Here is a 72,089-nt window from a genome sequence, read left to right on the forward strand (position 1 = left end):
TTTGCTTAAAGTCTCACCGTGGAAGGGACTTATAAGATTTGGTAAAAAGGGGAAAATTAAGTCTAAGTTTTATTGGACCGTTTAAAGTTCTTCAGAGAATTGGGAACCAAGCTTACAAGCTCGAATTACCCGAAGAACTGAATGGAATTCATAACACTTTTCATGTGTGTTACTTGAGGAAATTCACGGGAGAAGTTCCCGACATGATTCCACTTTCGGAGTTAAGAATTGATGAAAACAAGAGATTGATCGAAGAACCGGAAGCAATCGTTGACCGAAAGACTAAGAAGTTGCAACGAAAGATGGTTGAGTTAGTGCTTGTCCGTTGGAAACACGCGAATGGGCCAAATCTCACCTGGGAGACGGAGAGTGACATGATGAGTCGCTATCTGCATTTGTTTGTTGATGTGTGATTCCGGGGACAGAATCATCCTAAGGTGGGGAGAGCTGTAACGACCGTGTTTCTGGTCTTTCCATTTTTTTTAGCAATGTAATAGTCTAGGTTAACCTTTGTAACCCAATTTGAAAAAATAAGAATGTATTATTTGTGAATTATGTGAATTATATGAATTATGTGTTTATTTTCTTAATTATTATAACTTAATTGAATTAAGAATAAATATAAGCGTCAAAATGAAATGTTAGATAAAGTCGATATCTATGGATAATGTTGTAGTAGTTGAAATGAGGTTTCCGAATATATAAAGAATGTTGAAATACGAGTTATAACGAAGAAGTTATGACCTGTCGAAGTTTCGCGACAAAACCGGTATGGCATAGCATGACGTAAATAGTGAATTTACGAAGGAGTGATATTTAGCCTTAACGATCTAAAAGAAAGTCGTAGAGTTCGTTAATCCGAGAGCGTGCGTAAAAAGATCGTCCAAATCTGGCTTCGTATGAGGAAGTTATGATTTTTCAAAGTTTCAGCTTAGCTGTAGACAGCCCAAAAGTTCGGATTGAGATCGAGCGAGTTTTAGCCGAAACTTTCTAAACGCGAATCGAAGATCTCGTCGATAGTAGTCCAACGGTAAAAAGACAGACGAAAACGGACGTCGGATGAAGAAGTTATGAATTTCTAACGAAGTTTTTCTGTCACGGCCTACTAAAAATAAAAGTCAAAATTAGCCAATGGAGTCTAAATGAAAGTTGTAGAGTATGGTCTGACCTATGCATGGATATAAAGAACGTCAAAAACGGAGCTCATATGCGAAAGTTACGCAATTTAGAAGTTTGACGAGTCAAATTACGCCGAGCGTAATTTGAGTACGCCCAGCGTACTCAGAGGAGTGCAAGTGGTCTGGCCAATACTCGAGTGCCACCAAATAACGCATGCAGTGACTTCGAAGTACGCCCAGCGTAACCGAATTACGCCCAGCGTAATCCCAGACCCAACAGCCTATAAATAGAAACTGAGATCAGCCATTTTCCTTGCCATTTTTCTTCCTTTCTCTCTACTTTTTTCCTCGATTTGCGTGCCAATTATATCCCGAATGCCCGGTATCATTCCCGAGCCCCGAAGCAAGTTCCGAAGTCCCGAGGATCCCGAGAAGTGAAATTTCCGAGCCGAAGCCCTGCGCGCGAGGAGTCCGGTTTTTTGTGAAGATCTTTCAGATCTACCGAAGAATACTACTTCTGCAAGTCGTAGTGTTGCCTGATCATCTTCTGATCAAGTGAGTGTATAGTCCCTTTCAATACACGATATTATACAAGTAATCGTTGAATGTATTTAGGAATACGGGTTGTGTGAGGGTATTATTATTACCTTCTAACACATAGACTTATATGACTCTCCTTGAAATTTCTTGTTATGTGTTTACGTATTACTTGCTATTTGGATGGGGTATTGAAAGAGCATGCTGTATAGTTTTTCTTTTAAAAATTATGTATAAAACATGTATATTTTTATCTACTAATATGTTGGGTAGAACATGGGTAGACAGTTGGTGTGCAATGAAATAAATTGATGAAAGGCCTCGTTGTTGGTGTTATTCTAGTCATTCAGTCGAGTATGGATGACGACCACAGACTATTCTAGACAGTCTTGTGGAACGCTAGCAGTCTCATAACCTGTAGGTGTTGTGAACGATGTGTTCACCGGTGTACTCTATCGCCCACATGGTTGCCTTTAGGACACTTATTGTAGAGGAAGCCCCTCTGCAGTCATGTCCGTCCCGATGAAAATCCTAAATTAAGTTCCTTATAATAGATGTTGTTTTAGGGACGTAAAGTGAGGATAACGAGAATGGGTAATCGGGTTATTGTTGATTGTTAAAATTAAATATAATTATTTATTATGGGTTGAAAACCCTATATGCTCACCAGGCTCCCAAGCCTGACCCACTCAGTTTATTTGTATCACAGGTAGTGGCGCGAGGGCATAAGATGGATGAATCATCAAGTTGTTTTGTTTACAAGTCTGTATATGCATATATTTGTTGAATGACTTGTAATGTTATCGTTTATGCTTTATGGTTTGTATCGGAACATGACATCCTGAGTTTTGATTATATAATGAAAATGCATCTCTTGATGAAATGCTTTGATAAATATTATTTTATCATATTTTGTTTTTAGGAACAAATTCTGCATCCCTTTTAAAATTAAAAGGATTTACTCTGAAAATGTTTAAAAAGCATAAATGAAAACGGTCTTTTCTGGCCGAGATTTTGGGGATGTCACATTTATTCACCACTTAAATCCTCCTTAATGGAAAAGGAGATGATTATATAGAACAAAGGCACTATTCCAATTTTCAAGCCCTTCCATTTGATTAATTATCCAATGGGTATTTTGATGAAAATAAATCAATGATAACTTTTCCAAGGACCGAAAACACTATGAATTCGGTGGTGATGGGACCGAAATCATTGAGTGATTTCGGTTGGGCTTTGGGTTGGGCCCTTGTAATAAGGTCTAGGTACATATATTGTAGTGATTCAGCCGTGTTGAGAGTTAGTAATTCTAGTTGTTTATTTTTGAGATTTGAAAGAGACAGGGAGAACTAAGAGACATAGAGAGTCTTATGTACTAAACTATTGATTAAGATAATGTGCACTGAAGATTCAACATTGTGTTCTTATTTCATATTTACGATTTGTATCATTCACTTGATTGAGATTCCGCACCAATTTAGTGATTTGGATTGATACCTAGATCGGGGTTTCTACAATCAGTATCAGAGCAAGTATTGGTATCAATCGAATTGGAAAAATATTAAACATTTCTTGCAGTTTCTGGTGTTTTTGAGTTCTTTTTGACGAAAATTGTTGTTGTTGTTCTTCGTGTTCTTCACTACATTGGAGACTTCGATCGAAATTGGTCTTGATAAATTACCAATTTCATGTTTCTAGTGTTTGTGGGGGTATTCGTTCAGGTCTGGACGTTTTCGGCGACAAACTTCAAGTTCTTGGTTAGGTTTAGAAGTTTTCGGCGACCAGCTGATCAAATTCGGTTAGGGTTTTCATATTTGACTTCACATTTTCTCGGCTAGCTCCTCGGACTCAACTTCAGAGCTCTCGGTCACAGCCTCAGAGTTTTCGGCGGCGACTCTGTGCTCTAGCTTAGGTCAGTTTCACTTCTCGGTACTCTTTGAGTCTTCGGTCAACGTATTCGGTCTGCATATTTGGCTCCGCATCTTCGGTTTAGCTTCTCGGTTATTGAGATTTCGGCTAAGGTTCTCGGTCAAGAAACCCCGTTCTCCGGGTGTTGACTATTGGTGTTTTCGGTCGGAGAGTATTTATTTTTGGTTTTCGGTTAAGATCAAATTGCACAATCAGATTTTTTTTCTGTTAGTCAATAATGAGCTCTTACAATTGTTCAATCACAACTCCTGATACCAAAGAGGTAAGTAGAACCTCATGCTCTCAATCTTGTGAAGATAAAATAAATAAATATTGTGAACAAAATGTATTATTAGTTAGAGAGGTTTTTGACCTTAAAAATGAAACTTATGAAATTAAGAAAGTCAGTAAACCTCTTAAAGAAAAACTAGAAGCACAAACTAAAGATTTAAGCAGGATTAAGGAAGAACATATCTCCAAATGTGTTCACCGTCGTTATGATAAAGAGGAAATTACCAAATTAACTGCTGAACTTGATGCGTTAAACGCTAAATTTAAAGATGTTGAATTTAACTTTAAGAAATTTGATGTGTCAAGTGAGATAGTTGAATCTATGATAGAAAAACAATTGAAATGGAAAGATAACCATAAAAATGGCTTAGGGTATCATAGTGTTCCACCTCCTTTTAATGATAATTATGTTTCTGCCTCTGAGACTATAGAAAGAGAAAAACCTTCCCAATATGGCCAGCCCCCTATATCAATTTCAGTTAAGGCTGAACAATATGGCCCCACTAAAAGTGTTGAGGTGATCTATACTTATGTCTCTGCCTCATGTACACATCAAGTATTAGTGGAAGATAAGGACAAGGAGGCATTAATAATGTTAGCTCTGTTGAAGACCTTTCAAAGACTGACGTTTCATTTTCTTCTATTTCAAATAATTGTGTGAACAAAGATACTAAAAATGTTGTTTTAGATTCTTTTAAAAATTATGGTGATGTTGCTTTTAATTCAAATTCAAATAGTCTTGTTTTTGAAAAATTAAAGCCACATAAAGTTGTGAAACAATGTGTTAAATGTGCTTTGTACCAGTGGAAATTCAGTTGGACAGGGACCAAGTTCTAAACATATTCCTTTTAAAAGACAAACCTGCTTTAACTGTGGAATTTCTGGTCACATTGCCAGAAATTGTCCAAAATGTGCGTATATTCCCTATTATGCCCAAGGTAGGCAGAATGTATCTCGAGGAAGACCTTTCAAGAGAAACTCCTCTAGATCACGTGATGGTGACTGGAATACTACCAAGACAAAAAAATAGACTCTCAAGTGGAAGGGGAACGAAGGAGAGAGCGTTTTACGGTGGGAGGGTTGTTTAAAGATGAAGTTTTTGGGTTTTAGGTTTCAACCATGTATATCTTTGCTTTAGGTGTTTTGTGATATTTGTATCAATTTTAAACCCAACTTCATTGCAGAGCTTATTATTTGAAAAAGTGGTGGAGATGAGTATGAAGATGATGAACTTGATGTTGGGAAAATGATGATGGCTAAAAGTGTTTGACTTTTTGGTTCTTAAGGAAAAAGTGAACGGTGGAAGGGGTGGATAACATTTTTATTTTATTTTTTATTTTTTGATTATGAAAATATTAAAATAGATAGGAAAAATACAAAAAGGAATTAAAAGGGTATTATAGTCTTTTCAAGTCATTTTAACTTTATCAGGGACCAAAACAATAAAAACGATTCAATTTTGGACCAATGATACAAGTTGGAAACTTTTTTCGGACCTTATCCACATTTTTTTACAAACCATAGGAACCAAATTTATAGTTGACAAAACTTCAAAAATGGTCCCTGTGGTTTCCGAAAATCTGAAGTTTAGTCCTAAATTTTTAAAAACCTCACAAATGGTCCCTGTGGTTTCAAAACTTGTAACAAATTGTCCTTTTCGCTAACTCCGTAGCTTTTGGCCGCTAAGTGAAGGGCATTTCTGTCATTTCATTACCACAGGGACCATTTATGAAGTTTTTCCTTATTTAAAATAATAAAAAAAAAACATATTTAATATTACAGGGTCCCACATCTCTCTCTCTCATATCCTCGACAAAGCTCAATCCACATCTCCATTTCTGCTCTCCTCATCTTCCTGATCACTCTGCTCTTCTTCACCCTCTCCACTTTTGAAACCAATAAGAATTTCATCAGATCCTCTCATCATCATCATTATCGCTGGCACTTCTCACAGGTCTAGTTTGCACATAAAATCAGACCTTCTCTTCATCTTTTCCTGTTAGTGATGGCTACAAATCTCACCAGCATCAGTAGATATCTAATGTTAAAATTAGCATTAAAATGTATTTAAGAAGATATTTATCGCATTGTTTACATCCCATTCTATTTGAATCTATTGAGACCAATTGTGTGGGTTTGTATGTATTCTTAAAGAACAGAGGTGTTGTCGTTCCCCCAAGAACTTCAAAAAATCAATAGAAAAACTTCACCCTTTTCTGAATCGGTCACCCAGAAGGCTAGGTCTGATCTTGAAATCTGATTCACAACAGGTGTGGTGATGGTTGGTGTTAGTGACTGCCTAGAAACGAAATTGAAATTGTGTGTGCCAGAAAATGAAATAAAAAACAATTACCCTAAAACCAGTCCAGAAACTCGATGAGGTGCCATTTGCTTGGTTCCTAAGCTCCGGTAACCAAAACAGAAAAGTCGATTGGAAATTTACATCATCCCATCATGAATCGCAATTGTTTCGGTTATACCTAGGAATTCCAGTAGAGGCAATTCATATCACCCGGTTCCAGTGTCTCTAACTCTGGCACCTCCTCTTCGTTCCCAGATAGAGGCCCTATTGTACTCCAGAACCATACCGAAGCAAAGTTATGGCCTCGAGGATGGTAATGACAACAAAAATCGAGAACTACGACACCTAATTCTACCAGAAAAATGAGCGACAAGAGAGGTTTTTTGGGGATATTCTGAATTTCTGAATGTTTTCTTCAAAATCACCGTCTGCTCTAGCGGAAACATGACGAGATGGAGTGAAAGCTTTAAATTTTGCTCGAGTAATGATTTATATGGAGTTTATTTGTGTTCCGAGAGAGAGAGAGAGAGAGAGAGAGAGATGTGGGACCTTGTAATATTAAATGTGTTTTTTATTATTTTAAATAAGGCAGAACTTCATAAATGGTCCTTGTGGTAGTGAAATAACAGAAATGCCCTTCACTTAACGGCCAAAAGCTAACGGAGTTAACGAAAATGACCATCTATTAAAAGTTTTGAAACCACATGGACCACATGTGAGGTTTTTTAAAAATAGGGACTAAACTTCAGATTTTTGGAAACCACAGGGACCATTTTTCAAGTTTTGTCTTTACAGTTTAGTCTAAATGGAATAATATTAACCGACAATGACAAAAGTACCCTTGTAACACAAAATGTACATAGTTTATACATTTTACAACATAATTGAGTAAAAATATATCTTCTATCTTTTATCATAATAAACGCCTAATAAATAATTATATGTTACAATTACTACATTAACATAAAACATTATATAAAGGTCAATATTTTTTTGATAAAACATTTAAAAATATATATGTTCTATAAATGATATGTTAGCGTCTTCCTAAGATTAATAACAAACTTACAATATTGTATACACTTGTCAAACAAATGCACAGAAGAGGAAAGAGAAACATGAGAAAATTTGACATGATATCTAATAACATTGTGTGTTATGCAAAGAGAGTAGCATTATATCCACATCCACATGTACCCAACATGGATAAACTTAACAAACAATCAAATCCATTATCATTGTCTAGTATAATATTACATTGAATAATTATTGTGGTTGTGGTTTCGTTGCAAGTTTACCTTTTTATTGAACAATTCATTGTCTAGTATATTTTATCCCTTTGGAGATAAAATATTGGGATAATGACAAAAATGATCACCATATGATGGGAAATTTCATAAATTTTCATCCTTTTTTTAACTAATAGCACAACTATTTCACAATGGCTCAATTGCAAATTTACCTTTTTATTGATAGAAACCTATAAATAAATTACGAAATCGCGTCATTCTTTTGCAAGTATATATAAATAGTTTCACAATAAAATAAGTAGGGACCCTTCTTAAAGAATGTTGCAATTCGAACTAACCAATTGCAAAATAGGTGTTATTTTGTGCTATTTGTCAAAAAGATGGTGTATTTGTTAAATGTAATCATATGTTGGTCATTTTTGTGATTATTCTTAAAATATAAGTTAAAGTTTAATTATATATAAATATTTTTTGTTTTTGTCTCTTCTTAGTGCACCACGGATGCAACCCAATTTAAAACCAAAGACTTGATTGGCAGACGCATCAAAGTTTGGTAGCCTATGGACAAAGTGTAAGTTTCTTTTCAAATTTTTATACAAAGTTTCATGAAAATGTGATTTTTTTTTCCTACAAGAATTGTTATTGATGCATGAAAGTATAAATTAAAGGTTTTATGAGGGCTTGGTGAAGTCTTATGATCATGAAAATAACAAAGAGGTGGTGAGATGAGACTCCTTGTTTTTTAGTTAATTTGTCACATTTGCCTTATTACTCCATGGTCATAATAGTTGACTTATTGATATAGAATAGTTGACTTATTGATATGGATTGATGTGCATATCTAACAATCTTATCATGTTGAAGGCATTATATGATGATGGCGATATTGAAGTGCTATGTTTGGATAAGGAAAAGTGGAAACTTGTAAAGAGTGGGCACAAACTTGTAGAGGTATGTTTCCTTGTGTTTATGCGTAGGTTTTGTTTGGTTGGATGGAATGTAATGAACCATTCCATTCCCTCCCTGATTCCATTCTACCATACACTACAATTGATTTCTGATGATGTTTCACTCCAACCCTTTACAGAGGAAGCTCATGACATATAGTCCACACCCTAAAGAAGGGTAAGTCGCTATACTCATGGTATTTCAACTTGTAATAAAAAAAATACTAATTTTATTTGTAGTTTATAACATACATTCAAGGATTTCACATGCTCTTAAGTCTTAATCTTTTCACTTCTCTTTTCCAGAGCATCTAAGAAACTTAAGTCATCGGGTATCTTCAAGCAAACTAAGGATTCAACTGGCACATGAGTAGGATATAATGATATACTACATTTTCATTAATTTGTCTCTTTATAAAGTTTATTTATCAAATTTTGTTGTAATGGTAGATCACCATCATCTGTGGTAAGAGGAAAAAGAACCCCAAGACAGAATTTGAACCAAGGGCAAAAAGGGGTATCACAAAGAAGTGCATATTTGGAAATTCATAGAAGCAAAGATCCTGATGCATCCATGTCTGCACTACAAGAAAACAGACCTTTAATGACATGCAATTTATGACACACAGTGGTTTTTGATACGCAAAAGCGTGTGACCTAAAAATAATGTCATCTTTTCATAAATTTTAAGGTTTATGATGCGCGTTTTTGCGTGCCCTAAAATTAGTGTCACAAAAAAATACAGAGGGCACTTATTATAAAATGTGTGTCATCTGAGCATGTCGCTTTATAATTTTTTTTAATGAAACACGCGTTTTAATAGCCAAGGTAGGAAATGGAATCCCAAAAAATTAAAACCCCCGCCTGTTCGATCTCCTCTCTGTTTCCCTTGTTCCCTCTACTGATGCCATCGACATTGATCTTTGAACTAGCAACAAGAAGCCCTAGGGCCTCCGCCTTCACCCACCTCCGGCGCCTCCAACCTTTCTTCGTTTGATCTTCTCTATCTCCTCTCTCTCTCTCTCTCTCCTCCTCATCATCATCCTCTCTCTCTCTCTCTCTAACCTAATATTTTAAAATGGGAAAAAGTTCCTTCATCTTATCCTTAAACTCATCCCCCTCAGCCCAACTAGTTCGTATCTAAAACACAATCGCATCCTCAATATTCTTGTTAACCAGAGTCAACTTCTCACCAAGATTCTCATTTCTCGCCATGTTCCTCATGCTGTAAGTATAATTCTCCAAATCATTCTTCACCTCCAACTTCTTCTTGTGCTCCTCATCTTCAGACTCATACTTCCTATCTTCCTAAACCATTCTTCACCTCCAACTTCTTCTTTTTCTCTGTACCCTGCAACATTATCTTTCAAGAAGAGCATTCACAAGCTTTCCCGAATTGGAGCAACACTAGATGTAAGTTTGGACACCAAAAGCTGCCACTGCCCCCCTTCCATCGGTACTACTTCATTTTTTCATCATTCGCCATTAATCAAAATCAATTCCAGTATTATTTGCTATATTCCCCTTTGCGGTTGTGTTGGACAATGATACAATCTTTGATTGATTCGTTTTTGTTAGAAAATGTCATTTGGTTTCGTTTCCTGTATTTATTTCTCAATTTTTTTAGGTTATGTGAGAGTTGAAAGGCAATGTATTCTGATCAACAGAATGTGCACCTTATGTGTTCGTTAAAATGTCTAAACCAAATTTTAAGCTTTATTAGACCACTTAACCTCAAATCGAAGCCAAGTTCACAATCTTTTACCAGGTTTGCTTTTTTGTTTTTTGTTTTTTTTTTTTTTGAGTTTTAGCCCTAAATAGGTTTGATTTTGTTGAAGTATGTTCTATTTGTTTTGCTTGATGTAGTGCCTATGTCATGCTTAGACCTAAGTCGATTTGATTCACTTGAAACATGTTCAATTTTATGATATCTCATGTTTGATTTTTTTTTTATATATTTGAGGTTTGATTTGTTGGGTTTTGAGCATTCTAACACTTCCTAAGTGTACATGCAACCCTAAATACCTTGGATCTATGTTTTCTCTATTATACATGCAAATAAGAACATCCAAGGTATTATCCTAATCTAGCATACAAAACTATGAATGTAACAAGATAGAATACATACCTCTTGATGTAGCTTGATGTCTTCAAGCTTTAAGAGCTTAGCCCCAATAGTGTGGAAGCCTCAAGTGGAATCACAAATCACCAAGACACCTTGGAATACTTTAGAGAATATGATTACTTGGTTCTCTCTAGTGAAATTGGCTAGCCCTTTTTTAGTGTATCCACACTAGTGCCAATTTCACCAACCAAGGACATCTTTATATAGTATGGAGAATAGGGTTACACCCATGACCTTTCATTTCATATGATCCATGGGTTAAACACTCCATGGACTATCCATGAAAGCTTAGCCCAACCTAAATGAACTTGGCCCATTCCATATATACAAGAGTCCATATTTAATTAGTTCATTTTGATCACTTAATTAATTCTAAATTAATTCTTGATCAATACTAATTAAATAATATGATTCCATATTAATATATTAGAGCTTATAATATATTAATATTAATCATAAACATACTATTCTCAAAAGATTATCCATATAAATTGTGTCGGTGAAGTGCAACCCAAATGGACCATGCCGGGTCGGGTCAAGTACATACCAAATATAGTTATGGACCTAGACATTAATCCAACAGTCTCCCACTTGGATAAGTCTAAAACTATTATTGCGTATGACTTCAAACCTAACTGGCAATCGTAGCTCTTAAAGCCGTTGTCAAACTCTGACCTTGTAGATGAACTCTGACCTTTGTCAATGACTTGTCCATTAGATAAGGGATCATATATTCCTCCATTCTAGATATCATATGGACTGAGACATGGATTATAATCATTCTCTCTGTCCATTTGTTGTTTCCCGATTTGCGATTTATGACGACTGACTAATTGAACAAATCAAATCAGTCCTGGCCCGGCCGAGCACTTCCATTTGTCATCATCAAATTAACGAGGGGCCCACAGATATCGCTTTTATCCCGAAGGTAAAAGGAACGGATAAACTTCGACTCATATGGCTTGTTCTACTACTTGTTGAATCATACACAAAGTCACGTTTTATAACACCGAGTCACCGTATGCGTTTTCGTGCAATCAATGTACTATCAACTCATAGTAACAACTCATATCTCTAGGTTTGAAGAATATAAGATATTATCGTCTCATGATCACTCGTGATAAAATCCATGAAGTGATTCCAATGAGCGCGGGTTGAATCCAATACTCAGAACTTATGAGCACTCATGAGTGTTGTAGCCCTTTGTCCAACACCTTAGACCTCTACAAGCCAACCCATGACAGTCTTAATTCATATCTACTTCCAACATATGACCGACTGTGGATGGTTTGAATAACTTAGTCATTCCGGAAGAATAACCTAGTTTATTCGGGATGTCAAAACATGCAAAGTGAAACACAATAATAATTGAATCCAATATGGTATCAACCCTTTGAACATAAATAAAACACCTTTTATTTATCACCATATGATTACACATTATTCATTGTATATTGTTTCAGCTATCAACTTTATTTGAATTTAAAACAATAGTTGTCCCATGCTCCAAGCATGTACACTATGTTTTCTAAACACTAGTCATGCCATACACCAAGTATGCATACTATGTTTGTCTATGATCTTTACTTTGTGAACTAGATCAATTGAACATACCTTCAATGATTCTCTTTTCACACTCCCAAATCCTTACTGCAAATGCAAGAATTCCAAATTCATGCCATTTACTGAAATCTGTTAGATTCTAAACTTATATGCATTGATCCTCTTGTAACGATTATGCACAAACTCACAAAGACTTGGCAACAATCATTACAGAGTATTCCAAAGGAGATCAACTCCTTGGAAATATCCTTCTTGCATTAAGTTTCCTTAATCATACACAGATTGAAAATTCTAACTTTGAAACATTTCCAGATTCCATTTTGACTATCACTTCTGAAAAAGAGTTGCCTCCTTATAGATTATGTCAATATGGTCCTTCCAGAATTATTACTATACTTCCAATTGTCCTTGAGTAACCAATCTTTGGTAAACCTTAGATTGTCCTCGACAATTGTTTAATCCTTTTAGTCATATCCAGTTCTAAACCTTTTCCCTTCTTAATGCCCCATGTATTTGGAAAATTTTAGAACGGATGATTATAGCACATGTAATCGATCCTATATCCGAAGCATATGGGACACGATTCATGATGTCTCACATAAAGACTAAACCAGTCTTTTGCTATAACATTTCCATTTTTATTTGCCAAGTTCTCATAATTCAGATTATGAAAAGGGATGCCGTAATCATAATCGAATTTTAGAACGCAAATAATGGACCCATATACAGAATTTCCTTATGTTGAGCCATTCCAACATGAAATTCATATATATATCCTTGACTAAATGATTAAAACCTCACGATCTAAGCTTATAGATTTGAGATGAAGTATAATTTCCTTTCCCTTAATTATAGCAAAACAACTTTTTCCCAATTGAAACTTTTGTTTTCTATAATTAACATTGCTAACTTGCAATACTTATCATAATTATCATGCTCCCACTAACATGATGATTATTAGCATAACACTTATGCTCCCACTAGCTTTGACATGGACCCAGAAATCAGCTGGACTTCTAGAAATCAATACATCATTGAGATGAAGTATAATTTCCTCTCCCTTAATTATAGCAAAACAACTCTTTCCCAATTGAAACTTTTGTTTTCTATAATTAACATTGCTAGCTTGCAACCTTTATCATAATTATCATGCTCCCATTAACATGATGATTATTAGCATAACACTTATGCTCCCACTAGCTTTGACATGTACTTAGAAATTAGCTAGACTTCTAGAAATCAATACTTTGTTGACTTTCTTACCAAAATTCAGATTTATGATACTAGATTGTTTTGATAAAACTTTATCAAAATCATACACCTTCCCTTAGATAGCACACTTGTGTGTCTAAACAATTATGAAGAGGTATGCCGTAATCATAATGGTTAGACCTTTTTGCCACTTCTCACAAGTCCAGGTTAGTGTGACGGTAAACCACACACGCTCCACTAACGACTTTGAGAATGCAAATATCACAATTGCTATCTAGATAAAATCTACTTAGTGAAAGTGTTTCCTCACCATCATTTTCATGAATCGGAGAGAAACCTTGTGACACTTAGATTTAATGGTGTATGTGTTCTTATCCATGTGAATTGTCAAAACCATAGTCACAAGGCAAGGATAATGACAAATCCAAACTCATATGGACTGAACTCAATCTTAATTTCTTGCCACCTGGCATCTTAAGGGCCTGCCATTGCTTCCAAGTTGTTGTGCAACAAATTGAGAACTCTAAGAACTCATATGCAAAGCCAACTTTAACTGGAATGGGCACAGAATATGTCAACACGATAGGTTATAAACCTCAAGTTGTGTGCTAGTGAAGAACTTTAGATTCTATTCTTGATTAGTTCTTGAGACTTTCAAGACCTGTAAGACTCCCACTGTCCTCTTGACCTATAAGACTCCCTTGTCAAACATCCAAGAGATAGTGTGGATTCTAACCAAGACAAACACTTCACACAATTGGCCTAAGTTGGTATTTGTTTTATCCAAAACATCACAACTTACCAATTTCAAATGTACAAAAGTAGAAAACTTTTACTCTTACATTTGACAAGTGTTTTAAACCTTCTTTGAGACATGTCACACAAATTACAATCTTGGAGTATGACTCTAAGACTTGTATTGGAATGAAGTATGACTCATCTTCTTGATTTAACCATTTCAACAATTCAAGTTCCTCTTCTTAGTCATAAGAATGCACTAAGATTTCCTTTGAGAAATAATTTTGATATGGTTTCTTAATCATTAAGATGATCACAAAACTGATACTAAAGTGCTCTCCCATCTTTTCAGATTTGAGAAACTTTTATCCTTCTGCCTAAGTTGATTCTTCTTATTCGCTCTGCCATACATTGGAACCTTTTTCCAATGTCTCAGAATTACACTTAAGCATGTAAGTATAATCATATTTACTGAGCTTTAGTAAACTATGACGAATAGTCTTTTCAAACTTTTATGGTGGACTTAATCAGTGCACAAGAATGTGTACTCGATCCTTTAGTCCTTTACTTGACTCACACATCCATGTGAACAAGTAATTAGTCTTAATTTTTCCAAAACTTGAAAGTTCTCATTCATCATGCTATACAACTTGCATGATTCCAAGTTTCGGCCCAATTGAAACTTGGGTGATGAAAATCTTTCCTTATTTGGTAAATCTAGACATTACCACAAATGAAAGAATCAATTTCATATTTCCACTCTTGCTCTTAATGGAATCATATAAGCAACAATTTTTCCTCAAAAGCCATTGTAAGGATATTTTAAAATAAATAAAATCAAAAATTTTCCTTTTATTTTAAAACTTTGGGGAAAAACTTATCCTTACAATCCATATGAAAACTTGTTATCTATTCCTTAAGCAATATCTCATAACTCCTAAGAAGTAGCTCAAGAATCCGAATTTTCAAACTATGCGATAGAAATCCATCTATGCGATCAGATTCAGCATATTCTTTCTTTAAGTTTCTTCACTTTTTCTTTGATTCTTAAAACATCACCATGTGACCCAGTCACATCATGTATCAAGAATCTCATAATAGAAACTTAACAGAGTTAGATAGTGGAATTTACCTGAAGTAGAGTCAAACTTATTGACTTTAACATCCTTAGGTAAATTTGGCAGCTTCACAACCAATGCCCCTTCCTTTGGCAATATAAACATATGGACCCTTTGATAATGGTACACGAGACTATCATAGACTTAGCTTTTCTCTTTACCATTTGGTCAACCGAGTTGACTATGGCCGATCCCTTTCCATTGGGAAGAGAGAGCTTTACTAGATATCATTGTCAATGTCCATCAAATTTTAAGGAAGTTGATCTTAACAAATAGATAAGATCATAAGGGTCTTGTCATAGTCTGTTTCATAGGTGTCCCAAAGGAACTCACTATGTGACTTAGAAAGTGATTGAACCACCAACTTTCTCAAGACTTTGACACCCAACTCTCCCGGCTTGTCAATATGTGACTACATCTCCAAGATGTGACCACACCTAGACCTTGCCTTGCCAATAGGGCTTGAGTGACCTTAAACTTTTCAAGAACTTGTGGGTTAGGGAGAATGGTTGGAGGAGGAGAAAGAAGTATGATATCCATGGGACATCATCTTCATTAGGAAACCTTGTTTCAAGAGATTTGGGAAGATCATAGGTGTCTAAACCAGACATCTTTTGGGAGATATTCAAGATAGTTGATTTTAAGTCCTTCAAATATTTTATAACTTTCTCAAGACTTTGACACCCAACTCTCCCGGCTTGTCAATATGTGACTACATCTCCAAGATGTGACCACACCTAGACCTTGCCTTGCCAATAGGGCTTGAGTGACCTTAAACTTTTCAAGAACTTGTGGGTTAGGGAGAATGGTTGGAGGAGGAGAAAGAAGTATGATATCCATGGGACATCATCTTCATTAGGAAACCTTGTTTCAAGAGATTTGGGAAGATCATAGGTGTCTAAACCAGACATCTTTTGGGAGATATTCAAGATAGTTGATTTTAAGTCCTTAATATGACACCCAATATGAAATATTAAGGCTAGGACCCAACAAACTATTTTATAACTTAGAAGAGGTATGCCGTAATCCAAGCTATAAAATATTTGAAGGTAGGTGAATGACAATTCACCAATTTCCACCAAGATAAACGAAATGTATTATTAGGTTTTAATTGGTTTTGAAACTCCTAGATCTCTGAGATTCATTGAACTGTTCAAAGGCATGTTTCAATCTCGAGTGTGCCCTTCAGGTTTTGTGACTGGGATGCCGAGGATCACAAAACAAGGTGTGAAGTAACCATGCAAATCACTTGGTACCCTTAATAAATTACCCCTCAATCGATGTGTCGGTTAACCACACACGCTCCATCGATACTATGATAAACATTAAATTACCCTTTGCCTACCTTGTTAAATACGCGTTAGTGTGCCGGTTAACCACACACGCTCCACTAACCGACTTAAACAAAGTGCAAAGTGTAATTTCATGGATTAGCACCTTATTCACATTTTTCCTAAGTAACTAAGATTGGGTATTATTAAGAGTTTAGTTACTTAGTATTTATCATTAATACTTTTAATGAAAGGAGAATTATAGTCTTGTCAAACCCGTTTGGCTAACGACCCTCCACTAGTCAAGCAAGCGGTGGGTGAGAGTGGACACCCATTAAGTTGCCATTTTATAGGCAACAACCTTATACCCACCTTATATACCGGCTTCGTGAATGAGGCGTACTAGCGGTAAGACTGACTTTACTCTTATACATATATATATTATTAACTTATAATATAATAAAGTATAAGGGTTGAATTTTAACTTTTAAAATTCTAAGGGCTAACTTGGAATTAAAGTATTCATAAGGAACACTTTTCAAATTCCAAAACTTGAGGGCAAGTTTTGAAACTATTCAAAACTCTTCAAGTTCCATAACTTAGTAAATCTATAAATAATATATTTTTTTAAACATTTAAAATTACGATACGCAAAAAGGTGTGTCATCTTCATTTATGACATGGCCTTTCTTGACAGGAGCTTTAATGATACGCAATGCAAGTCCTAAGGTTACGACACGCAAATGCATGTGGTCTGCATTTATGGCAGGGCCTTCCTTGATACGCATTGCGTGTCGTAAATGTGTGTCGTAAATGCGCGTCTTCTATAGACGACGCGCAAAAGCGTGTCGTCTCTCGTTATGACAGGGCCTTCCTTGACACGCATTTGCGCGTCGTCTGAGCGTTTTACGACACGCATTGCACATCGTAAAAGGCTGTTTTTCTAGTAGTGCTAAGGCCATATCCTCTAAAATCAACAATTTGGGTGCAGTTGAAGGTATAACACGAATCCTCCATGTTTCTTGATTGTATATGGAATGAGGGTATTTTGGTCTTTTTGTAATATATGTCTCTTTGCTTGTTCAGACAAGTTAGAAAAGTCAAGATCCAAGGAGAACAAAACAACAGGAGATGCAGAGAGCAGCTCAAATGATTCCATATCTAAAAAACAGGTTTGGTAAATATATTGGGTTTGTTTTAAAAACCATTTTTGGTAAATATAAAAAATATATTTAAAAAAAATCACCTATACCGACAACCTTTTGTCGGTATATGTTTTAGCCATTCAAACCGTTAGGACCCTTTCCAGACGACTTATCATCGGTATAACCGAACCTTTACCGACGACGTATCGTCGGTAAAGGTATCATTTTTGCCGATGATTAGTCATTGGCATAAATTTATATTAAGACCTTTTTCCCCCTCGAAAATCAATCCCGCCGACTCTTTTCTAGACTACAAGTCATCTACATTGTTGAATCTGTACAGACGACATCTATCCCGACGACTTTTTTTACTTTTGCTGACGGAGCTATTTTGACGACTTTGTACGGACGACAAGTCGTCGGTATAGCCTATGTTGACGACATGTCGGTATAGGGATATAAAAAGTCGTCGGTATAGGCATCGTTCCTTGTAGTGTTATCTTGACAAACTCTCCCGAGGGTTGTGAACTCCCCATGGTACATGGTGGGCGTTGAGGGTGGCAAAGTAGGCAGCTACACAAGGCCTATTTTTTTCATTATATATTTTTATTTAAAAATACAAAATTATAATAAAGATAAGGACATTTTTTTCTTGTTCATCCTGGGCCTTTAAGAATATTTAATTTTTCAGGACTGACCCTGCCATGGTAGCACACAATGAAGGTTTCACCAAATCACCTTATCATATAATCTATCCCAGCTCATCCACCATATCGTAAGTTTTGACAAAATAAAGGTCATGAGAAGATCCGACATGTATTAGCAACTATGTAGAGAAAATGTGTGTACATACATCGTATATTATCCACCTCATTCATGAAAAAACAAAGATATAATGGTACAACAAAATATCATCCTTCGATCCTAAAAGGAAATTCACTATGACATTTTATCAAACATATATGATCTGAATACAATTTAAAGAGGAGAAAAAACCAACCATCAATATTTTTGCACTTTCACAAACAAATTTAATATGAAATCACTAAATCGTAATATCAACAACTCAATAAACATGGCCTTTAATTGGAAAAAAAATCATTGAAGCAACTAAACACAATGTAAATTACATACATGTTCAAGAAAAAGTAAACACATTCCACTACTAGAAAAAGCGTAATATAATACGGTTGAAAGTTTGAATATAGTACATACATAGAGGGCGTATTAGTAGAGGGGTGTATTAGATTACATGCCTAATAGAGTACGGCTATTTAACCATACTCTATATGTATCATATCTATAGTATTACAACCATCGCATAAAAGAATCTAATATTAGCATCTAATACACCATAAACAACCATACTTTATGTCGCATCCCCCATTCCTGCAATCAATTCCTGATTGCATTCCAGCCTTATTCATCATCCAATTCCACTCCATGGATGTTGTTGTGGAACACATGAATCGTCATTCCAACTGAAAAGAACTCTTCAATTTTTGCAAAGCTTTTACTACAACGTAAAGAAAGAATTTTTACTTCATAAGAATCCTTTTCAAAGCTTTAAATTCCAAGAAATGTTTTAAAAGTACCTTCATCAATTGAAGTATTGGTCTCAACTCTAACAATTTCAAAGATCTCTATGGTCTCTATGGCACTAATTATGGTATGACTTGTATGACTAACTTTTACAAGCTGCAAAATTATTGTCAAACTCCTCCCGCTAACATGGACTGTTATATTCAGCACAAGAGCACTATTAATATCTCCACTCATTTTGACAATATCAATCTCTTGAAACATGTTATCACCATTTATATTGATGTCAAAAACTCATTGTACCTCCCATGCGAGTTGTGACTGAAGGATCAATCTCTACAAATTACAAAGTAGTTGATAAATTTTTCAAAGGATAATGTCTAAAAAACAAAAAGAAAAATTGAAAGTACGATACTATAAACGGTAAATTTTGAAAAAAAAATACAATGCCTTAATAAAATCTTGCACACAAGGTGCATTAAATAAGATAACATCGGTAGCATGCTATGGTTATGGTGATAAAATTCCTTATTTCCTATATATAAAATTTGTATTTTTAGTTTTTTACTTTAATCAAAAACTATAATCTTGAGGATGTGTCTATGATCTCCCATCAAAGTAATACTCTTAAGTATAGTGTAGAAATTGAGATATCAAAATCAGATGTTTACTTTGAACACAACCATCAAAATTTTTTGTTATAATATAGATCAACTTTTGTTCACGAAATTAATAAAGTTTCTCTTTAAACGCGTATATTAATTAAAGATAGCCTTCACCCTCCAAATTTATTAAGAATATATGATATTTACTCAAAAAAAGGTATGAAATGAAACCAAATAACTAGTTAATAAGAACATCACAATAGAGCTTTTCATGTAGAAAAAAAAACTCATGAAAATTGAAGAAGTTATCGGCTGATCTTTTTCAAAGAGCTTGTTAATTAACAAGCTTTCAATGATTTGGTGGATCCATGGGTTTTCAACCAATTGTATAAAGACAACATATACAAGGGTCCCACAAATAACAAACTAAAATAATGTTTCTATTGTGGAGATAAAATGAGCCTTTTCATTTAAAGTTTTATAATGAAAAAATTCCACCAAAAAGCTCTCTTGTTATAGATGTTAGGTAAAAATTTTACCTACGTACCAACATCATTGGCTTTAACTAAACCAGAATTAACTCTGAGACAAGGCAAAGAAGCTGTTGTCTTTAACATTTTAGGAGCTTCCACTATGATGGTTGTTGACCCAATCTTTAGTAATTCAAATGCTTTTGATGTGAGCCATGTTTTTTCTGGTGGCTCTTTTGATGAACACATGATTCTATGAACAAAACTCTAATTATTTTGGATGCTCCTGCACTATTCAAGAAACCATAGCCATCATTCAGTTCTAGAATGTTGAAATCAACAGTCAAATTTTAGTTATGCAATAAGATAAACAAAGTTAACTCCAAGGGGTTTATACCACATTACCAACAACAATCTCCATTTTAACATTAATCAAATCCGATAAGGATATCAAACCTAGTGGCAGATGTAACATCAATCTCATTATCCATTGAAAATCATTAGAATGAGAATACTCTCATTTGTAATCAATATAATCAATTAATATTATCTATCAGATACGTAGATTCATACCAATCTCAGGTTGGCATCAGTTTGTTCGTTTCAATTAATTATTTCAATTTATAAAAATACATAGGTTATATTCAAACCATAGTGAAAACATGTAGCTAAAACCCAAAATTTTCAACTGGTTATGTAAAATGATGTTAAGAAAATCAAAAAATTAGGAAAAAAGTCAAGAATTAACACCTTCTTTCTCTTAGAAAATCCAATTGAAGAAATGTTGCTAAAGGAGAATGGATTTGAAGCTGAGGAGATTGGAATCGTTATTGGAAGGTGCAGAGATGAAGCTGACGCCATGGGAAATAGTTACGGAAGGTTCTCCAATGAAGGCCGAAGATGAGGGTGAGGAACTTGAGCTGCAAAGAACGAACCAGAGGAAGAAACGTAAGTTTCACGCATATACAGTTCCCAATGTACTCCAATAAACAGAAATCAGATGACCAAATATGCAATAGAATGAACAGTTTGAACATTGAATTAACTCTATCAATTGCTAATGCATTGTGACATTAATTAAACAATTCATTAGAAAGAATACATGGTTGTTCAATACTAAAGACTCAACGAATTTAATCTGAAATCGATTTTGAATCGACGGTGAAGATACACGAATCTGAAATCGATTTTGAATCGGCAATGAAGAGACACTGAATTAGTTGGATTGACGATGAGTTTTGAAGAGGTGCTCGCCGGTGAAGAGAGGCAACGGAGTATGTCGAGTGAGAGAGAGAGAGAAAGAGAGAGAGAGAGAGAGAGAGAGAGAGAGAGAGAGTTTGTGTATGTATGTAGGGGTGTAAAGAAAACCCGAACCCGATCAACCCGACCCAACCCGAACCCGAACCCGAATAAGGTAATTAGGGTCGGATTTAATAGGGTTAGAACTCTTAATCGGGTTATTCATGTTGACCCGAAACCCGAATTGTTTTGAAAAAATCAACCCTAAACCCGACAACAATTCGGGTTTCGGGTCAACCCGAATAACCCGATTAAGAATTTATTACCAAATTTTTTTTTACTGCGTTGAATGACATGAATTCAAGATCCTATGAGATTTTACAACTAATATATATTTCTTATTTAAACAAACCATATAGTAAAATTACTATGTATAGAGATGTATAAAATGACATAACTTTTCTCTCTTTTTAATGCAGTACGGTTGTGTTGTAACAGTTTTACGAATTTTATTCACTGTTTACATTACTAATATGGTAAAAGAAACTCCAAAAATTCATACCAACTTTACAATTTAAGTCCCTATACATGTGAATTATGTATTAAAATAGCACAACATAAATTCATCTTACATTTCAACCTCAACCCGACTAACCCGAACCGTTTAACCCGAAACCCGATTAACAACCCTAATGATGAGTGTTGAGTTTATGGTGGAAAGGATTTTTCAACTCTGTCCTTTTTTTTAATGAAAAAACCAAAAATATAGTAATTATATAAAATTATTAATGTTTATTATCAGAGTCAATTGTATCTACGTAAAATTACAAATTAATTACATTTTGACAAAAAAAAAAGATAAAATTGTCAATTATTTACCAGTCAAGATAGCCATTTCGCCTTGATATGAACTTGCTGTAAAGTTGGTTCCCTCTCTCCTATTGCATTTTATAAAAGCCTTGTAATAAGTCGTGATAAATTATCAACAATTGTTAAAGAAATGATGTATTCTAGAATAAAATGAAAACTTAAATTTAGAGTACGAAAACTATAATTTACTCTAATTAAAATAAAATTTTTTCATAACATATTATTACCTCCTCCGCAACAGATATCTATAACTTATTTTTTTTCCACTGAAGTGATCTCAATCTATTGCACCATCTACATGTGATTGAGACGAAAGCAATGGCAAACATAAAAAAGAAGCACGTAACACCCATGTTACTGTTTTGATGCATCATCTGGACAATATGACGGCAGAGAGGGAGAAAATAGCTTTGTAGATAGCATGGACAAAACTGTCAAGGCCAAAAATTAGTGTTTCTAACTTACACCTAGAATTAAATTAATTTCTCAATAACACTACTAAAAATTGTAAAATATAATAATTTTATAAATTAAATTAATTTCTCAATAATACTACTATACCTTGTAACAAGAAAATCATTATGTGTAAAGAGAAAAGATAATCGGTAGCATTATTGAGATGGGCCTTTGAGATTTGGGTCACGCAACAGAAAGTATTGTGGGCTTTAGTACGATTTCAGTTTAAAGGGGGGCGATGAAACCCTAACTACGACACCAATGCTCCCTTTATAAACAACCTCCTCCTAGTTCCTACCATCGTCAAAGCAATTCATCTCAGTCAATGCATATTTTAGGGTTTTTAAATCCAATCAGGTATTCCCAATTCATTCTTTCTTTCTGTTTTAAGCTTTTAGATTTCAAATCCAAATGACGATTTAGGATTACATCTCACGACGGTCGTCTGAAATCACGTCTTTTTGTAGGACTGTGATAAATTGATGTATTGATCCATTTTTTCTGATGGTTTTTCTATCATCTTCTCTGTTGCTTTTTCTATTTCAAAATTTCTAGATGTGAATTCGATTACTTAGGCGAGCATGGTGATGATTGTTTAATTCTACCGATAATTCATGAATGGATTTACAAACCTCCTACTCATTCTGAATGTTCGCCATTTTTGTGATTGATTTCATGTTCATTACTCTTTCCAATTTCCATATATTGTGTCCGAAGCTGTAGTTAGAAGAACATGTTGATGATTGTTTAATTATTCCGAAAAATTCATGAATGGAATAACAAACCTCCTACTCATTCTGAGTGTTCTTCTTTTATTGATTAATTGCTTCTTCATGTGTTATTTCGATTTCCACACTAGAAAAAGATCCTACACTTGTTAATGTTTAGCTGTATAATTATTTCGCACGATGATGAGTATGTTGTATTGAGATCGAAAGATCTTTGATTTTTTAAATCAACAAGTCCTTTTCATCCTGAGTGCTTGAATTATTCGCGTTCTATAACATTCTTATTTTCTGTTTCGTTCAACCCAAACAAGCTTTTTGTGAATTGCTTTATGAATCATATGAAATACAAAGGGTCTGAAGTTTGACTCTTTGGCTTTAACTGTAATGCCATAGTGTTGAATCCAGCACCCAAAACTAAATTCCCCCTTTTTGTTTATCAAGTTAGGATTTTTTCATAGCCTATCTACATTCATTAAGGGTTACATGCATTTTATGTTATAAACTTTCATATTTTCAAAGGATTTAGTAATTTGCATCGAAAATACTGATTACCAGCTCTCTTTTATTGCAATAGGTGTTGTGTATGAGCCGATGCGATATTAATTTATTCGTATTCTGAAATTTTTTGGTTTCAATTTTATCCAAATTTTATTCGGATGCGAAGAACATTTATTTATTGTCTTTTAATTTAAATTTGAAGATATGGATATGATGAATATTTCCCCAGATGATCGAATTTGAAATAACTGAGCGCAATTTTAATTTTTCTCCTTTCGGAGTAGAATTCAAGCCAGAAATCTGATCCATGTCTTCTATTATTTTTTGCTATTTGAAATCTGTTAATTTGTTAAAGAAATTTTTTATTTATTACTCTGTTTTATTACGATGAACATAAAATTGGAAGTGATGACTATTTCCCCAGATGATCGAAGTTGATTATACTGAGCGCAATTATTAAATTCTCTTTTATCTAGAGAATCCAAGCCAGAAATCTGATCCAATTTCAATTTGCTTATTTATTTCCGATTTTGTTTGTTTATTTATATAAGTTTATGATTATTATATCTATCTGTTTTTTATTTTTGAAGTATTAAAAATTGAACCAAACTACATTTCATGCCTTTTCTTTTAAAAGCATTAAAGATTTGAAAAAAGATTGTAATGTTTTTTTGATAACAATAAAAAGACATTTAAAATGCAATCTATTTGAAATACAATTCAATGTTATATTTATCAATAACGAAAAAATTATGATTAAAACCTAAGAAAATCAAAAACAAAAATATATAAGATCAAAAAGTTGAGAATAAAGATTTTAAAAGTTGAATATTGTATTTAAAACATAACGTAAATTTAATAATATTTGAGGCATATATTCTGCTACTTAGGGGTTGTTTGTCAAGATATGAATTTCAAAGAGTTTCTAAACTTTTAAGAACTGTTAAAATTTAAGATCTAACTTTTAAGATCTGAATTTTTATAAATGTTAGTTTGGTTTGAACATTTGAATTGAAGGGTTGAATCATAAAAATGTCAATTTTGCCTTTTTATGTTTTTTTTTGTTGAATTTAATGTTTTTGTTTATACAGTGACCAAAACAGCTTCTTGAATAAATAAAATTCTATTGTAGAGTGCTTCAGGTTTCTGATGAAAACATTTGTTTGAGAAAGTACTTTTTGTTCCGATTGATGATTGAGATTTGACACTAAATTGAGTTTGCAACCAAAACTTAACCATAAATTAACAATTAACATCAATTCCCAATCGAATAGTGAATTCTATATTGTTACAATTGATTGATGAAGAAGAATGATGGATAAATTATATTTGTGATCAAAAAACATAAGTTGGGTTTAAATTTATTACTATGCTACATGACAATAGAAACATAAATACATGACAATAAACAAAAAAAACATTCATAAATATTTACAACAAAGTTTTTCAACCTAAATGTCTTTGAATTCCTTGTTAGTGGACGAGGAAATAGTCATCAGAGACCATGAGATGAAATCAGCACACCAGAGAAATTGCCGATTTTATCGGATTTTGTATGTATAACTTTATGATATTATTGTCAAATTTTCAAGGTAAAGTTTTTGTAAGTGAGACGTTTTGGGGGTTTTGAAGGATAAACAAAGATGGTTTGAGCTAGAAAATGTTAATACCCTTATCAAAGATTGACCTCAAAGATCTTTTTCAAGTTTCGATTCCATCTATGAGGCGAGATAAAACAAAAAAAGATCGAAGATTTTCAAAGTTTATCGAGGATAGAGATCCAATGTTTGGACTTTGGATAGTAACCTTAAAAGTTATTTGGAGGTGCGAAGGGTTTGTAAAAGGAATTGTATGCTAATTATTTTTTAAAGAATGAAACAAATTTGTTAGAAAAGGTAAGTCTAATTGTGGCAAATGTAAATGACGACATCGCTGAACAATATCGTTTCTGTTTTTTCATCTTCTTAAGCCTTCTGTTATACACAACTAACTATACCTAAAATATCATATAATTTTTTTTCAAATATTAATTTTCGTTAATTTAAAATACCAAATTATGTGATTGTTAAATATGTGATTGTTTATATAGGAATTTAGTAAATTTTAATGAGAATGTTAAATATGTAATTTTTTATATATTCGATGATCAATAATGTCATAAAGTTGTACATACAAAATTTTAATGTGAATAGTAATGTATTTTTGTTCGTATATTTGTTGAAGAATAAAGACATATCGTTGTATATACAAAACTTATAGTATAATAGTAACTTAAAGTAGTTTCTCACGTTCTTATATTAAAAAGTATTCTCATTTGAACTTAACTATATATATATATATATATATATATATATATATATATATATATATATATATATATATATATATATATATATATATATATATCCTTTTTGTGATTTTAAAATATCATTTATCTAAAAAAAATTTAACATTTTCCGATCATTTTATCTTATTATATTTTATCAATTGACTACTATACCCTTGTTATAAAAATTAAGTTTAAAATATCAATTGCGTATCATTTTTGTGATTGCACCTTCACAAAGTTCTGGTAATATACTTTTTCATGTTTAGGATATCTTGTTACTTCTCAAAAATTCTCATATCATTTATCATAGGTAGAAAACTGTGAGGTGTTCCAATATGGAGATTATGCTAGTGTTCATAGGAAGTCAAACTTAGGAACAGTTCCATAATAGAAAGTCGATATTACTTAGATTCAAACCTTGAGGACGGCGGACGACGACTATTGAAACTACAAACCAAACCAATATCAGATTGAGCAATTATTGTCATTAGGTTACAACACCAATTTGTGTGTTAAACTAATTCACGAACATCTCATTTACAAACCAATCAATAGTTCTAGTCTAAAGGATTACGGTTAAATTATGTGCATAGAACACCAAAATATAAATATATAACAACAATCAATCCAAATGATAAAACTTAATCTGCAAATTGTTATTTAAAAACAAAACCCAGATGAGGATGACCTCAATTGTTGAAAATCAAACAATATTTGAGATGATCATCCCTTTAATCAAAAAAGAAGCCACAACTGTTTGTATTTGCCAAACACCCCCTAAATAGTTATTACTTCCGTTTATACATACACAAACCACTTGTACTGTTTTTCATCATCTTTTTTTTTTTTTTTTTTTCGTTTTCCTTAATTCCTTTATTTTTTAATGTCATACTAAGTAAAATGCTAAAATATATAAATAATAGTTTATAAAAATAAACCTTTAGAATATCAGGTGTTGTGATTCAAAAGTCGATAAATAGACCTTTGAGAATGCCAAAATACTCAGATGTCAACTACTTGTTCATTGTGATTTTAAAACCAAGTTTGGTCACAAATTAAAACATTTTCAACGATGGTATGTAATTCAAGGATTCATATTGATTTAGGTTCTCGAAACCTTAAAATATTGAACAAAATCTATATAGAACCTTATAATAAGGACAATAATCACCGTAATCAGGAAGTCCATGTGATAAAACTTGATATTATAAGGACCAATGATGAAAAAGGTTTCATTTTTAGACTAAACAAGATGAAAAATATACAAACTACCTTAATCATGTCAAATCTTGTGTTTAACCGTTATTTATTGCAAAAGTAAGATGCCAAAATATACAAACTAATGATAATACAATGCTCTAACTGACCCTCTTGGTTGAGTTCTTTGAACCTGCAAAGCCAACACATTAAAGAAACATAGTAAAAACATTTTTAGGAACAAACCTGATATAATAAAGCCTTCACCCAATATATTTATAAGATAAAAATACAAAAAGTTAAAAATGATGAAATCAGTTACAAGTAAGGATTAAAATAAAAACCTGTTAAGAAAGAGTCATCTGCAAGAGGGATATTTGAATCAACATGTATTTTCTGATGGTTTCAAATTTTGAATTATCTTAAATTTAGGGAAGAAGATAAAATTTGTTGAGAATATAAGGATTCAAAACAAATGTTAAAATTTAATATTATTTTATTGATGACTACTTGTACTATTAGCTTAATGATTTGAACGTCTTAAAAAAATAATATTATTATATTCAATCTATTTTTAGAAATAGTGAAATTTCTTTTATAAGATAGTAAAGATATATATATGAAAAATAAGAAGATGAGTGGTAGTATTTATAGATAAATATTAAAGAAATTGAAAAATAACCGTTAGGAAGGAGGAAGAAAATGTCAAAAGAGATTTAATGCAAGAAATGAATTCATTGATCGTTTGAAATCGTTGTCCGGAGCAGTAAGGGTCACGACCACGACTCACCACGAACCACAAGGGTAGTGTGCACGGTCGTGGGTCATGGCCACCATGACCCACTACGTGGCCACCATATCGGATGGTCTTATATATTCATTATTAATTTGGGTTTTTACTTTTATGTTCATATTTTAACGGAGTGGTTTTATTTATTTATTTATTTATTTATTTATTATTATTATTATTATTATTATTATTATTATTATTTGTATTTGTCTATGGTATTGCCGCCGGAGACATGATTGCGTAGGAAAGGAAGAACATGGCGACGAAAGGGTGGATTAGGTGGAATATGTAAAGTTGATGTTTGATTTCGATTTCCACATAGCCAAAGAATCGTACTATGTTTAATGTTTTTTCGTATCATAATTTCGCACACGATGAGTGTGTTGTATTGATTTTTTTTTATATGAACAACCCTTTTTCATCTTGAGTGCTTTAATTATGGGAAATCGTCGGAAAAGTCTTAATATTTTATGTTAATTTACGAAAAAGTCTCAAACTAAAATTTGTTTATGAAAAAAATCCTAATTACCGGTAAAAATGAGGATTTGACACTATTTTTCCGGTTTACCCGTTTCATTACTTAACCGGTTTTAATAAAGTTCTATTATTTTACCATAATTTACGAATAAGTCCCAAATTATGGTAAAATAATAGGACTTAATGAAAATTATGGTAAAATAATGGGACTTTAATGTTTTCGTGTAAATAATGAAACCGGTAAACCGAGAAAATAGAGCTAAATCGTCATTTTTACCGGTTTTTGGTACTTTTTCATAAACCAATTTTAGTTTGGGACTTTTCGTAAATTAAGGTAAAATATTGGGACTTTTCCTGAGATTCCCCTTCAATTATCAACTTAATAACACATTTTTACTTTCTGTTTTCGTCAGTTACAAACAAGATTTTCTTCAAATACAAATAAGTTTTTTTTATTAATGATTATCATATGAAATACAACGAGTATGATTTGAATCTTTGGCTTTAACTTTAATGTCATAGTGTTGAAACTAGCACCAAAAACAAGTTAATATTAGATTACCTAGATTTTTCAAGATATTGTTATAAAATTTACTATTTTTTTAACGGTGATTTTTTCTTAATTTTATAAACTTACGATTGGATGTTATGATTACTTCCCTAGATGATCGGAGTTGATTAATTTTTTTAGAAAAGCTGGGATTTTATTATAAACCAATTAGCAAGAAACAAGCCAAACAAAAACATCAAGAAATAAGAAACAAGGGGTTTTGGAGTCAACCCATCCAGTATTACACCTAGGGATGAGCAAATGAACCGATCCAGCTGGAACCGGTCCGAATCGGACCCGACCGTGGAACCGAAGTTGACCGAATTTAAGAACCGAACTGGACTGTCGGAACCGGTTCAAGTTTTTGCCCGGTCTTGGATGTATGATTATTTTAGGAACATGCACATAAACAAACGATTGCCAAATAATATATGAAAAACTACAAGTTTGATATTATAAAAACTAAGTCGGTTTTTCTCTTTCAAACAACCATTGCACCATCGTTAACTATCCAACATTCAAAATATACTTTCAAGTTTCCTAACAATTAAAAAAAAATCTAATTTATATGTAGATTCCAACATCTATTTGGTATTTTGACTATTTTTTTTTATTTCTTCCCGGTTAGCTTCAAGTTGTAACAATGTCTATATAATACCAAAGAAAAATGTTATTACTTAATAAACTTTAACAATTACTAATAAGACGTTAAAAATAAAATGTAACAAGTATTAGTGTATTACCAACAACGAGGTCATCGTTAGCTAACACATCATGCACTTCGTCATAGGCAAACTACTTTCTTAGCCAATTTTGAGTGCATATCAATGCCTCCATAATCAAAAGGGATAAATTAGCACGGTAGTCGGTAATTACTCGACGACCGTTATTGAATGTGGATTCGGATGCTATGGTGGAAATTTGCATCCCCAAAATATCTATTAGGAAACAAATTAGTGTATAATACATGACATGAATTTCTAAAATAAATATGAAAAGTTAAAGTAAAAGAAGGTCGATACCTCTTGCCATTCGAGCAAATCGGGTAGGGGTGAACAAAAACCAGACCAATAAAAGAAAAACCGCAAAAACCGCAATAAACCGCAACCGAAAAACCGAAACCGACGCAAAACCGATGGTGCGGATTTTATTTTTTTGAAAAACCAAATTTATTGGTGCAGTGCGGTTTTTATCTAAAAACCAGACCACCAAAACCGAACCGCACCGCAAACTTATTAACAATAAAATAAATCACTAATTTATATTATACATGTAACATCCTGTTTCGGATCGCCCGTGATTAGGATTCGCGGGCTGCAACCCGGGCATGAGGAAGCCTCGGGGATGCGACGAGTTGCTAGAAGCGTAGGGCTTCTCGTCACCTTTCCGTGGATATGAGGTTTATTGGAAACGGAGTTATATCGAGGACTCTATGGAAGTTTGAAGTTTTGTCAAGAAAGGTCCCTTATTTGAGAAAGGTGGCAGCTGAGTACGCTTAGCATACTCATGTGCGTGACTTTTAAGCGGAGCCACCTAGTACACTGGGCATACCAGAGGGTACGTTGGACGTACTAGGCACATAGTGAAAACCCTAAATGAGGGGGTGTCCCTATAAAAAGAATAAGATGGCCTCATTCCTGGCCACCATCCTCGGATAATCAACCCTCTCAAACCCTAATCCTCGTTCTTGAGCTTGTGTGTGTCCATTTGAGAGCATTTAAGTGATAATGTGTGTTCTTGGAGTGAAGAAGGAGCTTTGAAGAAGAAGGAGTGGGAGTCCAGGCTATAGATCTGAGCATATCTGTGTTGGGAGCTTCATTTGGAGGTATAAAGCTCAAAGATTTCTCACTCTTTTGTTTTGTGCATCATGTTAGACCATTTTAGGTTTTTGGTCCTAAAGTTGCATGCTTTATGAGAAAATGAGCTCCAGAGATCATGAGCAGCTTCTTTGAGTGTCTTTAGGAGTATAGTGTCATAAAAATCGAGACTTGGATGTTTGAATCAACCCATGCATGAGATATGAACATTTAGAGATAAGAGAATGAGAGTTTTGGGTGTTTGTGACTTTATCAGCCATGCAAAGGCTTAAAGTCACAAACTTTATGGAGTAAGCACCTTTAGGGAGTCCAGATCTGTGATATGAGCTAAGGTCTTAACAGGTTAAGACCAAGAAAGTGAGAAAAGCCATACTAGACGTACGCCGAGCGTTATCCTAGTACGCCCCGTGTACTGGGTTGGTGTCCCCGATCAGATTTCGTTCATGCTTGTGTACGCTGAGCGTACCAAGGGAGGTAAGCCCCGCGTAACCTCGATGTGGACTTTTTGGGCTAAATCTTATTTTGGGCCTTAAGGGTTGGGCCTGGATCTTTGGGCTTGTGTACTAAAGCTTTTTTGCAGAGAAATATTATATATATGCCTTGGACCCTTGTGTTGGGCTTGTCGCTTGGACTTGAGAGTTGGGCCTTAGGAGAGCTCATTCATTATTGGGCCTTGGTGAGCCTAATGTGTTTTAGGTTATTGGTGAGCTAGTTTGTGGAATACAGTAACACTCTAAAAATTCCAACCAATTAAAATTTTTCAAAACATCCCAATTTCATAAAGTTATTACAAAAAGGTTTTCAATACAATTATTTATCAGAGTCTTCCCAGAACCATATCATAAAACATAATCATGAGGAGCGGTACGATCGCGCATTTGCCTTGCCACGGTCTCCTGAAGTACCTGAAACATTTAAACCACAATTGTAAGCCCAAAAGCTTAGTGAGATACCCCCAAAATACCAACACCATACAAACATAACCATATCATATAACCGATACAGAACAGCCATGCACTTCGGGTCTACTGTGTGACTAGTCCGCCGTACCAGCCTACAGTCCACCTGGTCCACCCTCCGAGTCTACCATATACATCGAGTCTACAGTGTGATTGGTCCGCCCGCATCGGGCCTTCAATCCACCTGGTCTACTCTCTAAGTCTACAGTATGACTGGTCCGCCCATACCAGGCCTTCAGTCGGCCTGGTCCACTCACCGAGCCTCGACACGTCTGGTCCGCCCTTATTTGATTATGGTGCCTCAGATTCTACTGTGTCTCGTGAATATGCGCATTCCTTTCAAATTGCTTGTTATGCACTCGCGCAACCATTTCACATAGATACCATGGGAAATATATCATTACTTGCTGATAAAATATATATATGAATTGTGTCATAGAAATCGCAAGCTATAATTTTCTTGCTAATCTGGTTCCTATCTCCTTGCCCAACTTTGATATTATTTTCGGCATGGATTGGTTGTCAAAGAACCATGCAGAACTCTTGTGCTATGAAAAGATAGTACGTATTCCCATTGAAGGGGAGAATCCTATATATGTCTACGGTGAACAAATAATCTTAAAAATAATCTCCTTCCTCAAAGCTCGTAAATTCATATCAAAAGATGTTCTATTTATCTGGCCTATACCGTCGATATCTCAAAAAAAAGGAAAAGAAAACGGTAGATGATGTTCCCATTGTTAACGAATATCCTGATGTTTTCCCCGATGATTTGCCTGGACTTCCTCCAGATAGGCAAGTAGAATTCCGAATTGATCTTGTGTCTGGTGCTGCTCCGATTGCAAAGACTCCTTATCGCCTTGCGCCAGCTGATATGAAGGAAATGATGATCCAACTGCAGGAATTAATTGACAAAGGCTTTATTCGACCAAGTACTTCTCCTTGGGGTGCTCCAGTGTTGTTTTTCAAGAAGAAAGATGGTTTGATGCGAATGTGTATTGATTACCGTGAGCTAAATAAAGTAACTATCAAGAACAAATACCCACTACCTCACATTGACGATTTGTTTGATCAAATTCAGGGTGTTAGCTATTTCTCGAAAATTGATTTGAGATCTGGTTATCATTAGTTGAAAGTACATGAATAGGATGTACTGAAGACTGCTTTTCGTACTCGATATGGGCATTATGAATTCATTGTCATGTCGTTTGGTCTGACAAATGCTCCTGCTGTATTTATGGATATGATGAATCCCGTATGTCATCCGATGCTCGATAAATCTGTCACCGTATTCATTGATGATATTCTAATCTATTATAAGTCTGAAACTGGTCATGCCATTCATATTCACGAAGTATTAGAACTTCTTCGAAAGGATAAACTATATGCTAAATTCTCGAAATGTGAATTTTGGCTTCGCCAAGTTCAATTTCTCGGCCATGTGATTTCTGGTGATGGTATATCCGTAGATCCTACCAAAATCGAATCCATTCAGAATTGGGAAGCGCCCCGTAATGCTTCTGAAATTCGTAGTTTCTTGGGTCTCATGGGATATTACCGGAGATTCATTATAGATTTTTCGCGTATAGCCGTACCTCTCACGACCCTTACACGAAAGGAAGTAAAGTTCAAATGGGGTGAAGCCCAAGAAAAAGCTTTCTCAACTCTAAAAGATCTTTTGACACATGCTCCGATCTTATCACTTCCAGAAGGTGATAATGATTTTTCTGTGTAAAGCGACGCTTCAAGATTGGGACTCGGCTGTATGTTGATGCAACGTGGTAAAGTGATAGCCTATGCCTCGAGACAATTGAAAGATTATGAAAGGAATTATTCTACCCATGACCTCGAACTCGCTGCAGTGGTATCTGCCTTAAAACTTTGGAGACATTATCTTTTTGGTACAAAATGCCAATTGTTTACCGACCACAAAAGTCTCAAGTACATATTCAGTCAACAAACTTTGAATATGAGACAACAACGAGCCATGGAGCTAATCAAAGACTATGACTGTGAAATCCTATATCATCCTGGAAAGGCCAATGTAGTTGTCGATGCACTTAGCAGAAAAGTTTATCATAATAGTGTGTGTTATGCTATTACCCATACTACCATAAAATTCACTATTCTTGATGAACTAAAGAAATAGAAAGAAGAAGCCTTAAAGCCAGAAAATGTGAAGAAGGAAGGGATGGTACATTATACTGATGTTTTACTTGATGATCCACGAGGATTGAAGGTATTCAAGAATCGGCTATGGATTTCAAAGATTGGTGGATTAAGACAAAAGATTTTAGATGAAGCCCATAAGTCTAAGATGTCAATACATCCTGGTACAAGCAAAATGTACTATGATATAAAAGTTGATTATTGGTGGCCTGGATTAAAGAGAGACATTGGAAGATATATGCAAGAATTCTTAGTATGCTTACAAGCAAAAAAAGAGCACCAAAAGCCTTACGGAACTCCATAAAGTCTTAGTGCTCCTGTGTGGAAATCGGAAGAGTTATCCATGGATTTTATTATGTAACATCTCCCTCTGGCACGTATCACAATATTGTCAGCTTTGGGCCACTCGGCACGAGGACTTCCCAGGGGGTCACCCATCCCGGTACTACTCTCGCCCGAGCACACTTAACTGCAGAGTTCTTATGGGATCTACTGCCCTCACGGCTTTAAAACGCATTGTGACAAGGAAGGTATTCACACCCCTTATAAGGAGTGTTTAGTTCTCCTTCCAAGCCGATGTGGTATCAGGTCTAACCCACTTTCATCCCCAAAAATCACGCCAGAAAAGACCGATTTTGTTTATGCTTTGTTTAAAAATCAGAGTAACATTTTAAATAAAAGTGTTGCGGAATTTGTCCCAAAACAAAATATGATAGAGATTTATCAAAAGCATTTCCGTAGAAATGTATTTCATTAAAAAGACTCAGGATGTCATGTTCGATACAGATCATAAGCATAAACAATACAACATAGGCCTTACTACATTATTCCGTATTTACAGGCCTAAAATCCATTAATCTCTCATTCCAAGATATCACATCTATGCTCATGCGCCACTACATGTAATACAAGAAACTAAGTGGGTCAGGCTTGGGAGCCTGGTGAGCACATAGGGTTTTCAACCCACAATAAATAAGTTTATTAATTTCCTCAACCAACAATAACCTGATTACCCGTTCCCGTTATCCTCACATTACGTCCCTAAGCATCTATCATAAGGGACCTATCCTAAGAATTATCATCAGGACGGACACTACTGCTAAGGGGATTCCTCAGCAATAAATGTCCTTAAGGCAACCATGTGGGGGATGGAGTACATCTGGTGAGCACACAGTTCAAACAAACACAGTTCAATACCGGTTGGAGTTTGTGTAACATCGGTCTCCATCATTTGCCTCAAAGTTCTTTCGGGAACTTCTCCTCCGTCCGCCATTGCAATTGGTTCAATAATGGGTGGATTTTGTTTGTAGGGGTGGTGTTTCGGGAATTTTTTGGCGAGGTTCGGGACTAGAATCGGGTTCTATATCACTTAATGAAGCGGTTTCAACCTCCGGGTCCCCGTGGGGGTTAGAAGTTTGACCACGTTCAACTCGTTTTTCCTTCACCAAACGCCTTGCTTCTTTTTCGATTTTCCGGATTGTAAATCAAGTCACCTGTACGATGAGATCTGGGCATAGAGAAACAAATTGATTAAAAATAAACCAATCCCTGGCAACAGCGCCAAAAATTTGGTGGTTGTCGAGGACTCGAGGCCAACACAAATAATAACCCTAAATATTACACACTAAAATAGTGTATAGTGGTAAAGTGATCGAATCCACGGAGATTGGTTCAATTTATAACTCTATGAAAAATCTCTTTGTAAAAATACTTGTAAAATGACAATAAAAATAAAATGGGGGGTTTTGGTGTTTTGAAATACTTGAAACAAACTAGAGTTAACTATGATTTAAATAGACAAATACAACAAAAATAAGAGTTTGATGTAAAATCAATAAAAGAGAGATGGTTGACTTAAAGTTTCCTCACTTTGACTTTTGATGAACATATCATTAGAATCCAATGGTGCAATACTTTGATTTAAATCCTTAATTTGGCTATAGCAATCCAAGGAGCTTGAGATTACCTAGACTTTTCTTAATTGTTGAAATGGCTAGAGAAGCTCATAACAATTTCCTTAGTGAAAGTCACTAATTCCAAATAGCATGTAATTAGTGAAAGTCAACTAGCATTAAGAACCAAAAAGTCACCAAATCCAAGAGGGGTCAAATTCTTTCACCACCATGTTGGAGGAAATGTTTTTATGATTGTGTGAAGCAAAAACAACACAAAAATCATTTGTTGCTTGCTAATTTGAGGATCATTTACTTAATCAAGAAATTAGCCAACTAATCACCACAAACATATTTAAACTCATGAATAAAAACATACTAGTAGTGATAATATGATAAAACACAAAACAATTCCATAAAGATTTAAGATCAAGTTCTTGGATTCTTCAACATCCAACAAAAGTTCAAAAGATTCAACAAAAAGTCAACCAAGATTTGCTTAGCCAAGCATGGCTAAACTCAAATGAACAAAGTTAGATAAGATTGTACCAAACACTTGACAAGATTCAAGAGATGAAAAGAAGATATTCTTCAAGTGTTCTTGGCCTCCAAAAGTGCTCCAAACTCCAGAGAGAAAGTCTCCAAATCGGACCTTCAAGATAAGGCTAAAGAGGCACACCAAACTTCCCAAAATAGAGCTCTTAGCAAAATCCCAAAATTGCCCTAGTCAGGAACCCACGCGGGCCGTGGGGAATCTTACGTGGGCCGCGGGCTCTGACGGGTTATTTTGGGCTTCTTCAAGTTTTGGGCCCCCACAGCTAATCCATTGGCCCAGTTCGAATCCAATCAACTCCTAGCCCATTTTTCTTCAATATATCTTCAATTAAAGCCCAATTTGTCTATCCACATCACTCTAAACTTCCGCAAACTCCCAAATATTGATCTTGCACACTCAAGAATTCTCCCACGTCTTTCAAATTCCAAGTCTTCAAGCAATTGACAGGTCCACCCCGTGAGTCAACTTCATAGCCATCAAGCACGAAATCCCCAATTCCTTTCAAGCCCAATCGCCTCCCAAGAGTGCCACCCCGCTAGTTTCCAAGAAAATCTGCAATAATGCTCAAGAAACTAGAAAGTACCCCGAAATGGTCATAAAAATAACAAAAGGGAAAATATGCATGGAAGTTAACTAAAATGCGAATGAAATGTACTAAAATAAACTATAAAAAGAAGTAAATAAAATGAAGCTATCACCATCCTCACTCCTGATTCCTTGCATCGTCAGCTACTTCGTCTAGGATCATATGGAATGCTCTTGCCTTTGGTTTTGGCGGAATGTTTGGTCTTTCCGCCTATTTCTTTTTCGGGCAATCCTTGGCAACATGCCCTTCTTCATGGCATTCATAACACACCCTTTTGCTGGCGGTGCACTCGTTGGCGTAATGTCTGGTCTTCCCACACTTGTAGCAAATCACTTCTTCACTACATTTCCCAAAGTGATTCTTCTTGCACTTCTCGCACCATTTCACTTTGTTTCCTCCTCCGCTAAACTCCTTTGAACCAGACTTGATCTTCTTATTGGGCCTCGTAGACCCCTCAAACTTCCTCTTTTCGCCAACCTCAATCTTGTTGGCAGCTCTTCCCTTAATCATATCTTCCACAGACTTGGCGGCCCAGATAGCTGCCTCCAGAGTAGGTGTCTGGCATACTGGCACCGCGTACTCCCATGGAAGTCGCTTTGCGTACTTGTCGATTTTCGTCAGCTCATCCGGAACAAGGCGCAAGGTGAACTCCATCTTCTCTATGAAGTTGTTGGTGTATTCATCAATTGACATGCTTCCTTTCTTCAAGGTCAGGAACTGGTTCTCTAGCTCGAGTAAGTTTTGAGCTGAGCATTACTTTCGTTTAAATTGTACCAGAAACTCTGCCCATGCCAGTTGCAGGGGCTCGTTGGGGCTCAAAGTCTTCCCTAGGGTATTCCACTAGCGAACAGCGCCTCCTCTGAATTGACGTACTGCAAACGTGGTTTGTAGCTTGCCTTTGCAACCAGATGTCATGAAGGCCAATTCCATCTCTGAGATCCAATCCATGACCCCGATCAGATCTTCCTTCCCAGTGAAAGTCGATGGCTTGCAAGTTAGAAAATCTTTGTACTTGCATCCATTCCTCTCGACTCCTTCATCATGATTGTTCCTCCTAATCACCGGGGGGTCAGCTTGACCAACGGTCCTGCTGTCGTTCCCTTCCTCAGACTGCCCGTCATTTAGCTCGGGCTGTGCATTGTAATTTCCTCTCGAGCTTGTTGAAGTAAACGCCTTGTTTCCTCCATTTGACGATCCAACATCATCTGGATCAATGCTTGCACTCCGGCCATCGTGATTGGCTCGGGTGCAACTTCTACTACGACTGGTATTTGTTGTATCACTGGGGGCTGATCTCGGTTCCCATTTGCGTTCACGTTTCCGCTACGGGTCCTTGCCATCTTGATTTATACACCGAATAAGGTGAATCTAGATCTTTATTTAGGATTGACGTTTAAATCATCCTTATCAATCCAAAACATTTATATGCTAGTTCTAATATCGTAGTTAAACGCTTAGAATCCTAAACACATAAGGTTTCCAGATCCGGTCGGCAACATACCATAGATCCGAACAAATAATAGCATATCAGGCACAAAGCATTTTAGGCATAATTCCTAAAATAAGCTAGTGCTCACACCTCACAATCATCGCTTAGCATTCTAAGTTTAAGTCTAGAAATCCTACAAATTCCTAGTTCGCTTAAACTAATGCTCTGATACCAACTGTGACATCCCCAAAAATCACGGCTAGAAAAGACCGATTTTGTTTATGCTTTGTTTAAAAATCAGAGTAACATTTTAAATAAAAGTGTTGCGGAATTTGTCCCAAAACAAAATATGATAGAGATTTATCAAAAGCATTTCCGTAGAAATGTATTTCATTAAAAAGACTCGGGATGTCATGTTCGATACAGATCATAAGCATAAACAATACAACATAGGCCTTACTACATTATTCTGTATTTACAGGCCTAAAATCCATTAATCTCTCATCCCAAGATATCACATCTATGCTCATGCGCCACTACCTGTAATACAAGAAACTGAGTGGGTCAGGCTTGGGAGCCTGGTGAGCACATAGGGTTTTCAACCCACAATAAATAAGTTTATTAATTTCCTCAACCAACAATAACCCGATTACCCGTTCCCGTTATCCTCACATTACGTCCCTAAGCATCTATCATAAGGGACCTATCCTAAGGATTATCATCGGGACGGACACTACTGCTAAGGGGATTCCTCAGCAATAAATGTCCTTAAGGCAACCATGTGGGGGATGGAGTACATCTGGTGAGCACACAGTTCAAACAAACACAGTTCAAATAAACACCTACAGGTTACGATCCTGCTAGTGTTCCACTGGACTGTCTAGAATAGTCCGTGGTCATCATCTATACTCCGCTAGATGACTGGATCATCAATAACATCTATAACGAGGCCTCTCATTATTTTATTTTGTCACACAGCAACTATTACATCTACCCATGTTTTACCCAACACATTTTGTAGATATAAAATACATATACAGTTTAAATCATTGAAAACATGTATAAAACGTTCATCCAGCATAGATAGCAAGTATTCAGATAATATGCACACATAGCACGTAATTTATATAAAATACTTCATATCTATGTGTAAGCTGAAAGTAACTATGCACTCACTTGAAAAGGTGGTGAATCCGAACTCGGACAGCGCTTCGCTTCTTAAAAATAATTTCCTTCGACGAAACCTAGTATTATTACCACTAGAGTTTACTCTATTATTCGTCGAGACTAATTAATAGTCTAGCTATTATTACTATTATATAAGCGTCAAACAATACTTATATAGCCCGTAATAATAGCCTAAGTACTTATTATAAGTTCCTAATAACGTTACTATAATTAAATAAACGATATATTAAAAATAGCGTAGGCGTAGCTCACTTACAACGGGTTTTATAGAAAACCGGGCTTTGCTTGGAGCAGCGTTCCCGAGCTGAAAAGCTCTTCATCTCGGAGCCTCCGAGCACTCCGGGGCTTCCGCCTCGTGCTAGGGAGGTTCCCTAGGCTTTTCGGGGGGGTTCGGGGCTAGAGAGAGGTTCTAGAGAGAGAGTAAAGAGAAGAAAGAATGAGAAATGTGTGAAGAAAATGAGGGTGGGAGAGGTTCTATTTATAGGGCGAAAATTGGCTGAACTTGGTGCCATATGTCACCATCTAGTGGCAAGACTTGGGGAGAAAGCAATGGCCAAGATTGTGCCACATCACCCATTTTCGCACATCACACTTCCGACTTCTAAAATCCGTAACTTTCACATACGACCTCCGTTTTTGACGTTTTTTATATCCACGCGTAGGTAAAAATAATATCTACGACTTTCATTTTTACTCCGTCGGCTAATTCTCGACCGATCCTAAATTTAACAGTACAAGGAGATTATACTGTTAAACGTCCGCGTAAAATTCATAACTTCTATATACGGACTCTGTTTTCTTCTGTCTTTTTACCGTTGAGTTCCTATTAATGAGATCTTCAACTCTCATTTAGGTCGCGTAAGTCAAAAACCGCTCGAACTAAAATTCGAGTTTCGGGTCGTGCACTGCTAAGCCGAATCTTAGAAAAATCATAACTTCCTCATACGAAGTCGGATTTGGGCGTTCTTTTTATGGATGTTCTCGATTTAACATATACTACAACTTTAGTTTAGATCACTAAGGCTAAAAAGTCCTCCATCATAAATTCACTATTTACGTCTCCCAGTGCCGTGCCGGTTTTGCCGTAAAACTTCGACGGGTCATAACTTCTTCGTTATAACTCGGATTTCGACGCTCTTTATATGTACACAAACCTTGTAACATATACTAAAACTTGGTTGAGATTATTTATTCTTAATAATCTTTTGTCGAAAAATCGTTTTCGACCCCTATTGCCTCTAAATTGACTAGCCAGGATCTACGGGCGTTTGGTGGTAACTGGGACAAATACTGTCACACCCCCAAACCAGGCGGCGGAAACGTTTGGGGGCTGTCGTGACTCAATTGAATACCATAACATTGAATATATATGAAACGTAACAACATTCGTCACCATGCATTAATATTGTACAACCAGTAAAGTTTACATGAAGTACATTGTTTAACCATTACATTCCCAAAATAAATTGTTCGATTCATACATAAATAAACGGTAAGCCATCACTGAATACGATTTCCTTTGATTCACTGGTTCCCTGAGAATACAAGTATTTTGAAAAACGTCAACATATGAAGTGTTGGTGAGTTCATAAGTTTTATTTGAAAAGCAATGTTTCGTATCGTTTGAAAACCACCAGAAAATCCGATATTTTCTGAAAAGAGAAGCTTTTGAAAACGTTTGTGAAGATCCATAAGTATGCTTGTTTGTTTCTATACTTAAAAAAAAAGATTGTTTATTGAAATTGTAGGTATTTCGAGTCTGTATGTATTGAAAACCCTAGGAAAAACCCGATGTTTTCCTAATTCTTTGAATTCCATGAATTTACATTGAAACTATTGCAACGCATGAAGTTATCATTACCAGGCGACATTGGATTATTTTTGAACATGATTATCTGCTACAAACACGCGTTACACAAACGACTAGTCTATAGCAATACTAACGATCCCGTAGGCGTCATCCGTACTAATCACGTTATCCAACCGCCCTGACTACGTGTAGTCCCACATCCGAAGAGAAAGAGGACACGAAGGCCTCGACGACTCCATTAGCCGGTTGGGGATAAAAAGGTACGAGGGGTCCCAGACCCGTCTCGCATAAAAGGTAGACTCTACTAGCGACACCAAAGGACCCTTGGGGACCAGTAGTATACAAGCCATTGAAAGTCCGGTTACGTCGTGTCGGATCGGTAAAACCCAATACTTCGTAAGATAGAAGTCTTCGGGCCTTAAGATCAGGTCGTTGGGCTAGCTAGGCTCAGCAAACAAGATTTTACACTTGTGGGGCCCGAAGATGGTGCGTAGACGTCTGTGCACACTCGCATGTATAATGAATTCCCAATCGTTATTTGTATGAATCGTAGTGTTGTAGTATCATAGTGTCGTCGTGTTAGTAGTTTCAGATTTTTATTGGTTCGAGACCGAACCAATTCGTTTAACGACTTTTGGTGTTGTAATGTATTGTATTTTGTCGATAGTCGTGGTACCATTATTTGGTCAAATTGCATGTATTGAATTAGTCTTGAAAATTTTCTGTTTTCAGCCCCTTCTTGTTTGTAAAATTTACTTTTTCAACCCTTTATTTAAATACTTTCCGGTTTGGTCCTTAAATCAATTTTCTTGATATTTTAACACCAAAAATTATTGAAATAGATATTTTCCAGCATATTTTTCATAGAAAACAGCTTAAGTCCCTGAAATTTTAGTTTTCTCGGTTATAACCCTTCTTTTTCGCAAGTTTGACAATTTTGGCCCAAATTGTAAATTTTTTGCAACTTTGGTCCTTTTTAAATTTAAAAAGCATTTTAAACCTTTGAAAAGGACTTGGATCACTTATGGTCCACTGTTTTACAGAAAAACACAGTTTTGGCCCTCCAAAACAGAAAATTTCGCATAATGGGCCTCATTGGGCCAAAAATGTCATTTTTAGCCCATTAAGCTTGAAATTTATGTTTTTAATCCTCTAAATAAGTATATTTCCAGAAATTGTTTTATTGAAACTTTTTTGACACACTTCATCCATCAGAATTCGTGATTTGTCAATTTGGGCCCTTAAATTTTGTATTTTTCACATTTTAAGTCCAAAATTTGTGTTTTTAGCCCAAAGAAATTGTTACTAAGCCATGTAACTATTTTTCTAGAAACACATTGTATGTATAAATATATTTGATGCTAAAATCATTTAACATGAGGTATATCATGGTTTTGAGGGATTTTATGGCTAGATCCAACATTATAACACCCACAAAAGCACACATATAAGCATGGAAATCATACAAAGCATACAAAACACATATAGATCTACACTTTCACTTGTATCCCCCCCCCCAAAAAAAAAATCATAAAAACAGAAAATAGGGGGTATGAAGCTCACCTTAGGATGTAGTTTCGGTTTTTGAAGAGAATATGGAAGAACACTTGGTGATTTTTGGCCTTAGCACTCTTTCCTTGAAGATCTCGAGTTTGAGTGTTTCTAGGGTGTAAGATCATGATTTTTGCATGGATTAGGAAAAGATTTTGATAACAAAAAGAATCTAAATCATAGATCCAAGCATAATCTTACCTTAGATGAAGAATTTGTGGAAATTTCTTCTTGAATGCTTCCTAATTTTCGAGATTTTGAGTGGAGAGGAAGGGATGTTCTTGAGAGAGCTTGAGAGATTTTTGTGAGTGTGTGTGTGTGTGAGTATGGCCGAGAGTGAGAGAGAGAGAGAGAGAAGAGGATAGAAGTGATTTTGAAGTGATGTTGCATGGAAATATGGACTAAATTGCATGGATATCCAAGGGACAATAATGAGGTGGCATACTAAAGTCAACTCTCTTCTTATCTTCTTGGATTTGGGCCTTGGGCCGAGATTTTTGGGAGGGAAAGAAAAAAATTGGGCCTTTGCCCCTAAGACCACTATTAGAGTTAATCTTGGGTATTTATTGGCCTTATAAAATAAAATTGTGATTTTTATGCTTTAATAAGTTAGATTAGGTTAATCATGGATCAAAGCTTTCAATTTATTTCATTCTAGGCCCAATATGGCCCATAATATTGAAATAAATGAATGTGGGTTCAATTAGAGCCCAATTAGGGTTCTAAGCCCATGATAGTCTAATTGGAAGCTTATTGGTCCATTTGGATCCAATAAGGGAGTCCTAGTCCAAAATGGTCTTAAACTAGAACTTCTAGGGTCTCCAATTGTTTGATGACTATTTGTAGTACTTGTATAATGTATTTGATTGAAGTTTTTGAAGTCATAATCATAGGTGTTACACATGTTCTTAAGTTTTTGATTCACATTAACTTGAGTGTATAGATTACATGACACAAAATTTCCAGTTGTGACAAATACTTACCTTTTGTTTCGTGCATGTGTCTTGGAATTTGGTGGTAACTGGGACAAATACTTACCTTTTGTTGAATTTTCATATAATAACAGTTACCACGCTTCAATCAAAATGCCACCATATGATGCACTATATGGACGTAGATGCCGTACTCCATTATGTTGGCGTGAAATAGGACAGAAAATCCTTGGAGGCCCTGAGATGATTCAAGACACCGTTGAAAAGATTCAAATTGTACGAGAAAAAATGAAAGCGACCCAGGATCGACAGAAGTCCTATGCATAGAATTCCAGGTGGGTGATTTTGTAATGCTGAAGGTATCCCCGTGGAAATGCATTATGCGATTTAGGAAGAAAGGAAAACTAAGTCCTAGATTTGTTGGTCCTTTCAAAATCACCCAGAGGATCGGTAAACAAGCATACCACTTGGAGTTACCGGAAGATTTGGCAGGTATTCATGATGTGTATCATGTGAGTTATCCGCGTAAATGTTTAAGCATATATGATGAAGTGGTTCCGTTATCCGAGGTGAAACTGGATAACAAGTTAACATATGTAGAAGAGCCTGAAGAGATCGTAAACGAAAGAACGATTAATCTACGTAATAAAGAAGTGGAGTTGGTGTTTGTCAAGTGGAAACACTATCGAGGCCCCATATACTTGGGAAAATAAGAATGAAATAAGAGCGAAATATCCCCATTTGTTTAAATCGTTGTAATTTCGGGGACGAAATCCTCAAAAAGAGGAGGTATTTGTAATATACACATTTAGTTATCGTGTTATGTAATTTAAAAAAAATGAATAATATTATGAAATATTATATGAATTTGAGCGTTGAGTTCTAACAGATAGTTTTTACTAGAAATGAAGTAAAACTATGTTTAGAATCACTCGGAAAATATTGTAAGTCTTATGAGATTCCAATTAAAAGTCAAATATTGAAATTTAACGAAAATATAAAATTTGAAATAAGTATAATTTTATTATTGAAAGTTGTAAATAATTTCGTTAGAAACATTTAGGCGAAAACCTCATCGAAATCCGAGTTATAATGAAGAAGTTATGACTAATTAAAGTTTTGCGACAGAACCGACACGACGTCATATAACGTAAAAAGTGAGTTTTCGATAAACTACTTTTTAGCCCTTACGATCTAAATGAAAGTTGCAGTATTCGTTAAACCGAAAATTTTCATAAAAAGAACGTCCAAATCTGACTTCATATTAGGAAGTTATGATTTTTCTAAATTTCGGAATAGCAGTAGACAACTAAAAACTCGAAATAAAGATCGATTGATTTTTAGCCGACGCAACCTAAACTAGAATCGAAGGTCTCATCAATAGTAGTACAGCGGTAAAACTACAGACGAAAACGGGCATCAGATGAAGAAGTTATGAATTTTTAACGGACTTTTCCTGTCCCGGAGTCTAAACAAAATTTGTAGAGTATAATCTCACCTACGTGTGGATATAAAGAACGTCAAAAACGAAGCTCATACGCAAAAGATATGAATTTTTGAAGTTTTTAAATAAAAATAAATGAAAATTCGAAAACTTATCCGAGGAGGTACGCCCCGCGTAGAGGCTTACGCCTAACATTCACATGGCAGGACCTCAGATTTGACCACGTCTCCGGTCTTTGCATGATGGCCACGTAGCAGACATGTCCAAGCCACGTGCCCTCCCTTCCGAGAATCGGACACATAGCCTTGTACGCCCTGCGTACAACGAGACTACACCCCGCGTAGTGAGCTGCTTCGGACCCTATAAAAGGGATGCGAGGCTGCCTGTATTTTGGTTGCCATTTTCATTCTCCTTCACTCTAAAAACCCTCTCTAGCCACTTTTAACCCCTCGAAGCCCCGATATCATTCCCGACACTCGAAGCAAGTCCCGACGCCCCGAAGTTCTCGAGAAAATTATATTTTCAAGTCAAAACTCTGCCTGAGTAAGGCCGGTTTTCAACTAAAATCCCTGGTTTCGTCACAGAAAGTCATATTTAGAGCCGAAGTGCTGCCCAAATTATCATTTTATCCCCGGTTATTTCACGATGAGTTCAATATAAGGACATTTGTATGTTATGTGTTATATATTCAATGTACTTTCCTGTGTTATATCGGATTTATGCCTTTGGCCATGTAGAGCATGACTCGTATAACTTTTGGTATTGGCATAGGGTTATGTAGGGCTGAAAGCCTGTATATTCTAGCAAAATGATAATCTGAAATTGTATTTTCTGTGCCATTTGGGCTGAAGCTTTATTGATGTATATCAAGGATTGAAATTACCATGTCTCATTGATTGTAAATCATTGAATCAGATTGTTGGTTGATATGGAAAGTCTGTCATATGATACACATATGCCTTTGTTGTTCTTTGTCCCTCTTTGCTTCTGTCATATTGATATGTATATGGCATAGCGTTATATTGTAACTATTATTGAACTCATTAAGCGTCACCTGCTTATCCCTCTCAATGTTTAAATTATTGCAGGTGATAAGCATCGAGTATAGTCATGTACTGATAGAAGACGTAGAATAGATAATATTATAGCTTTTGTATTGTATTCCTCGGAAAGTATGTAATATATAAAACTTTGTAAAAGTATTAATAGTCGGTTTGTATTCAATCTATGTAAATAAACTATCAATGTAAAATATTGTTTTATAAATATGCATGTAACATGTTTTGGAGTAACAATGTCTTTAGTATGAAAGTTTTGGGTCTTTCAATGTATCATTTTTCGAAATGATAAAGCTCAAGGGAATAAAACCAAAGATTTTGCCCAAATAGAAGAAGTTGCAAACATTACAGAATAATATGAACAAATAGAAGATGGTTTTAAGAACAAACCACAGAAAATGAAGAATATCCAAACATAGACTCAAAGAAGAGAAAAAGAGTTGATGTTGGGAAATCAGCAAACCAAACAAAAAACAGATTACATTTTATGTCAACCAAATACATTTAAGTTTCTAGTACATTCAAATTCCAATTCTTTTGACAGATTCTATTCCTTTCAAAAATATTTTGCGAAACAAACACAACCTTAGGATTTACTTCGGATGAATTGGGACCGACCAATGCGTGGGTCACATATGTCACACCTATATATGAGTGTGAATCACGCCTTTAAAAGCTTGGTATGCTTGTGCTCCTTGTCGAGCATTATGTTAAATGAGGATCACATCCAAAGTTGTCAAGATCGGGATCCTACGTTGAATCGTTTTTGGGTTTGTAAGATCGTGATCGTAAAATTGTGATCGGGATCCTAAGATCCCACAAAATAAACCATAATCTTAATTTATAATTTTAAAACATCAAAAATATTTCAAACATTCAATTTTTAGTTCAAAAGTTATAAAAACTTCAAAATATTAGTCATAAGTTATAACACAAAATGATAAACGATAAATTGGTGAAATGTAAAGGAAATAAAGTGGTTAAAAAAATCAAGGGAAGGTAGGATCAGATCGAATCCCGATCTTACGATCTTATGATCTTACCTTAAATAGGATCCGAATTGCTTTTTATACATAAAATCGTACGATCCTACAATCAGGATCGCGATTTTAACAATCTTGATCACATCCTTTAATTTATATATTATATTATAAATATATTTTTAAAAAAATAAACAATGGGTATAATAGGAACCAAACTGAAACCATAATATAAATCAGTTCCAAATGGTTCCATATATTAATAACCAAACTGAAACAGTCATATCGGTCCGATTTCAAAACCAACAGTTATCAAACATCCTGTTCTAAAAGCGAGCAATTAGTCCGGATACACACCCCTAGTTGTAGATGTGACATCAATGTGTTTTTGAAGACAAAAGATAAAGAATAAATAAAAAGATAATAAGTTTATTGTATAAAATCAAAACATAAAATAATTTTATTATATAAAATAATAATTTAATAGTTTTTTCGTGCATTTTGAGTATAGATCGAGCAAAACTAAACCAAATAAAATCATTTAAGGTACGATTTTTAAACCCAAAGTCAAACGAAACTACTGAAAAGTATATAGTGTGAAACTGTGAAGGGGTAAAAGAATAGAAAAAAAGTGGTCCTTCAATCTCCATCAAAGAAGCAATCGAGACCAAAAGAGGGTTTAGACCTTAACAATGGAGTAAACAGTAAACTGACAGTGACTTCAACCCACCACCAGCAATTCAGCAAACACCTCTGAAAAGCAGACGACTTTCTATCATCTAAACCACAGTCAAACCCTACACCTTTTTCTAATCCGTGTTCTTCAAATTCCCCCCCTTTTGTCTGTTTCCCCATCATCAATTTCCGAATCTCATTTCCCCAATCTGCAAGCAAGAAAAAACCTCAATCAACGCGTTTGTCACACTCAGTTTTGTTCATACTCACGGATCGTGATTGATATATTCCCATTTCTTTATATGGCTTGCAGTTCTTTCGTGTCCGTGAACTGTTGCGAACTCTGGATTTGGTTTGTTAGATTATCTGGTTGAACGCGATTCACCGGATCTTTCGATTTAGGGTGAGAAAAATGGGTGGGGTTTGTACGGGAGGGACGTTGAAGCGGAGCACGGCGGCGGATTACGGCAGTGATAAGAGTAGTACTGGGTTTTCAGGGAAATTGAGGTCTGTTAAGAGCTTTAATCATCAACAGAAGAAGAATGATTATGATAATGGTAATGATGATTCCGTTTTATCTTCTTCTTACACACAAGATAACGATGTATACCATCGGAAAACCACATCGTATGATTCCGGCGAACTGTTCTTCTCGATTTCAAGAGAACTCAAACCCTCTACCCCTGCTAGGGTAGCTAGCAAGGTATATATCCAATTCCTTTCTCTTTTCTCCATCAAATCCACTCCAATTTCTCTATTTTCAACGAAGATCCTTGTATTCTTCAGTATAAAATCACAATGGAACTGATTTGATTATGTTAATCTTCCATTTTTGGTAGGTTCCTCATGTAACGACGTTTCTTGGTAAAGCTGGAAACGTAGGTCTTGAAGTGCTGGACACTTTAGGAAGCAGCATGACGAATTTCAATTCTCATAGCGGATTTGTATCAAATTCGGCTTTAAGAGGGAATAAAGTATCGATTTTGGCATTTGAAGTTGCTAATACGATTGTCAAAGGCTCCAATTTGATGCAATCCCTTTCAGAAGAAAACATTCAGATTCTTAAAAAGGAAATATTGCATTCACAAGGTGTTCAATTGTTGGTTTCTACTGATATGAAAGAGTTGTTAAGTATTGCAGCAGCTGACAAAAGGTAATTCGATTCTTACAAAACATTCAAGAAATATTAATTAATTTGATTTGGTTTTTTCATAGGGAGGAATTTGAAGTGTTTTCAAGAGAAGTGGTGAGATTTGGAGATATGTGTAAGGATCCACAATGGCATAATTTGGATCGTTTCTTTGTAAGGTAAAGCTGAAATTTTTTTAACTACTTATATATAATTAATAATATTAAATATGATTACAAAAACTATATTGTTAAAATAATAATCAGATTTGAATGAAATGCTTTTATGAATCAGGTTGGATTCGGATCCAATAACAAACAAGCAGCTTAGAGAAGAGGCTGAGATTACAATGCAAGAACTTGCTAATCTTGCACAACATACTTCTGTAAGTCACTTATAAAAAAATTAATATATTTAATATATAATTATAAAAACTATATTGTTAAAATAATAATCTATTTCTTAACGTTAAAATACAATTCGTGTGAGTGGATTTTATGAAGTATAGTATTGTAAAAAGAATAAAATTGAAAGTACAATGCTATATAATTAGATAGATTTTTTAAGGGTTAATCTCATAAAAGACCTTATATTTTGTGTTTTCTTTTTCGGATTAAACCGAACCTTTATTCTTTTCATGAAAAAGACCTTGCATTTTTTCAGATTTTCCGATTTGACCCTTTTAGTCATTTTTCTCCAAAAAACGTAAAATGTGAGGGCTTTTTCAGAAAAAACTAAAAAAGTTGAGGGTGTTTTTGGAAACATTTACAAGCTTGAGTTTTTTTTTTGCTAAAAAAGTTGAGGGTGTTTTTGGAAACATTTACAAGCTTGAGTTTTTTTTTTTTGAAAAAAAAAAAGACAAAGTTGAGGGTTTTTTCGGAAAAAATGAAAAATATAAGGTGTTTTTCATGAAAAAAGTAAAGATGAGGTTTAATCTGGAAAAACCACAAAGTATAAGGTTTTTTTATGAGATTAACCCATTTTTTAAAGTATAATGTTGTAATAGAAAGAAATAAAAGTAGGATGCTATAATAAAAGGGAAATCTACAGAAAAGTCCTAAACTTTTAGGAAAAGTTTCAATAAAGTCCTAAAAGTTTTTTTTTTTTTTAACAGAAAAGTCCCGATTATTTAACATTTTGCCCAAATTAACGAAAAAGTCCTTTTTCATATTTGAATAGCAAATGACTAATGAGACTTTTATGTTCAAAAGAAAAAAAAAAGGGTTTTTTTGAAACTTTCTCAAAAGTTTGGGACTTTTTTGTAGATTTCCCATAATTAAATAATAATAATATATATTTTTTTTTTGCAGGAATTGTATCATGAGTATCATGCTTTGGATAGATTTGAAGTAGATTATAGGCGTAAGATTGAAGAAGTAGAATCCTTACATCTTCCACGAAAAGGTTAGGCAAAACTAAAATCATTTTTGAAATTTTAATTTTTTTTTAAATAAAATATTGTAAATATTTTATGTTTGTAAGTTGTTTGATTAACATTTGATTGTTTGTTATAATAGGAGAGAGTCTCATGATATTACAAAGTGAGTTAAAGCATCAAAGAAAACTTGTGAGGAACTTGAAAAAGAAATCTCTTTGGTCCAAAAATTTAGAAGAGGTACAAACTAATATAACTTTCCATGTGGGCCCACATGAGGGCAAATTTGTAAAAAGTAACGACTTAAAAAATGAAATAAATGTATTTTTTTCATTTTGCATTTCTTGTTAGTAGGTTGTGGAGAAGCTTGTAGATGTTGTCACCTTTATTCATCAAGCAATTGTGGATGCTTTTGAAGAGAATGGTATTGCAAAATACTTCAAATTTAAATATTATTTTAAGGGCAAAATACAGAAAAACACAATGTACTTATATAGTGAATTAAATCATTATACGTTTTCTAGGTGTTGAAAAAAACTATTTTTCTCAATTACACAATTTACAAAAAAGGTAAAACTAAAAAAAATCACGTAACTTCATCGTTTTATGTATTTAGCAATTGAACGATTATCTTTTATGATTATTTAGTAATAATTCAGTGGTTAAATAAATAAAAAAGATAGTTGGGTGGAGAAATTGATTAAATGGTAGTGCATTGTGTTATTGGGTTTTTATGCGAAATAGTCCCATTATTTTAAGAAATTTTTAATGAAGTCCTAATTTTTTTTTGAATGCAAAACTCTTGATTATTTAATATTTTGCTCAAATTAACGAACAAGTCTTTATTTTTAATCTAACGGGAAATGACAGATTATTGTGTAAAATTAAATAATCATGACTTTATAAAACCCTACTTTATTTCCTCTTATATATCAAAACTAGTTTTTTTTTTTTAATATTTAAAAAAGTATAATGATTTAATCATTTTAGAAAATAATTAAATAGAGAAAGTACAAGTGCTTTTTTTGTAATTTGTTGTACCTATCAACATACAAAAAATAACCAAAGGAGTTAGTTCGATGTTATTTTGTGTTTTCATTTTGTGATTTTTCATGTTTTATTTATTTATTTATTTTTTAATTTCAGCTGCAAATTCAATAAAGAATGGCAAAGATGTAAATAAAAAAACCGAAAGATTAGGTGGTGCGGGTCTTGCCTTACACTATGCCAACTTAATCACTCAGATGGATAACATCGTAAGTTATTCTCTATTTTATTTATTTTTAATCTAATAAAAAAATTAATGCATTCAATATGATTACAAAAACTATGAGGGTGTTTGGGAATCCTTTTAAAATGACTTTTAGGATTTTTAGCTTTTTCAAAAAGCGAAAAGTCAAAAAAGATGTTTGGCCCGTTTGTGAAATTTACCGTTTTACCCTTTTGGAGGTAAAATATATAACTCAAATTTAACCATTTTTTATAGGCATCTCGTCCAACTTGCTTGCCGCCTAACATGAGGGACACGTTATACAACGGTTTGCCCGCCAGTGTAAAAGCAGGCTTACGGTCTCGATTACAAGCTCTTGATTCAAAAGAAGTTGTAAGTAATTTTTTGAAGGTTGAATTACATAAAATACCTTTTTATATTTTGTGTTTTTTCCGGATTAAACCTCAAATTTATTTTTTTCCTGAAAAAGACCTTGTATTTATTTATTTTTTTTTCCGAAAAAGACCCCAACTTTGTATTTTTTTTTTCCGGAAAAAACCTTCAACCTTCTAAATGATTCCAAATAAACCCTTAACTTTTTTAGTTTAACCCTCACATTTTACAATTCTTTTTTGGCAAAAAATGACTAGAAGGGCCAAATCGGGAAAAATAAAAAAATACAAGGTTTTTTTCAGGCAAAAATTTTTTGAGGTTTAATCCGGAAAAAACACAAAACATAAGGCCTTTTTTGAGATTAACAATTTTTTTTTTGGAAAATCTCTGATAACGTCCTAATATTTTGGGTCAGTTTATGGTTTAATCCCAATATTTATTTTTTGAACAGAAAAGTCCTGATTATCTAATTTTATACGACAATTTGTCATTTTTGTTGAAAAAAATGAAGGACTATTTCGTTAATTTGGGCAAAATATATAATAATCGGTTTTTTTTTTGTTAAAAAAATAAAAGTTGGGATTACACCGTAAATTGACCCGAAATATTAGGACTTTATTAGAGATTTCCATTTTTTTTTCCGAAAAAAACTCTCAACCTTCTAAATGCTTCCAAATAAACACTCAACTCTTTTAGTTTTTCTTGAAAAAACCCTCGCATTTTAGAATTATTTTTGGAAAAAAATGACGAAGGACCAAATCGGAACAAATAAAAAAACATGTTTTTTTAACGAAAAAAATAAAGTTGAGATTTAATATGGAAAAAAACACAAAATATAAAGTCTTTTATGAGATCAACCCATTTTTGAAATCTCAATAAATGTTTTCAATTGTTTGGAGTAAATAATCACTAATTATGATTAAGATTTTTCTTATTGTTGAGATAAATGTAAAATTACTCGACTTTTAAACAGCTAATTATTTAATTCTTCAATTCATTGTAATCAAATTGAAAAACACACGTCCAAAGTCCAAAGTCCAAACACCGCCTTATTTTTAGTGGTATAAGGGACACGGGTAAAATAGTAAATATCGTTTTAACATTATAAATTTTTATTGGTTGGTTTTAGATGACGATGCCTCAAATTAAAGCGGAAATGGAAAAAACTCTTCATTGGCTCATTCCCGTAGCTACCGACACCACCAAGTATGCTTTTATAAATAGAAATCTGACTGACAGACTTGTACTGTGTTTGACCTGCATTGGACTGTATCAACTATCAAGACTTATGTCAATAACACAAAAATCACAAATGTTTTGTCCTACCAATAAATAGAAATTTGTACGAAAGACGTAAATACCCTCATCATCCTCATATTAAAAACTAGCTTTAGAAAGCTTGTCCTGTCCTGTCTTGTCCAATATTACAAAAGACATAAATACCCTCATCATGCTTTTATAGTTGACATTTTCTTGTGTCTCCAGAGCACACCAAGGTTTTGGTTGGGTTGGAGAGTGGGCAAATACCGGGTAAGTCACCAATTTATATATATTTTAAGACTTTTTTGTTTCCAAGTAAAAAAGAAAACACTTTTAAATATTTATCTTCATCAACTCCTATAAGTAAAAAAAAACAAGAGAAAAAAGACAAACATAACTATCTTTCTTAAGCTTTTTCCTAAAAGTTGGCCAAAATTTAAGAAAATGCTGTCAATAACCACAATTTTTGCATTTAATTAGCTTTGGCACTTCAAAACTAATTAAACGACGTTTTTTTGATATTTTGAAGAAAAATAAAAATAAAAGATTGTATTGCGAAATTCACTTTGCATGCTGCGGAATTCTTCATATTTTTTTGAAAATCATGATTTTTTATAGGTTAATCTCATAAACAATCTTATATTTTGTGTTTTTTTTTTCTTGATTAAACCTCAACTTTATTTTTTTTTTCCTGAAAAAGACCTTGTATTATTTTCATTTTTTTGATCCGGACCTTTTATTTGTTTTTTTTTTCCGAAAAAACTTGTAAAATGTGAGGGTTTTTTTTTTTCGGGAAAAACTAAAAAAAATTGAGGGTTTTTACGAAAAAGATGAAAAAATGCAATTTTTTTTTCAAGAAAATAATAAAGTTGAGGTTTAATTCAGAAAAAACACAAAATATAAGGTATTTTATGAGATTAACTCTTTTTTATTAATCAAGAAACATTTTTTTTTTGTAGTTTTTTGTGGTAGGGAAAAATAGTGCAAAAACAAGGAAAAGTGAAAACAAATAGCATGACAAAATTGGTTGTGTGTGTGTGTGTGTTTTTTTTTAATAATAAATGTTGGCTAATTTTGGAAAAAGCTTAAGAGAAACGGCTAAATTTGTCTTTCCTCAAAATGACACAAAATAAACACAAAATTTTTAAAAAGTTCGGACTTAAAATTTTCTCAACTTTCTTTCTGTATTAAATCTAAACAACAGATCCGATTTCGGAAAAAAGACATCAACAAGCAACAACATAATCCGCCTACAAACATTATACCACGCGGACAAACAAAAAATGGATCGATACATACTCGATTTAATCATCTATCTTCACCGTTTAATAAGCCTCGTGAGATATCGCGACAAAATACCAAAATACACACCCACCCGATCTCCAAATTCAAATCCAAATCCAAATCCTAAACGGGTCGAAATCTCATCAGAGGACAAGAATTTGTTGGAAGAAGTGACAAAAAGAAAAACGGGTGTTCGTGGAGTGAGTAAAAGTCAAGAACTTGTTATGGTGAAGAAGAAGAGAGGGGAGGTTTTTGTGTCGAGTAGAAGTATGGGGAGTTCACCAAGGAGAGATTTGAAGTTTGAGAATGCTAATATGCTTGATGTGTTAGATGGGCTAGGTACAACTTTTTGAGCTATGAGTACAAGAATTTAAAGATTTTTTTGATTTATAAATGTTTGTTATAGTAACTTTCTTATTGAATAAGAAAGTTGTATGTGTATGTGTATGTATGTATGTATGTATAAATTGTTGTTATGAGAGGCGTTAGGCGTGTAGTTGAGTGGGGAAATTGTAGTTGAGTGGAACTACCGGTGTTTGAAATAACCGGGTTTAATTGGATATAGTGTCACCAAAATGATTATTATTCTTAATTTTATTTAACAATTTTACTATCTTTTTGAGAGTTGGGAACTTAATTATTGGCAGTCCCACATATTTGAAGTGTGAAGACACAAACACACAAACATATACATGGTATCATCTTCACATCTCAACATCTAGTGTTGTAAAACTTGTTGAGTTGGTCGATTACTCCTTCGGGTACTTGTTATTCGGCCTCTTACCGAGGCGAGTTACAGAATCTCAAGTACTCCCCGATTGACTCCTTACTGAATTGAGTAGTGTTATAAAACTTGGTCAACTCAGTAATTAATATGTATAATGTACTTAATGATTTATTATTTAACACCACACACATGCGATTATTACTATATATATATATATATATATATATATATATATATATATATATATATATATATATATATATATATATATATATATCTTAAATTTTCAGTAATTATTCATGAAGTGAGAACATTATGTGTTTTTTTAGTTTTTGTATATTCACATGTATTTAATTTTATTATATATTTCAATCAAGGTATGATTTTGACATATATAATTTCTCTAAAAATATTTCTACATGAATTATCAAATCTAAATACTCCTCGAGTACTCCTGAGTACTTGCTACTCGGTAGTCGGCTGAACAGGTACCGAGTAACGAGTTTTACAACCTTGGTTCATATTATGTTTTCTCAAAAGAATATGTGTTTTTTGAAAGAGCTCTCAGGAGAATATGTTGATGAATATATTATAGGGAGATTAACTAGACTAACTGTGATGTGTATTTAAAGAAAATAATCAATTTTTTTTTTTTTTTTAACAAAATAACCATCAAGTTTGCAATGAGGCATTCCAGACGAATAAAAACATTTTTTCTTACAAAAATACATATTTTGGATTTCGGATTGAAATTTCGAGGTTCGAAAAAAACACTTTAGAATTTGAATAACAAGTAAGAAATCCGATGAACAATTCCAGAATTTTAAGAATAATTTTTTCGCTTTTTTACTAAAGTCTAATAAAAAGTTAAACATCCATAGTAAATGGGATGTAAATACGATACTAAGGTATATAGCATGGGCGGGTCTACTATGGTGCTAGAAGTGGCACCGACAACACCTCGTTTTTTCGGATGCAATCCAAAAGTTTTTGAATTTTTTATCTACTATCGTGACGTTACTAAAATTTCATGTTACACCCCTACTATAAAACCATGCGTCGCCCCCGATATATAGTCAAACATTTGATTGAAAAATAGTGATATCAATAGTTTGAAATGGACATTTTTGACATAAATATAGTGGTCATTTTGAAAAAAAAAAGTTCTACCACAAAACTTCGAAATTTACAGAACAGGTCTAGAATGAAACTTATAAAAAAAGGTTATTTGTAAAAAAAAACTCATTCATAAGGGTTTAATAAATTTCCTATCTATATTCAGCTGTTTTATGTCGTCATTAACTCATTATCGTTTAAGTAAATTACACGATTTTTCCATGGTGCAAGTATCAAAATGTGCATTTAGTCCATATTTTCCAAAATTCAAACTGTCACTTATATAAAAGTTATATGCTTAATCCATGATAGACCTAAAATCACCATAATGCCCTTCTTTAGAAGGGCTAACACACAACAACTAAATCCTACTCTTAAATCTACTTATTTTGTCCACAAATAGACTTGAACCCTCAACCTCTTGGGAAGGAACACATTTCCCACACCTGATACCACCAGACTACAAGCCCTTTGGTAATGCCGTAATCTATTTTTTTATTTGTTTATTATTTATAGGTAAAAGAATATGCTCACTCTCAACCCTACCCTTACCCTAACCCTTCATCTTGAATGCCTCTCTCTCTCTCTCTCTCTCTCTCTCTCTCCAAATTTTTTGAAGAACCCTAATCTGGACCATGACCATTATCACAAACTGTTGAAAAACCCTAATATAGAACCCTAATGCGGACCATGACCACAATAACAAGTTATGTAACTAAAATTTACATTTCTCCAAGTCCAAAAGGAATATGGATTGTACATAAGATGCACTACCATGGCACCTATAGGCTGTTTTTTCAGGGCTAAACATTTTTGACGATGTAATAGTCTAGGTTAACTATTGTAACTTTTTTTTAATAAAGATAAAATATTTGAGTATTATGTGAATTATGTGAATTTTTATGCTTATTATGTATTTATAAATATTTAATAAATAAAAGATAAAAATAAGCGTCAAAATTAAAGTGTGAGATAAGTCCGATATCTCTACATAAAGTCGTAGTGGTCGAAACAAGGATTCCGAGGATATAAAGAACGCCGAAATCCGAGTTATAACGAGGAAGTTATGACCCGCCGAAGTTTTACGGCAAAACCGGCACGACACCGGGAGATGTAAATAGTGAATTTACGATGGAGGACTTTTTAGCTTTAGTGATCTAAACTAAATTTGTAGTATATGTTAAATCGAGAACATCCATAAAAAGAACGCCCAAATCCAACTTCGTATGAGGAAGTTATGATTTTTCTAAGATTCGGCTTAGCAGTGCACGACCCGAAACTCGAATTTTAGTTCGAGCAGTTTTTGACTTACGCGACCTAAATGAGAGTTGAACATCTCATTAATAGGAACTCAACGGTAAAAAGACAGAAGAAAACAGAGTCCGTATGTAGAAGTTATGAATTTTACGCGGACGTTTAACAACATAATCTCCTTGTACTGTTAAATTTAAGATCGATCGAGAATTAGCCGACGAAGTAAAAATGAAAGTTGTAGATATTATTTTTACCTACGCGTGGATATAAAGAATGTCAAAAAAGGAGGTCGTATGTGAAAGTTACGGATTTTAGAAGTCGGAAGTGTGCTGTGCGAAAATGGGTGATGTGGCACAATCTTGGCCATTGCTTTCTCCCCAAGTCTTGTCACTAGATGGTGACATGTGGCACCAAGTTCAGCCAATTTTTACCTTATAAATAGAACCTCTCACACCCTCATTTTCTTTACACCTTTCTCATTCTTTCTCATCTTTACTCTCTCTCTAGAACCTCTCTCTAGCCCCGAAACCCCCCGAAAAGCCTAAGGAACCTCCCTAGCTCGAGGCGGAAGCCCCGGAGTGCTCGGAGGCTCCGAGAAGAAGAGCTTTTCGGCTCGGGAACGCTGCTCCAAGCAAAGCCCGGTTTTCTATAAAACCCGCTGTAAGTGAGCTACGCCTACGCTATTTTTAATATATCGTTTCTTTAATTATAGTAACGTTATTAGGAACTTATAATAAGTACTTGGGCTATTATTATGGGCTATATAAGTATTGTTTGAAGCTTATATAATAGTAATAATAGCTAGACTATTAATTAGTCTCGGCGAATAATAGATTAAACTCTTGTGGTAATAATACTAGGTTTCGTCGAAGGAAATTATTTTTAAGAAGCAAAGCGCTGTCTGAGATCGAATTCACCACCTTTTCAAGTGAGTGCATAGTTACTTTCAGCTTACACATAGGTATGAAGTATTTTATATAAATTACGTGCTATGTGTGCATATTACCTGAATACTTGCTATCTATGTTGGATGAACATTTTTATACATGTTTTCAATGATTTAAACTGTATATTTATTTTATATCTACGAAAATGTTGGGGGTAAAACATGGGTAGATGTATTAGTTGCTGTGTGATAAAATGAAATATTAGGAGGCCTCGTTATAGATGTTATTGATGATCCGGTCATCTAGCGGAGTATAGATGACGACCATGGATTATTCTAGACAGTCCAGTGGAACACTAGCAGGCTCGCAACCTGTAGGTGTTTATTTGAACTGTGTGCTCACCAGATGTACTCCATCCCCCACATGGTTGCCTTAAGGACATTTATTGCTGAGGAATCCCCTTAGCAGTAGTGTCTGTCCCGATGATAATCCTTAGGATAGGTCCCTTATGATAGATGCTTAGGGACATAATGTGAGGATAATGGGAACGGGTAAACAAGTTATTATTGGTTGAGGAAATTAATAAACTTATTTATTGTGGGTTGAAAACCCTATGTGCTCACCAGGCTCCCAAGCCTGACCCATTCAGTTTCTTGTATTACAGGTAGTGGCGCATGAGCATAGATGTGATGTCTTGGGATGAGAGATTAATGGATTTTAGGCCTGTAAATACGGAATAATGTAGTAAGGCCTATGTTGTATTGTTTATGCTTATGATTTGTATCGAACATGACATCCCGAGTCTTTTTAATGAAATACATTTCTACGGAAATGCTTTTGATAAATCTCTATCATATTTTGTTTTGGGACAAATTCCACAACACTTTTATTTAAAATGTTACTCTGATTTTTAAACAAAGCATAAACAAAATCGGTCTTTTCTGGCCGTGATTTTGGGGATGTCACAGTTGGTATCAGAGCATTAGTTTAAGCGAACTAGGAATTTGTAGGATTTCTAGACTTAAACTTAGAATGCTAAGCGATGATTGTGAGGTGTGAGCACTAGCTTATTTTAGGAACTATGCCTAAAATGCTTTTACGTGCTAAATGCTTTGTGCCTGATATGCTACTATTTGTTCAGATCTATGGTCTGTTGCCGACCGGATCTGGAAACCTTATGTGTTTAGGATTCTAAACGTACGACTACGATATTAGAACTAGCATATAAACGTTTCGAAGAGATAAGGATGATTTGAACATCAGTCCTAAATAAAGATCTAAATTCACCTTATTCGATGTATAGATCAAGATGGCAAGGACCCGTAACGGAAACGAATTCCACGAAGAGCTATTACCCATAGAGTTAAACGGTTTCGACATCGTTTTGGGTATGGATTGGCTAAGCGCCGACGATGCCGAGATATTATGCCGAAAAAAGATAGTTAGGATTAATCCCCCTGGAAAGGAGTCATTTATGGTGTACGGGGACAAACATTGAGTGAATTCTGGAATCATCTCCTTGATGAAAGCCAGAAAATGTTTGTACAAAGGATGTGCATTGATGGGATATGGTCCACTGGCGTGACCCAGACTGCTCTAGCGCACCAGCCTGGCTTGGCGCGCTCTTGCCAGCCGTGCCTGGCGCTCCCTTGCCAGCCTTGCTGGGGACTCCCCTGCCGGCTCGGCCAGGCGCTCCCTCGCCATATCTCATCATGCATCATACTTGGCATTGGTAATCGATGCTAAGAAGGAAAAAAAAGAGGTGCAAAATATACCGGTCGTATGTGATTATCCGGAAGTCTTTCCCGAAGATCTTCCCGGATTACCACCTGATAGACAAGTGGAGTTTCGTATAGACTTGTTACCAGGAACAACACCGATAGCAAAGGCACCTTACTGACTAGCACCAACGGAGATGAAGGAGCTTATGACGCAACTCTAGGAGCTGTTGGACAACGGTTTCATTCGACCTAGTTCATCACCGTGGGGAGCTCCGATGTTATTCGTGAAGAAGAAGGACGGAAGCATGAGGATGTGCATAGAATACCGAGAGCTGAATAAGGCAACAGTGAAGAACAAGTATCCATTGCCGAGGATTGATGACCTATTCGATCAACTGCAAGGTTCGAGCTACTTCTCAAAGATCGATCTTAGGTTAGGATATCATCAGCTAAAGGTAAGAGAGTAGGATATTGAGAAGACTGCATTCAGAACTAGATATGGACACTACGAGTTCTTGGTTATGTCATTCAGACTAACCAATGCTCCCGCAGCATTCATGGATTTGATGAACAGGGTTTGTAAACCATTCCTTGATAAATTCGTGATAGTGTTCATCGACGACATTCTGATCTACTCAAAAAGCCAGGAGGAGCATGGCAAGCATCTACGGGAAGTGTTGGAAGTGTTAAAGAAGGAGAAGCTTTACGCTAAGTTCTCCAAATGCGACTTTTGGATACGAGAAGTCCAGTTCTTGGGTCACGTGGTTAACCAAGGAGGGATAATGGTTGACCCTGCAAAGATCGAGGCTGTGATGAAGTGGGAACGTCCGAAAAGTCACACGGAGGTTCGGAGCTTTCTAGGATTAGTCGGATATTACCGACAATTTATCCAAGGCTTTTCTTCGATAGCTGCTCCATTAACAGCTTTGACCCATAAAGGAGCTAGGTATACATGGAGTGAGAAACACGAAGAGGCATTCGAGAAACTAAAGAAGAAGTTATGCGAAGCACCAATACTTTCTCTACCCGATGGAGTTGATGATGGGTTTTGATCATAAGAACATCCTATGTGCTCATACAAACCCTAATGCTTGGATCTAGGTTTCTCTATTGTACATGGAATTTATCCAAGACTATAAACCCTAGATCTAGCATATGATAATGAATGTAACATATAATTAGGGTTTAGATCATACCTTGACTATTATGTAGTAATAACAATCTCAAATCCTCCTTGTAATGACTTTAGAAAGCTTAGAGTCACAAAAGTCACTCCTCTAATGGTTCACAAACACCAAGAGCAAGAGGATGAAGAAGATAAGAGAAGGAGGCTCTCAAAAACGTGTAGAAACCCTAGATAATTTTTTCACCACGTTTTTGGAGCATAAGGGTTCTATATATAGTGAGGCTATTAGGGTTATCTAACAAGGAAACCCTAATTTGGATGCTTAAGCCCTAAGCAACCCATGGACTCCTTTCCTTAAAGGCCTTGGACGATTTCCAATGGGTTTCCCCATAGAATTCGTCCAACCTTATAATATAAGGCAATCCATAGCCCAATTGCAATTATCTTATAATTACAATTCCAGTCCCTTAAGTTTAATTAATCTCTTTTAGTCACAAACTTAATTCTTATTAATTCTTGACTAATATTAATTAAACAATATGATTTCTCCTTTAATATATTATTCCCATAATATATTAATAAATCATATTTAATCATTTCTCTCCATAATTCATCCTATCAAGTTGCTTTGGTGAAGGCAACCCAAAAGGACCATGCACCATCGGGTCAAGTACATACCAAAATAGTTATGGACTTAGACACTAATCCAACAGTCTCCTACTTGGATAAGTCTAATAACTATTCTGCGTATGACTTCAGATCCTGATTTGCAATCGTAGCTTTCCAAAGCCGCTGTCAACTCTGATCCTATCAGATACGCGTGTCCTTTAGATAAGGGATCATATATTCCTCCGTTATAGATATCGTATAAGACATGATTTCTAATCATTCTCTCTGTACCATTTCTCGACTTCCGATTTATGACGACTGACTAATTAAACAAATCAAATTAGCCCTAGCCCGGCCGAGCATTTACGTTTGTCATCACTAAATCATCGAGGGGCCCAAAGATATCGCTTTTATCCTACTTTGGATAAAAGGAACGGATAAACTTTGATTCAATGCTCGCTTGCACTTACTCACCGAATCACACACAACAATATGTTTTATAACACCAAGTTAATGGTGCGTTTACATATTATCAATGTGCGACCGATTTGCAAGATACAACTCACACATCTCAGTTTCAAGTATATAAGATGTTATCGTCTCACCAATCACTCGTGATACAATTCATGGAGTGATCCAAGTGAGCGTGGGTTTAATCCAATGCTCAAATCACATTCATAAGCACTCATGAATGTTGCATCAAACATTTGCTTATGTCTAATGCTCTTTAGACAATCCACACACCAATTCACGACAGTCTTTATTCATACCTACTTCCAACATATGAACGACTGTGGCCCGTTCGAATAATTTGACTGTTCTAAACCAATTAAATTATCTAGGAAGTCAAAACATGCAAAGTGAAACACAAGGATAATACTAATCCCATATGGCCTCAAACCTTTGAGTATAAATAAAACACCTTTTATTTATCACCATATCGATTACTCATTATTTGTTGTTTCGGGTAATCAACTTTTTACTTGAATTATTACAACACTTGTCCCATGCTCTTAGCATGCACACAATGTTTACCTATGGTTCTTACTTTGTGAAATAGATCAAATGAACACATTTCCAATCATACTCATTTCACAACTCCAAATCCTTTTTCATAAGTGAAAGAATATCAAATTCTTGCCACTTATAGAATATGTTAGATTCTAACATTTTATGTAATGATCCTTTTCGTAATGTCATAGCACAAAAAGTCACAAAGACTATTGCCAATGATATTACAAAGTCCTCTATCGGACATTGTTACAATACAATTCCTTAGATATGATGTCTCTCACTCAAATTACATTCCTTTGAACATCCTTTTGCATAAAAGTTTCTAATCTAGACAGAGATCTTCAATATGCAATTCCCAATATGGACACGTTTCCATATTTTCCATATGAAAACTCATTCTTAATAGAATCTTATCTATTCATAATAATGTCGATATGGTCCATTCAATACTATATTCCCAACTACTCACAAGTGACCAATCCTCGGCGAACTTTGGATTGTCCTTTGATAGTTGTTTAATTATCTTAGTCAAAACCGATTCTTGTCCTTCTTCCCTCTAAATGCGCTAGACATTTGGAAAATTTTAGAATGGTCAAATATTATAGCATTTGAAATCGATCCTATACCCGAAGCGTATGAGACACGATGCATAACGTCTTACATAACGATTTGATACTTTATCAATCTTCCGCCATAATATTTTATGTGCTACGTTCTCAAAATTCGAACTATGAAGAGGAATGCCGTAATCATAATCGAAATTTGTGAACACACTATGTTTCCTTGACTAAATTATTAACATTCCACAACCTAAGCCTTTAGATTTGAAATGAAGCATAATATTCTCTCCCTTAATTATAGCAAAACAACTTTTCAACTATTGCGACTCTACAAAGTATAACTCTTGTTTTCTATAATTAATATTGCTAACTTGCAATACTTTCCATAATAATCGTACAATCATAACATTTATGCTCCCACTATCATGATGATTATTATAAACATAACACTTATGCTCCCACTAGCTTTGACATGTATTCAGAAACCTGCTTAACTTCCAGAAAAACAATACTTGTTGAATTCCTTAAGTTCATGTTTCTAATAACTAATGCTTTGATAATCCTTTATCTAAGCTTATACACCTTACCTTTAGATAGCTCATATGTGTGTCTAAACAATTCAGACTAATTGCCAAATCTCACAATTCGAATCATGGAAAGGGATACCGTAACCATACTCGAATTCGAGAATTCAATTTCACAATCACTATCTTCTTTAAATCTTTCTTAGTGAAAGCATTTCCTCACAGTCACTTTCATGAAGGAGGGAATCTTATGACACATAGATTTTAATGGTGTATGTGTTCCTATCCATTTGAATTTGTCAAAACCAAAGTTTGCGACAAATTCAAACTCATATGGACCGAACTTTCTTAATCTTGATTTCTTGCCTTATGGTAGCACAACTGCCCACCATGTCTTCCAAGTAGTTAAGCAGCTCACTTTTTTCCTATCAATGTACTTTTCATTGATCAAGGTCCTTGCCTTTTATGCATTCATATGAGAACTCATAGGGCTCACATGCATAATTAACTCAATTGGAACGGCACAGAAACAATATAGTGTCAACACGATAGGTTGTAAACCTCAACTCGTGTGCTAGTGATGATCAATAAGGTCTATTTTGATTTGTTCTTGAAACCTTTCAAGACCATTAAGACTCCCACTGACTCCTCGACATATAAGATTCTCTTGTCAATAAACATTTCTTGACAAATATTCAAGAGTTAGTGTAGTTTTTATCAAAACACTTCATAAGTAGGTCCTAGTTGGTCTTTGTCTTATCCAAGACATCACAACTTTCCTCATTTGATGAATGTTATAAACCTTCTTAATACTTATCACTCACAATCTTAACTCTAAGACTTGTTTTGGAACGAAGTATGATTGACTTCTTGATTTAACCATTTCTTCAATTCTTGATTCCTCTTCTTAGACATACAGTTGTACTAAGACTCACTTAGAGGATCAATTGAGATATGGTTCTTAATCATTAAGACCTATCATAAAGCGTAAAAGGTACTCTCCCTTCTTATTAGAATGGAGAAACTCTTATCTTTCTGCCTACTTTATTTTTCTTATTCGTTCTGCTATTGATTTAAACCTTTTCAATCAATTCAGAATTACACTTAATCTTATAAGTATAATCATATTTACTAAACCTTTAGTAAATCATGACGAATATCTTTGTTACTCTTATGGTGGACTTTGATCAACACACAACTTTGTGTACTCGATCTCCTAGCCCTTCACTTGACACTTTGTCAATGAATTAGTCTAATTTCCAAATATGAAATTTCTCATTCATCGTGCAACCAAGTTGCATGATTCCAAGTTTCTGTCCAATTGAAACTTGGGCGATGAGAAACTCTCCCTATTTGGTAAATTCTCGACATTTCCACAAACAACATAACTAAGAATCAAATCCATTATTGCTAATATTAGAAACCTTCAAACATCAATTTTCATGCATGCCATTGCAAGGATAAATAAATAATATAAAATCAAAATTTATTTTATTGCGGAAAAATTTTGTCCTTACAATGCAATTCATTGAAAAACTATGCTAAAACATATTTCTTAGCAATCTAATTCTAACTCTAAGTAGTAGCTTAAGAATCTAATCTTCAAGTAATGCGATCGAAATCCATTCCTTCACGGTTAGATTCTGATCACTTCTTCCCTTAAGCTTCCTTTCTTTTCTTCGATCCTACAAAACATCAATTGTAATCTTATCACATTATGTATTAAGAATCTAGAATATGAGCTTAAAAGAGTTAGTCAATGGATTTTACCTAAAGCAGAGCCATACGTTTTGACTCTCCATCTTTTAGATCTCTTAGGTAAATAGGGCAGCTTCGTCTCCAATGCCCCTTCTCTTGGCAATAAAAGCAAATTGACTCTTTTGGAACGGGACGTGGAACTACTTCAGACATTGCCTTTCTCTTATGATCAAACTTTTCGATTATAGCATGTCTTTCGTTGCCATTGTCTATATCCATAGAGGTCTTGAAGGCAGATTCACTAATCAACTTTGCTTTTCTATTGCGCCAAACCATTGCTGATTCAGCAGCAATAAGCATATAGGTGAGATCTATAAGGGTCACGTCGCAATTCATCATATAGTACTCTCTTACGAACTCACTATACGAGTTAGGAAGTGACTGAAGAACCCAATCAACAACCATCTCCTCACAGACAATGGATCCCAACATTCTTAACCTATCAATGTGTGACTTCATCCCTAGGACGTGTGCACACACCGACTTTCCCTCTTCATGTTTACTTGCCAAAAGGGCTTGAGTGAGCTTGAAATTTTCAAGCCTTCGAACTTGTGGGTTAGGGAGAATAATTGGAGGAGGTGGAGGAAGTGAAGCATGATTTCTTGTTCCTCGATCGAATCGTGGAATATCATCTTCATGTGGAAAGCTTGTTCCACGCGATTTGGGAAGACCATAGTTGTCGTACTTTGACATCTACAAAACGGGAGAAAACAAATTCAAGTTAGTTGATTGATTGAGTCCTTAGTAAATCACCCAAATGAGATACTAAGGCTAGGACCCAACACAATATGCTACAACCTAGAAAAGGGATGCCGTAATCTAGTTGCAGAATATTTGAAGGTAAGTGAATGACGATTCACTAATTTCCACCACGATAAACGAAAAAGAAATTTAAGTTTTAAATTTATGAAAACTCCTAGATCCTTTGAGATTCATTGAACATTTCAATGGAATGTTTAAATCTCGATATGCCCCTCTAGTTTGTGACTGGGATGCCGAGGATCACAAAGCGGGTGTGAATAACCATGCAAACTTACATGGTGCCCTCACATGTTACAGTCACCTATTCGATGTGCCGGTAAACCACACACGCTCCACCAAACTATGACAAACATTGAGTCACCCTTTGCTATCTTTGCTTAGAACCATTTAGTGTGCCGGTAAACCACACACGCTCCACTAACGTCTTCGCAAGGGCACAAAGTGTAATTTCATGGAATTGCATCAATTCACTTTTGCCTAAGTAACTAAGATTGGGAATTTGTAAAACATTTAGTTACTTTTGTACTTCATTATACTTATAATGGAAGGTTTTGTCCTATCCTACCCGTTCGGCTAACGACCTTCCACTATTCAAGAGTGCGGTGGGTAAGAGTGGATACCCATTCAATCGCCATTTTATAGGCAATTTCCTTAAACACCCCTTATAGACCAGCTTTGTGAATGAGGCCTACTAACGGTAAGACTGACTTTTACTCATACATATATATAATGTTAGACTTTTAATGTTATATATAGTATAGGGTGTATTTTACACTTTTAAAATACTAGGTTGTCAAATTTAACAATTATACTTTTAATTCAATTAAATTGTAAACCAAAACTTTTATGGATTTATTAAACCTCTTTAATTATACACCATAATTAATTAATAAAACCATAAGGGTGTGATTTGAACTTTTCAAAACAATACTAGGGTTTTAGAATTTAACATTCCTAGATTAAACTTTTAATCAAGTTATAAATTCCAAAACTTAAGGGCAAGTTTTGAAACATTTCAAAACATTTAGGTTTAGAATTTAAATATACATTAAACTTTTAATCAAAATTTAAATGCCAAAACTTGAGGGCAAGTTTTGAAACCTTTTCAAAACATTAGGGTTTCAACTATTTAAATTTCAAAACTAAACCTTTGAGTTCAAATTTAAACTATAAAACCTAAAGGGGAAAATTGAAACTATTCATAACACAAGGATCAAATAACAAATCATATAAATTAAATATTAATTTCATCATTATCTATATTTGACCTAGTTTCAATTTCTTGCAAAATAAGTTACCCGATTAATACAAATAATCCAATCTTTATCATATAAGGAAGTTATCATCTAATCAATTGGTAATTATCTTGTGTTTTGGCAAGGATATTCTTTAAGAAACAATAAAATTCGTATTTTATAGGTTTAAAACGAATATGGTAATTATCCTTAAGCAAAATAGCAACAAAATCCGAAATTTCCTCTGTCTGACACTCCGACTCGCCGAGTCACACTCTGGAACTCGCCGAGTAGGGCTGACTCGCCGAGTCCAAGTAGTGACTCGCCGAGTCAGGTTGAACAGTAAGCCAGATTTCGATTTTCAGCTACATAATGCATCAATACAATAGAAACCAATCTAGGCTCTGATACCACTGATGGGTTTTGGTCATAAGAACATCCTGTGTGCTCATACAAACCCTAATGCTTGGATCTAGGTTTATCTATTGTACATGCAATTTATCCAAGACTATAAACCCTAGATCTAGCATATGCTAATCAATGTAACATATAATTAGGGTTTAGATCATACCTTGACTGTTATGTAGTAATAACAATCTCAAATCCTCCTTGTAATGACTTTAGAAAGCTTAGAGTCACAAATGTCACTCCTCTAATGGTTCACAAACACCAAGAGCAAGAGGATGAAGAAGAGAAGAGAAGGAGGCTCTCAAAAACATGTAGAAACCCTAGATAATTTGTTCACCACGTTTTTGGAGCATAAGGGTTCTATATATAGTGAGGCTATTAGGTTTATCTAACAAGGAAACCCTAATTTGGATGCTTAAGCCCTAAGCAACCCATGGACTCCTTTCCTTAAAGGCCTTGGATGATTTCCAATGGGTTTCCCCATAGAATTCGTCCAACCTTATAATATAAGGCAATCCATAGCCCAATTGCAATTATCTTATAATTACAATTCCAATCCCTTAAGTTTAATTAATCTCTTTTAGTCACAAACTTAATTCTTGACTAATATTAATTAAACAATATGATTTCTCCTTTAATATATTATTCCCATAATATATTAATAAATCATATTTAATCATTTCTCTCCATAATTCATCCTATCAAGTTGGTTTGGTGAAGGCAAACCAAAAGGACCATGCACCATCGCGTCAAGTACATACCAAAATAGTTATGGACTTAGACACTAATCCAACAGTTGAAGACTTCGCGGTATACAGTGACGCATCTGGAGTCGAGTTGGTTTGTGTTCTGATCCAAAGAGAAAAGGTGATAGCATACGCATCTCGACAATTGAAAGAACATGAAAAGAACTACCCCACTCATGATCTGGAGTTGGCAACAATAGTATTTGCCTTAAGAATATGGAGGCATTACCTCTACGGCACGAAGTGCAAGCTTTTCACTAATCATAAGAGTCTCCAGTATCTCTTTAATCAGAAAGAATTGAACATGAGGCAACGACGCTGGCTAGAGTTACTCAAGGACTACGACTGTGAGATACTTTTCCACCCTGGTAAAGCAAATGTTGTTGCTGATGCTCTCAGTCGGAAAGTCAACCTTGAGAGGAAGAGGCCAAGAGTGTTGAGAATCGAAGTCGTATCGACAATTGTGGAAAGTATCAGGAAAGCCCAAGAAGAAGCTTTAGGGAAGAATGACCGAAAGGAAGAACGTTTGGGCAAAACATTAGTATTTGGTACAAACAGTCGAGGACTGAAGGTATTCCAAGATCGGATTTGGGTACCTAAGATGGAAGGAATAAGAGATCTTCTGATGGAAGAAGCACACAAGACCATGTACTCGATTTATCCCGGTAGCACTAAAATGTATAGGGACCTAAAACCCTACTACTGGTGGCCGACGATGAAGCTCGATGTTGCGAAGTACGTGGCCGAGTGTGTAACATGTGCAAGATTTACGGCACAACATCAGAAACCATATGAGAGTTTAGAACCTTTACCTGTACCCATGGGTAAATGGGAAGACATCACCATGGATTTTGTGACTAAAATACCCAAGACAAAGAACGGACACGACATGATTTGGGTGGTCGTGGATCATTTCACCAAGACTGCACACTTCATAGCAGCCAATGAGAAGTGGTCTATGGATAAGCTCGCAAATGCTTACGTGAAGGAAATTGCAAGACTTCACGGTGTTCGTCTTACGATTGTATCAGATCGTGATAGTCGTTTCACGTCGAGGTTTTGGAGGAGTCTACAAGAGGAGTTGGGTACAAAGTTGTGTTTGAGTATTGCTTACCATCCACAAACTGATGGCCAGAGCGAAAGAACGATTCAAACACTGGAAGATATGCTGAGAGCATGTACCCTCGAGTTCCAAGGGAACTGGGACGAGCACTTACCTCTGGTAGAATTTTCATACAACAACAATTTCCACTCGAGCCTCAAGATGGAACCTTATAAAGCCTTGTATGGACAGAAGTGTCGTACGCCGTCTTGTTGGCTTGAAGCCGGAGAAAAGCAGTTTATGGGCCCCGAGATAGTCCATGAGACTGCTGAGAAACTAAAGGTGATTAGGGAAAGGATGTTAGCAGCTCAGGATCGTCAGAAGAGCTATGCTGACAAGAAAAGACGATCGATGACCTTCAAAGTTGGGGATTCGGTTTTGCTAAAAGTCTCACCATGGAAGGGACTTATAAGATTCAGGAAATGAAGAAAGCTAAGTCCAAGGTTTATTGGACCATTCAAAGTTCTTCAGAAGATAGGGAACCAAGCTTACAAGTTGGAATTGCCCAAAGAACTCGATGGTATTCATAACACCTTCCATGTGTGTTATTTGAGGAAATTCACGGGAGATGTTCCCGACATAATTCCAATCTCAGAGTTAAGGATGGATGAGAATAAGAGGATGATCGAAGAGCCTGAGGCAATTATTGACCGTAAGACTAAGAAGTTACGACGCAAGATGGTCAACTTAGTGCTAGTCCGATGGAAACATTCGAATGGGCCGAATCTCACTTGGGAAACAGAGGATGACATGATGAGTCGCTATCCACATCTGTTTGCTGATGCATGATTCTGGGACGGAATCATCCTAAGGGGGAGAGAATTGTAACGCCATGTTTTCAGGGCTAAGCATTTTTTACGATGTAATATTCTAGGTCAACTATTGTAACTTTTTTTAATAAAGATGAAATATTTGAGTATTATGTGAATTTTTATGCTTATTATGTATTTATAAATATTTAATAAATAAAAGATAAAAATAAGCGTCAAAATTAAAGTGTGAGATAAGTATGATATCTCTACATAAAGTCGTAGTGGTCGAAACAAGGATTCCGAGGATATAAAGAACGCCGAAATCCGAGTTATAACGAGGAAGTTATGACCCGTCGAAGTTTTACAGCAAAACCGACACTTCACTAGGAGACGTAAATAGTGAATTTACGATGGATGACTTTTTAGCCTTAGTGATCTAAACTAAAGTTGTAGTATATGTTAAATCGAGAACATCCATAAAAAGAACGCCCAAATCCTCCTTCGTATGAGGAAGTTATGATTTTTCTAAGATTCGGCTTAGCAGTGCACGACCTGAAACTCGAATTTTAGTTTGAGCGGTTTTTGACTTACGCGACCTAAATAAGAGTTGAAGATCTCATTAATAGGAACTCAACGGTAAAAAGACAGAAGAAAACAAAGTCCGTATGTAGAAGTTATGAATTTTACGCGGACGTTTAACAATATAATCTCCTTGTACTGTTAAATTTAAGATCGGTCGAGAATTAGCCGACGAAGTAAAAATGAAAGTTGTAGATATTATTTTTACCTACGCGTGGATATAAAGAATGTCAAAA

At 34.9% G+C, this 72,089-nt stretch overlaps 1 protein-coding gene, 1 long non-coding RNA gene and 5 other non-coding genes across 7 annotated transcripts; all 7 read left to right on the plus strand.

Moving 5' to 3' along the window:
• Window positions 1–22,930: 22,930 nt before the first annotated feature.
• On the plus strand, window positions 22,931–25,901 carry LOC111888740 (uncharacterized). Its single transcript, XR_008230127.1, has 2 exons — window positions 22,931–23,064; window positions 25,411–25,901. It is a non-coding gene; the product is annotated as an uncharacterized LOC111888740 (long non-coding RNA).
• Window positions 23,112–23,217, plus strand: LOC111888762 (small nucleolar RNA Z161/Z228). The gene has a single exon (XR_002849310.1). It is a non-coding gene; the product is annotated as a small nucleolar RNA Z161/Z228 (small nucleolar RNA).
• LOC111888758 (small nucleolar RNA Z105) lies at window positions 23,284–23,355 on the plus strand. The gene has a single exon (XR_002849306.1). It is a non-coding gene; the product is annotated as a small nucleolar RNA Z105 (small nucleolar RNA).
• Window positions 23,436–23,508, plus strand: LOC111888759 (small nucleolar RNA Z105). Its single transcript, XR_002849307.1, has one exon. It is a non-coding gene; the product is annotated as a small nucleolar RNA Z105 (small nucleolar RNA).
• On the plus strand, window positions 24,138–24,242 carry LOC111888761 (small nucleolar RNA Z103). Its single transcript, XR_002849309.1, has one exon. It is a non-coding gene; the product is annotated as a small nucleolar RNA Z103 (small nucleolar RNA).
• On the plus strand, window positions 24,333–24,436 carry LOC111888760 (small nucleolar RNA Z103). The gene has a single exon (XR_002849308.1). It is a non-coding gene; the product is annotated as a small nucleolar RNA Z103 (small nucleolar RNA).
• Window positions 25,902–48,325: 22,424 nt separating the features above from the next.
• LOC111888720 (protein PSK SIMULATOR 2) lies at window positions 48,326–55,588 on the plus strand. The gene is made up of 12 exons (XM_023884843.3): window positions 48,326–49,025; window positions 49,162–49,475; window positions 49,538–49,630; window positions 49,746–49,836; window positions 50,762–50,855; window positions 50,969–51,066; window positions 51,181–51,250; window positions 51,973–52,082; window positions 52,313–52,429; window positions 53,559–53,635; window positions 53,915–53,959; window positions 54,894–55,588. The coding sequence occupies exons 1-12, from the start codon at window positions 48,735–48,737 to the stop codon at window positions 55,324–55,326; spliced, it is 1,833 nt and encodes a 610-aa protein (XP_023740611.1). The 5' UTR covers window positions 48,326–48,734; the 3' UTR covers window positions 55,327–55,588.
• The last annotated feature ends 16,501 nt before the right edge of the window (window positions 55,589–72,089 follow it).

Source organism: Lactuca sativa, chromosome 2 (assembly GCF_002870075.4).
Source record: "Lactuca sativa cultivar Salinas chromosome 2, Lsat_Salinas_v11, whole genome shotgun sequence".
Classification (NCBI taxonomy): domain Eukaryota; kingdom Viridiplantae; phylum Streptophyta; class Magnoliopsida; order Asterales; family Asteraceae; genus Lactuca; species Lactuca sativa.

What these genes read in the sequence shown, in the direction of transcription:
- LOC111888720 (XM_023884843.3), top strand. Translation starts at nt 48,735, where the DNA reads ATGGGTGGGGTTTGTACGGGAGGGACGTTGAAGCGGAGCACGGCGGCG. An exon ending in ATCTTGCACAACATACTTCT is followed by an intron (nt 49,837 to 50,761) that starts GTAAGTCACTTA and finishes TTTTTTTTGCAG; the next exon opens with GAATTGTATCATGAGTATCA. An exon ending in GGTCCAAAAATTTAGAAGAG is followed by an intron (nt 51,067 to 51,180) that starts GTACAAACTAAT and finishes TCTTGTTAGTAG; the next exon opens with GTTGTGGAGAAGCTTGTAGA.